The sequence below is a fragment of the Panthera uncia genome, chromosome X, assembly GCF_023721935.1.
Source record: "Panthera uncia isolate 11264 chromosome X, Puncia_PCG_1.0, whole genome shotgun sequence".
NCBI classification, from domain to species: Eukaryota; Metazoa; Chordata; class Mammalia; order Carnivora; family Felidae; genus Panthera; species Panthera uncia.
Window position 1 is genome coordinate 104220145 of NC_064817.1, and position 72089 is coordinate 104292233.

General features: G+C 39.1%; 2 protein-coding genes across 2 annotated transcripts; both read left to right on the forward strand.

The window, feature by feature from the left end:
- Positions 1 to 5929: 5929 nt before the first annotated feature.
- On the forward strand, positions 5930 to 18317 carry LOC125931400 (olfactory receptor 13H1-like). The gene is made up of 5 exons (XM_049643296.1): positions 5930 to 6047; positions 7856 to 8042; positions 8134 to 8314; positions 14900 to 15567; positions 18281 to 18317. The coding sequence occupies exons 1-5, from the start codon at positions 5930 to 5932 to the stop codon at positions 18315 to 18317; spliced, it is 1191 nt and encodes a 396-aa protein (XP_049499253.1).
- Positions 18318 to 22551: 4234 nt separating this feature from the next.
- LOC125931401 (60S ribosomal protein L13-like) lies at positions 22552 to 42323 on the forward strand. The gene is given in 4 exon segments (XM_049643297.1): positions 22552 to 22607; positions 22609 to 23199; positions 42009 to 42090; positions 42174 to 42323. Coding segments are annotated over 4 exon segments (879 nt in total).
- Positions 42324 to 72089: the final 29766 nt, after the last annotated feature.

Here is a 72089-nt window from a genome sequence, read left to right on the forward strand (position 1 = left end):
GAAAGAGAGAGAGAGAGAGAGAGAGAGAGAGAAGCCCACCAGGTTCCATGCTGTCAGCCCAGAGCCTGAGCTGGGGACTCACCAACCAGTCTGTCTTTTTGTTATTCTGCTCGTAGTTTGTGTCTCAGTCCTGGACCTGATCTTCTGCCTTAGACATCTGCTTAGTACCTCACTCTTTATAGGACTCAGAGCTTGCTGTGCTTTTGCCAGTCAGTGTCCTCTACCATTACCACCACCTGTGCATTAGCATCCTAATCTGCAATGGTATACTATACTGTGACTGGGGCCCTTCTACCTACTGATTCACCTTTCTGGTATACACAACTTGGTTGCTTTCCTTCTAAACATTACTTATTCCCACATTTTTTCTTTACTCTTCTCTAAGTGCCTGTGAGACCATCCCTGGTAACTCATGTTGGATCTCCCTGATGTCAAGTGTTTGCCTGGACAACCCTTCTTAAACATTATGTTCTATTTCTCAGACTGGAAGTCTTCCCATGGAACTTCGAGGCGATCCTTTCCTTTCAGTATTTCTTCACACCAAATGGGGCCAAATTAGATTATGTCCTGTGGCAGAGATTGCTTGTTATCTATGCCATTATCCATTCTCCTAATCTTCTTTGGTGACAGACGACTGAATTGTATTCAAATAGCAACATATCTAGCTAAAACACAATAGCTCTCAGATTTTCTTGAAGCTAAGTGTGTCTGAGTGACTAAATTCTTATCAAGGAAGTAGAAGTAAAATTGTGGACAATTTCTAGCAAGTCCTAAATAGAAGCAAATCAGCACCATCTTTTCCCCATCCTCCATTCTTTCTTTATGGAATTACGTTTTTTAATGTTTGTTTGTTTGTTTGTTTTTGAAAGAGAGAGATAGGGAGAAGGGGAGGGGAGGAGAGAGGGAGAGAGACAGAATCCCAAGCAGGCTCATGTTGTCAGCGCAGAGCCTGATGCCAAGCTCGAGCTCTTGAACTGTGAGATCATGACCTGTGAGATCATGACCTGAGCCGAAACCAAGAATTGGACACTTAACCAGCTGGGCCACCCAGGCACACCCCTCCCCGTCCTCCATCCTGATGTGTAGAATGTAAATGTGATATCTAGAGCCCTACCAACCTTCTTGGTCTATGAGAATGTGGGCAGAATAGTTAGCTGGAAGGGCTATGAATCCATGAATATTGCAGAACCACCATAGTTATTCTGGGCTTCCATCTTCAGTGATCTGCTATGTGACATACAAAAAGCCATCCATCTTGTTTCAACCACTAAACATTTTCTGGCCCTTGAAGCTGAAACTGATTCTGACTGACACATTGTCCCTGCCAGTGTGCCACCTCCCTTTGAAGATAACTATGCCTTTCTCCATAATGTTTCTTTTTTATTATTGGATTTTTTAATTTTTTTAAGTTTTTATTTAAATTCCAGTTAGTTAACATAGTGTTATATTAGTTTCAGGAGGACAATATAGTTATTCAACACTTCCACACCTCACCCAGTGCTCATCATGACAAGTGCACTCCTTAATCCCCATCACCTACCTCACCCATCTGCCCAGCTTCCACCCCTCTGGTAACCATCAGTGTGTTCTCCATAGTTGAGACTCTTTTGCTTTCTTTGCCTCTCTCTTTTTTCCCCCTTTGCTCACTTGTTTGTTTCTTAAATTCCACAATGTTCTAATACTCAGCATGTCTGACTAAAGATACCTCCCTATATAGGTAGGGAGTATAGATACTTATAGATTTTTCAACTCTATCCATAGTGTTAATTCCTTTACTGCCTACATACTGATTTATTATTACTCACTGTATATTTGGTGATTATTGCTTTATAATTAATTTAATTCTCCACCCCAAACCATGAGGAGAGGACATACCATGGCATGGGTTAAACGTGGCTTTTCCAAAACAACCTGAGAAGATGTTGGTTGGAGCAAATTCAAACTCATGAACACTGTCATGTTACTATTAGAGTAATAACTACCAAAGTTCTATTTACTGCTCAGACATCTCTTCTGAGCTCCAGTCACACGCATTCATGGAAAATGGACCCATATTTACCTCAAGTTTTATGGACAACCCATATAATACCATTCAAAAACAGAGAGCTTCATCTCTCCCCTTAAATCTCCCTTTCCCCGTGTTTTCTGGGTCTCATTGAATGGTACCGCCATCCACCTGAGAGTCATCTTCTATTCCTCTTCCGCCCTCACTACTACCTGTAATTATCCTTGAAGATTTGCCTATTATATTCCTGTGATAAATCTCAATTCCATCCCTAGTCACTCACCTTGCCGTCTCTCCCTTTTCCAGGGAAATCATTTCTTTTTTTTTTAAGTTTATTTCTTTTTTTTTTCTTTTTTTTTTAAAGTTTATTTATTTTGAGAGAGAGAGAGAGATAAAGTGTAAGCAGGGGGAGGGGCAGAGAGAGAAGAAGAGAGAGAGAATCCCAAGCAAGCTCCACAATGACAGCGCTGACAGCCCGATGTGGGGCTCAAACTCACAACTGTGAGATCATGACCTGAGCCAAAATTAAGAGTTGGATGTTTGACTGCACCACCCAGGTGTTCCAGGTCCCATCATTTCTTGCTTTGACTATTGCAACAATTTGAGACATGGTCTCTTGAGCAACCCACTCCAATACAGGCTCCACACTATGGTGTCACCTATCTTTCTGAGATGTGTCAGAGTATATCACTCTTGTTTAAAATTCCTGGTGGCTCAGTAGGTTGAGCATTCAACTCTTGATTTCAGTTCAAGTCATGATCTCACAGTTTGTGAGTTTGAGCCCTGTGTGGGCTCCATGTTGACAGTGCAGAGCCTGCTTGGAATTCCTGCTCTCTTCCTCTCTCTCTGCTCCTCCCTTCTCTCTCTCTCTCTCTCTCTCTCTCTCTCTCTCTCTCTCTTGCTCTCTCTCTCTCTTTCGCTTAACATAAATAAACTCGAAAAAAAAGTCCTCAATGATGTCCAGTTTTTTGGAGGCAAGAAGCTAAACTCTTCATTGTGACATTTAAGACCTTCAAAGATCTGAACCCAGCCTGCGTGGGTGAACTGACTGTTGCTGATCCCACCGTACAAATGTATTACCATTCCCACAAACCCTTCATTCATTTCCAATCGCTATATAGGATTGATGTGGACTCTGCAAAATGGGTGCCTTTAAAACCAGTGAACTATCCAATCTTAGGAACCCAGCAAGATTATCTCCTCTAATTTAAGCTTTCTTCAACTACTTTTTGTCTCTCAGCATGAAGAGAAAATCCCTTGTTCATTAGGGTCCCGGCACACAACTTTGTATGTGCTGACTTTGTGCATCTCTTATACTGTGTACATGATTGCGCAATGTAGCACTCCTTCCATGTCTTAGAAAGCAGGAGAAACCAGCACTAGGACAAACCCGTGCTGCTGTGTGAACTTCCCCAGACACTCACATAGATATAGGGCCTTCAGAGGGCCATAGAACATTTTGCAACAAAAAGAAGTCCACCTCTAGTCCCCTGTACTTCTCACCCTACTGACTTCAGGGCCTCTCTTTTCCCCCAAGTCCCCACCAGCCCCTTTTACTTCCTGCCCAGGCCTGGTATCACCCCAGTTCTGGGCCTGGACTTGCTGGGGAGATGCAAACCCTTCTTCCCAGGTACCTCTCTAACCCAGTGGCAACTTGGCCTCCTGAAAGATGAGATGCATTTGAGCGGCTTGGCTCCTCAGCATAGCTGATGGTTTCCAACTGCTAAGGACTCTCTGTTCATTTGGAATTGGCCTGAATAGTCTCACGTGGCTAGAAACTAGTCATTGTCACTAAACTCAAGATATCAGAGAAAATACTAACTGGAAATTCTTGTCTTTTTCTTTTTAAAAAATACAGAACCTCTGGGGTGTCTGGGCGGCTCAGTTGGTTAAGCGTCCGACTCTTGGTTTCAGCTCAGGTCATGATCTCGTGGGTTCGTGAGATCAAGCCCCTCGTCAGGCTTTGCACTGACAGCATGGCTGCTGCGTGGGGTTCTCTCTCTCTCTTTCTCTCTCTCTGTCTCTCTCTCTCTCTCCCCCCCCCCACTCATGCTTGCTCATTCTCTCTCAAAATAAATAAATTTTAAAAAATTTAAAATACAGAATCTCTAATAAATAGCACCCTTTCCCCGCCAAGCTGAGAGTCAAATGGAACCAATGCAGACGAGTTGTCTTGTTTTCTGCACCGTTAAGAAATAGGGAATTCAATGTGTATTTACAACGATAGCAAAGTTAAAATAGCTCATACTATGTTGCCAAATGAAGGATAACAGAGATATAAACACTGTCTTTAAAAAGATTCTTTTAGAAGAAAAGTATGAATTGAATCATTTACTGAAGTACTGTTTGAACAGATGGTGTGATTAACAGCTAACATGTAAGCCATCTTGGGAGCTTATGGAAAAGTAAACAAGTGGAGCTAAAAAGAAATCACTTTATTCCCCAAAAGGTTCTTTCATTCATTTTACTAGGAAAATTGGAAAGTCTGTGTTTAGAAGCTCTGTTTCCTTGGGGGTTGTCAGGAGTGAGCAGGGAGGAGAGTCTCTGAGTATGAGCACATTGATGCAGGATTGAGCTCCAAATTTGTCTCCTGAAGGATGAGACGGGTCTGAGCAGCCGAGACCCTCTACACAGCTGACCCTTCCCAACCACGAAAGACACTCTTCATCTCTGCATGTCCTGAAAGGCCTCATGTGCCCGGGTAGAGGAGAAGGGAGTCAGGAGCTGGGAATCAGCTATGTAACAGGCACTCCGCTAGGAACATTCCAAGCACTGTTTCCTCTAAGGCTAGCTCACCATGGCCCCGGGAGTCACACGTTATAAGGCTGATTTTCCCAGTGGGGAAACTGAGGTGGGGAAAGGGGAAGATATCTCCCAGAGCCCGCGTGGTCATGTCCTTTGTGGAGCTGCCCTTGAAACGCTGGCTGTTGACCTTCAGGCCTTAGGAGAGGCAGCTGATTGCAGAGGGAAGAGCACTGACCATGTCTGGAGGCATGGGTGTGAAAGGGTCCTCTGCTAGCTAGTGCCTCAGGGACAGCAGCTGTTGCCTTCTGTGCCCCAGTTTCTCCATGTTTAAAATGTGGGAGTGGCACCACATGGGCTCCAAGGTCCTCGTTCGGGTCTGAAAATTGTATCAGAATTATCAATCCAGCTGGCTTCCCCAGCCCCATCGTTCCTGATCATCGTCAACTGAAATACAGAAAGAGTCCTTACACAGGGGGGCAGCTCTAGCTATGGTGCCACCTACGTAGGCAAATCTCCAAGGAATCGGCTGACCCTTGGCAGAGCTCTGTCTCCACTGCCTTACCTTAGTGTTACCGTATCCACTTAGTGATGGCCCACCACGCGTCGTCCTAGTGTTTTCATCTGACTAATATTTACTGAGTGTGTAGTAATGCTCCAAACACTGTGCTAGGCACTGTGGAAACAACTGGGAGCAAGGACACAGTGTCTTCCTTCCTAAAATTAGGCCCCGTGGGGGAGATACAGAAGCAAACAGATAGGTAAAACACCGAAGGGTAAGTGTGGGCATAAGAAAAGGGAACCAGAGTTCTACCTGAGGAGTCAGACTATGTTACCTTGAGGTAATGATGTTGACATCAGATTAAACTTTTTGTCAACCATCCAGATATTTAGAATCACCCAGGTGACTGCTGCAGATTTGCTTGGCCTATTATCCCGGCACTTGGTAGCACTGAGGTGAAAATGTTGGATTCCCATGCCATTTAAGGCCATGCCAGGAAGGTAATGAAATATTTTGTTTCCAAAGTTCTAGAGACTTAATTAAGGAGGAAAGCAACTTTAGTGTTAGTAGTCTGGAAATAAACTCCTTCTCTTGGGCATGTTCCTGTAAATACTTCTGAACTCTTTCATGTGAATGGCCTTCTAATTGCCTCTCTGGGACCTAATCCTGGAGGCTTCGAAATGGTTTCCCTTTGCAACTTTGAAACCTTTGATACTGTGTTCCCTGGCAGGTGTGATTCCACCTCGTCCCTGACCTTTTCTAATAATTGGACTTTGGGAGTGTTCCTCTCCCCATTTAGTAAAGTTGCTGCTGCTTTTGAGTTACATTTGGAATTAACTTCAGGGCTCTGCTAAATGAAAGGAAAGCATATGTGTTCATATGTGATACTGTTCATTCAGCCCAAGGATTCTTTCATGTCAACAGAAGAAAGAAACTCCTATAACCCCTCAAGTACCTGTCTGCCAGGACACTTACTACTCTGCACCTCACCTTAAAGACAGCTGTGTCAAAATATTACCCCTCATCTCATCACTCAACTGTGAGTTTCTACAAGCAATAACAGTACTTTCGTTGCCCAGAGCCAATGCCTCGTATGTAGGAGATGTTGTTCAATATTTGGCCAAACTCCAAATTTCCAATGTTGCTTTATTGGTTTCTCAGTACTGTTTTATTGTCACATAAAGCCTGCCATAATTCATTCCCAAAGTCAGCCATGGTGCTATCTTACATAGCAATATTGTTTCATTATTTTGACAGGTGCTAAAATTAGCCTCTAAACTTCTTAACTCAGAGTTAATGTTTTCTAAACATTATATTCATCTCCAGTAATTTTCATAACAGCTAACTTCTAGTCTTATGGATCACTTGCTTCTCCTGGAGGAGAAAGGAATGGTATAATCTGTTCTTTAAATTACCATGCTGGACTGCTCATTAGGCTACAGTCGAATTGAGGGCCAACAAGTATAAATAAAGGATTTTAATAATTCCTTATAAGTTTACCAATAATTTATTATTACAGTTATTCCATTTAGTTTCCATGAAAAGCTTTATGTTAACTTGCTTATTGGAAAAAAATCAAATATTCACCATGATTTTCTATGGACTTTATATTGACCATAAGAAACTAAACATACCTGAAATCATAGAGCTAGAAGAGTCCTGAACAATTGTGTAGTGCCACGGGAAAATGCTTGAGTGGGAAAGCAGTTCACATTTTATATAGCTGACATCATGACTATGAAAATAGCATAGGAACAGGGAAAGAGCCCAAATTCTGTTAATGGTCACAACTAAACAGTGGAATTCTCTGTGGTTTTGTTCAGTTACCTATGGTTTTCTATGGCTTCCATGTTTTCTCTACTGATTGGAGAAAATGTTGATTAGGAACAAAAATTGTCCATAGTGAGATCCATTTGCTTTATAGAAGAGGAACCTAAAGTTCAGCATGTTCTAGCAAAACCAGGACAAGAAATTTGGCCTCAGCACTTTTAGACTAAGTTGTTCTTTGAATTAAGATTTGAGGAAGATGTGGATTTATTTATAATTTCCAAGCTCTATTGAGATATTACTGACCTACCACATGGTCTAAATTTATGGTCTGCAATTTGATGATTTTATACACTTATATACTGAAAAATGATTACCACTATAGCATTAGCTAACATCTCCCTCGTGTCACCTAATTACCATTTCTTTTTTGCAGTGGGAACATTTAAGATCTTACTCTATTATCAACTTTCAAATATATACATAGTATTATTAACCATAATCACCACACTGTACATTAGGTCCCCAGAACATATTCACCTTATGAGTGGAAATTTGTACCCTTTGACCAACATATCCCCATTTCCCCCACCCACCACCTCCTAGTAACCATGGTTCTACTTTCTGGTTCTATGAGTTTAATTTTTTTTAGGTTCCACATATAAGTGAGATCATAAAGTATTTGTCTTTTTCTGTCTATTCCTGTAGAATTTCATGTTTTAATTAATCTAAACTTTGGGTGAAATAAGAATTCTGTGCATTTTAAAAAATGTAGCTGTCAATCTAAATTCAAGCGGGACATGAACAATGAATATGCCTACTTGGTTTCCTCCTTTTAGACAAAGCAGTCATTTGGACTGATCATCTTGCAGGGATCCCTCGTCCTACTCCTGAGTTTCTCCTCTCAGTCATGGCTCTTACCAAGTGCCTGTTGCCGGCAGTGCCTTTGGTCACCCAGGGAGTCTCATCACCTCTGCTGCAAGAGGAGATTAGACTGTTTTGGCAAATGGTTGTCAATGTGTCCGGGTATGAGTTGGATTCACTGAAAGGACCTGAACTTTTACATGATGGGTGCTAATTCCTGCTAATTGCCATCACCTCATAATTAAATTGGCAGAAATGTCACTCCAGGGGCAGGGCATATGAAAACCAGCAGGCTTAAAAGCAGCCTTCTAGAGAACTCTGAGATTGGGGAGTGTCAGATCAACAGGCTGTTTCTAGGCCTCAGTTCTTGGAGGGATTCAGAGGACACAGGGTATCACGGAGGAGTGCTGTTAGAAGCAGGACACAAGACCTGTGTATGCATAAGGAACCACTGTTTGCAGTGACCTGTGCTGGGTACAGGAATAACAATGGAATAACATTGGGCTGGGTAGTTCCCAATCAGTATAATGCAAAAAGCAAATGCAAGGTGGTGTGCAGGCTAGAGGACATGATTTCAAGAATAATTAGCATCCCATCTACATCAGCAATTGGCAAACTATAGCATGTGGGTCAAAAGCAGTCCAGTTGCAACAGAGACCTACGGCCCACAAAATCTAAAATATCCTTTACATGACTGATTACAAAAAAAAAGGTAACCAGTCCCTGTTTCAGATCATAAAAGAGAAAGGTTGGAAGAAGTAAACCTGAAAGGAAATCAGGACAAAACAGCAGTTAAGGAGACCCCAACCTATTTCTGAAGCTCAGAAATGGAAGAACTTAACAGAGGAGACAAGGGTGGTGGGGGGAAACTGTGCGCTCGGATTAAAATATACATGGACGAGGATATTTCTATAAAGGTGATTCTGAATCATCTAAAATTGAAGCTGGCAAATTACAGCCCAGCCATCAAACTTGGCCCACTACACGTTCTTTTTAATTGTAGTTTTATTGGAAGACAATAACACCCATTTGTTTATATATTTTCTATGGCTGTAGCATTAGTACAAAAACCTTTTTTTTTATTTTTTTAATATATGAAATTTACTGTCAAATTGGTTTCCATACAACACCCAGTGCTCATCCCAAAAGGTGCCCTCCTCAATACCCATCACCCACCCTGCCCTCCCTCCCACCCCCCATCAACCCTCAGTTTGTTCTCAGTTTTTAACAGTCTCTTATGCTTAGTACAAAAACCTTTAATAACAAGCTAAGACATTTAACTCTTCATTTCTCCTCAAGCCCCCTCCTCTTCTGGTCTTTCCCAAAGGGTAAGCTCTGTGAACCAGCATCGAGGGCTCTTTCTCTCCCTTCTAGGTGTACCTAGTGTTGTTCACCTATTCTAGCCACATTTCCAGTATTATCATTTTTATTGCCAGTAATCTGTAAGAGCAAGTGAGAGAAACTTTATCTTCAAGCAATATTTTGGCCTCATTATTACATGTGATATCCCAAATCATGGGTAACGTAGTAGGGTTGAAATTTTAAGATTTAATTTCTACTCAAATTTCTCCTAACATATTGATTAAGGGATTAATGCTATGTTGCAAGGATGTCTCCAGTGACATGCCAAGGACCCTGTTGTGTTCAACACTTTTATCAAATGACTTTGGTAAAAATCCAGAGGGCAAATGTGCCAATTTTTGGGTGATACAAAAAAAGCAAGAAGTACTTAGGTGAAGTTTTGGATACCAGAATTAGCATTCAAAAGGACCTCAGTGGAAGGGAACTCTGGGCCAAACTGAACAAGATGAAGAACTGGTTAGCAAATGGTAAAGCTGAGCCTTGAGGTTAAAAGAAAACCAGTTGTGCAGTCAGTCACAAGAAGTGATATAATTGTTTTGAGAGTAGTTTCTGTGGAAAAATCAAGGTTTAGGGGCCTTACTTCCTTGCTAAACATACTACTAAAAAAAATAACTGGCCATCCTAGGATCACTTAGTATAAGAATGCTGCCACAGTTTGTAGTTTCTCCATGATGGACACTGGTCAATCCATGATTTCAGAAGGGTTTATGGTTCAAAGGACGACTCTTCAAGAGGACACTGGAAAAAAAAATCAGGAGTAGATCTGGGTTTGTAATTGAAAGGTCTTAGAACAAACTATATCATCTGAATTGAGATAGAAGGACCATGGTTAACTTGGAGAATACATTCTGTGAGGTTGTTATCACTAATGAGTTTCTGCAGTAATCCTAAATCTTACACAGGAATTGAAGAATTTCATGGGACATGAATTAGACTTTCAGTGGTAACATTGAGAAAGTCCAGGACAAACCAGGATGATTGGTCACCCTACACTGAGCTTCGCTACACTTACCTCCTATCCAGCAAATAGTTATACTTGTTTTTGCCTTAGTCTTATTAGCGCTTGCTGTTCCCTCTCCCGTATTCTCTCTTCCCCTAAATTTTCACATAGTTACTTTGTGTCATTTTGGTCCCCACTCAAACATCACTTTCCTCAAAAGCAAATATCCATGATAACAATCTTGTTCCACTGCTCTTTCATATCATCCTCTTTTACTTTCATCTTAACAGTTATTACTATCTGAATTACTTTATTTGTTACTTGTTGTTTTCTGTCTCATCCCCACAGAATAGAAGTTAAATAAGAAGGGAACTCTTGTCTCTTTTGTTCATTGCTACATCCTCAGCAAATAGAACAGAACTGACACACAGTAAGAAATCAATAAATATTTGTTGAATGGATAAACGAATGAATTATTCTGTATGACCATGAAGCCTCGATTGAATCCTCCCATGTACACACCAAAAAGCTCTGAGGGAAAAATACCCACAAGCTAAGTAAAATTCAGTTACCTAGTAAACTTTCAGAGTAGGCCACACAGATCAGTATGCTATAGGGATTGGGTCTAGTAGACTCCGGCTATAAGGCAAGAAAGTTGCTGTCAATTAGGCCTTATGAGATTGCTCGATAAGTATTGTCTACACCCAGAAGAGCTGCGTCTGTGCCACTTGCATGCTCTGTGCTGTGTACTTAACATGAAAAAAGTCTGTTTTCATCTTAAATCTCTTGTGATTATCTGTCTCTGGTCAAACTATCATCAGAGACTTTAAGAAATTTGAAATTAAAAGATTCAGAGAAAATGTATCTATGTCCCCACAGCCAACTTCCCTTTTAGAAACATTGGCCATGGAATTTCTTTCCATTATGGACTCCTAAAGTATATGGTTATTTTCTCCCAAGATTCTGGTCCATTCCATCATAATTAAGTCCATAGCATCATTTCCCCTCAATGCTTCTTTAACCTTCTGAGAAATGAAATTGTCACTAAGGCAAATCCCAAATTTATCAGAGGCTCTGCTTTCAGAGTAATGAGACTTCTATCAGATGCCTGGACAGCTGAAGCCTTCCATTCCTACTGTAGCTTGCCTCTAATGCCAGTTCTGTAATCTTCATTAGGGAAGCATCAACCATGTCCTCTGTGAAATATTTCATGGATGGCACAGCAATTTCTCCCAATTTGTATGCTCCTGCAAATGTTCTCCATCTTATTCTCCTTCATATTTTGCAGATTTCCATCCAGGTTTAATATGTTTTTTTTAATATTTGGGGGTGAGAAAGTCCCTAGAATAGAATCTTGAGGAATGAGTATCTCACATAGGCAGAACCTTACCATCAACCCTCTATGGAAGGAGTGACCCACAAATGCCCAGTAAGAAGTGACTATCTGGCTGAAAGTCCCCTCTCCTGTCGTCTTTCTACAGTCCTGTCAGTCAACACAATATTTTTTTTTTTTTTACCAAGAAATTGACAAGTACAAATTCAGGGGAAAAAAGATATTCAGGGCCAGATGGCCCCAAACAGTATCATTAAATGCAATATAAAAATACCTGAATGGAAGAATCCATTTAGTCAAAGTGACATCAAAAGCTTTTATTTCAGCATTTTTCAAGACTTTCCTCTGTGCAAGGAAATGCCAGAGAAAACAGAGGCAACTCAGATATGGTCACTAAATCCAGGGGCTTACAAACTCCAAAATGTACACTCAGCCTTACTTCCATGATATGGGGTCTAAATTCTTCGAGTTAAAAAAAAAACTAAATAAAAATAAAACTTTACCTAACCTCTGTGATCCCACAATCATACTTGAAAGAGAACTGGATTGACCAACATAGCGTTATCATTTGCAGAACCCGGCAAACGCAAAAGTTATGCAATCATCCTACGTTGTACATCTTGTTCTCCAAAATTCCTCAATATAAATTCTTCATAGCACTACCTGAACATTTAACTTGCTAGCAGAAAAGAAAATAAATTAATGATGAACTGCTCAGAGAGAATGAAGTTTCTCTTTGAGGAAGACTGGCTGTGGTTCCCCAACACCACTATATTCAGTGACCAAAATCACTGCTATATGGAATGGTCACTGAAATTCTCATAAACCAGATTAGGAGGAAAGTGACCATTATTTTAATGAGCTAAATATAGCAGAAACTTCTTCCTCCTTTGCCTTCTCTCTCTATTTGTATTAGACATGGAAAACTCCTAAATCCCAAAAGTGGAAACTATTCTTCAAGACTGAGGTCATGAATTTAAAACCACCACAAGATTATCCAAATTTCCAAGGTTCCTTCTTGCATTTGAATTGTGCCTTCTTTTAACGCTACTTAAATATTTTTGGTCTGTAAGTACACTATACATTTTTGGCAAACACCAATATTTTAAAAAAATATCTAGATGTATTCAGAAAGGACATCTCCTCAATTTATTTTTCTGTGGCTTGGAACAAAGTAACAGAATTTTGGACACTTCAAGAAGAAATTTCATTTTCATATTTGTGCAGGCAAAGAAAAATTGCATGTCATGAACTGGCATGAACTATATTATTATTATGTATGCTAGACAATGAATTTCTTTATTGTTTTTTGGACACCAACCTTTCATGGTAGCCTCATTACAAGACTTCTCTGTGTAAATAAAAGAAAAATACATTTAACAAGTAGAAATAAATGTGCATGATTCACCAGCACAGTTAACTCAAGATTTTCCAGCCTTATAACCACAACTGATAGGAAGATTTATTACCACAGCTGCTTGTATTAAACTTCTTTTCCTCGCAGTTGAAGGAATCAAATTTCTTCTTGGAGATTAGTCATTTGTGGGGGTGTTGCCAACTGCAAAATGCTTCTGTTATGAATGAGGTGCACTTCTCTGTTGCTGTCCTCCAGCCCTAAGTCAGTGAGTAATTTTCATCTTTTTATGTGTCTTTTCCCGCCTACCATCAGGAACAAATTTTAATGACTTACACAAACTTTCTTTCGTTGTTACTCAAACCTAAAACTTCAGATGGTATTGTTTCTAATAATGTGATAATATCGCAAGTAAAGGTGGGATGAAATGACATTTTGGCACATGTTTACAAGGATGAAATTCAAGCAGAAGGAAAGGTCTACATGGGATGTGAAAGTGGGAACGGAGCTAACGTATCTCATGTAGCTAATAATTGTGCCTGGCACTGTGCTAGGTTCTCTATAGACATAATCTTATCTAATTCTTAGAACAATCCTGCAAGAAACCAGGTGATATTCCCACTAAATATATAAGGAAACTGACTTTCTCAAGATTGTGCAGCTTATTAGTGGCTGAACCACAATTTAGGCTTAGATTCCACTGACTCCCTCACTTTCTTTCTGTATTTTGACATTCTGCTTTTTGGGTATGAAGAATTACCCAATTATATGCAGCACTAATACAACAATACGATATGGAGAGATTTGATTCTGTGTCTAAATAAGAAAATCCTACAGCCAAAATAGATTTCAATGGGTCATCTGTTTCACTCCCTACTGAAATCTCACAAAACTGACAAGGCTCTGTCTTTTCCTTCCTTCCTCCCTCCCTCCCTCCCTCTCTCAGTTCCTTTCTTTCTTTCTTGTTCTTTCTTTCTTTCTTTCTTTCTTTCTTTCTTTCTTTCTTTCACACTTCTGGAAACATGCATTCCAAAATTTGACTTATCTCTCTTCAAAATTTCCAGTAACGATTGTCTTCATAAAATCCTTTTATCTAATACAATCTTCCCATCACCCTTTAAGCTCTTGTTTGTATTATACGGAGATGGTAGTATCTGAACATAGTAAGCTTCTGTCATTGAAGATATATGTCAGAACAATTGAACAAAGAGTGATGTTTTAGTAAATCCACAAGTTGCTTCATTTATTTCATGTCATTTTGGCTGGTGTTGTTTTTCCATTGACTTGAGTGATTTCTTTAGCTACATATACACTTTCTAATTTACCATCCATATGTGGTTTTAATATGACATGTAAGAAGCAAAAAAAAAAAAGAGTTGAAAAGCAAATAAGCATTTCAAGCATTCACAATTATATCATTGAGCTTAAAGTTAAAAATTATTTGTTAATCAGTGAGCCAACTTAAATAGAGCTGTCTATAAATGTGCATTTTTGGTGGGGAGATGTAGATACTTGCCTCTTTTTTTTGGTCAAGAATAAAGTCAGTCATCTAGCTATGACCCTTTATGAGAGAAATAATTCTGTTTAACTCAATGTTAATGACGGTCTTACTTGATCAAGTGTAAGTACCTCTAATGGGGATCTAACACAGTCCAAACAACTTAACCTCACAAGGTTCCATAAGATAGGAAAACGAAGAGAACCTGTATTTTCATCATTGGATACTTGAGCAGCTGAGTCTAACTCAGTAAAACAAATGACACATAACAATTAATCTGAAGTCTAGAGCATGAACTCTAACAGGCTACTGAGATGCTATTCCTCTTATTTCCTAATATAGGTTACATTACATTTTCACTTTCCCAGTACTTGAGATGACTAAATGGGCAGTCTAAAGACAGACAATGCCTCTGAGGTGACTGAATTCATCCTCGTTAAATTTTTCCAATAACCTCAAACCCAGGCTCCCTTGTTGGGACTGCTGTTTTTCTACCTGGTCACAATGTTTGGGAATAACTTTATTGTTGTAGTGTGATGGGATTCTCAACTTCATATCCCCATGTATTTTTTTCCTCAGTAATTTATCCTTCCTTGATATCTGTTACTCCACCAGCTGGGAACCATATGTCTTGGCCCAATGCTTCAGGGACTTCCCCATTATTTTCTATACCAGCTGTTATGCCCAGATGACCACATCCCTCTTTCCAGGGATGACAGAATGTCTCTTCCATGCTGTCATGGTTTATGACAGGTTTGTTGCAATCTCCAATCCCCTGCATTACACCACCATTATGAATAATGAAGTTTGCGTACAGTTGGCCTTGGGAACCTGGGCAAGTGCATTCTTAGTAGCAGTCTTACCATTCATTGCAATTCCTGTTTGTTATTATGGACAGAATGCCATCAGCCATTTTACCTGTGAGATCCAGGCCTCGCTGAAGCTCATCTGCTCAGACACTCCTGTCAGTCTGATTCTGGGTCTGGTTATCAGTGTGTTCATATTGACCTTGCCTTTCACTATCATCCTTATTTCCTACTTCCACATTGTGGTTATTGTGCTGAGGATCCATTCTGTAGAGGCCAGCCTCAAATCTTTCTTCACCTGTGGACCTTATCTAACTGTGGTCAACATATTTAATGGTATAGCCATCTACATGTACCTGAAACCTCAAAGAAATCTCAGGAAGAGGACAAATTCGTCTCAATATTTTTTTAAAAATTTTTTTAACGTTTATTTATTTTTGAGACAGAGAGAGACAGAGCATGAACGGGGGAGGGTCAGAGAGAGGGAGACACAGAATCTGAAACAGGCTCCAGGCTCTGAGCTGTCCGCACAGAGCCCGACGCGGGGCTCGAACTCAGGGACCGCGACTTCTCAATATTTTATGGAGCAGTTAGTCCCATGTTAATTCCCCTCACTTACACCCTAAGAAACAAGGGTGTAAGAGGTACACTGAGGAAGTTAGCCAAAGGAAATGAAAAATCCTAATGGCTCTCTTTAAATCTCTTCAATGTGCAGGAAAAACAATGAGAACTCAGTCTGTAAAATTTCAATTTTTTTTTTTAAAACAAACAGGGGCAACTGGGTGGCTCAGTTGGTTGAGCGTCCAACTTCGGCTCAGGTCATGATCTCGCAGTCCATGAGTTCGAACCCCGCATTGGGCTCTGTGCTGACAGCTCAGAGCCTGGAGCCTGCTCGGGATTCTGCATCTCCTTCTCTCTCTGCCCCTCCCCCACTCGCGTTGTGTGTGTGTGTGTCTCTCTCTCCCTCCCTCTCTCTTTCATTCAAACATAAATAAAGATAAAAAAAAATGTTTAAACAAACAACAATAAAAATCTTACTGAACATTCTACTAGGTCCCTACTAGACACACTCATTAACAAGTTTACCATAAATGGTAACATTTTGTCAAGTCACATTGTGACCTAAAGCCATGAATGTGCCCAAAATAGCTCAGAGAGAGAATAATAGTAAGAGATAGGTAAAGGTGGATGCTACAGCTGTAGTAGTCTATCAGGGACAGGTTCTTTTCTGAGGTATAAAGAGCCAGTTTTTTGTGACCAACCATCTTTGTACTTGCCACACAAGGATAAAATTCATATATAGCACACTGATTATACAACCATTGTATATTTTATAGGTGTCTACCCCAATTTGAACCTAATGGACAAATAATCCCTTAATTCCCACATTTAGGTGATAACTTCTCATAGCAAGAAGTATCTTTTGTATGTATAAAGCACTTTATCGCTTAAAAAGTGTTTTTAAATAAATTATTCTAATTTATACTTATAATTTCTTGTTTTAAAATAGTTTGCATGATTTAAAAAATGCATATATTAATAATTATTATACTGAGATTATAAAAATATTAATATTGTACAGAATTTTTAATAAATTAATAACTATGAGCAATGGGCTCTGTTAAATGCCTGTCTGCTTGAAATATCTAGAGTAACTTCCCTTTTCACAAGTGAATATTGAATAATACAGTTTATAAGTTAAACTAGACTAAAAGAAATCCCATTTCTTCCTTACTATTGCAAATTATCAAAATTTACTAGAATGGGATTTCTAATGACATTGAAAAGAGGTGGTAAAGAGGTGAGGTATGTTTCAACAGTTGAAAAAAATAGGAATTTTGAATTTAGGCTTAAGTCTAGGCTCTGAGTTTACAACTAGGAGACTTTTGGTAAGTTTAGTAACATCTCTAAGACTTAGTTCCCTTATTTATGCAATAAAGAGAATAGTACTTTTCATATGGTTGGTGAAATGATTACACACCTGTGTGGTTCAGTCAGTTGAACATCCTACTCTTGATTTCAGTTCATGTCACGATCCCAGGGTTGTAGGATCAAGCCGTGTTAGGCTGTTGCTGAGCATGGAGCCTACTTAAGATTCTTCCCCTGTTTCTCCCTCTGCCCCTCTCACCACCCCCGACTTGTGTTCACTCTCTAAAATAAATTTTTTTAAAAAGTGCTGCTAACAGTACATAGATTTTTTTTTCTTTTTACTGTTGTCTTTCTGTCTGTCTCTGTCTCTTTTCCCTCTCCTGATTTGTCATGGTGGTTTTATTTTCTACATAATCCTATTCTAAGTAAAGAAAAAATAAAATGTTTAATTATTAGCATCAAAAAAAAAAATAGTTTGCATGTTATACATATTAATAAATCTTTTCTCAATGAACATTGCTTCTACAAATATTAAATTTCTATCATATAAATCTCTTACAAAAATGTCTAAACTGAAATTGTTATTCTTTTGCCTTCTCCTATTTCTCTGCCTTCTCTTCCATGATGTGCCTTAGCGACCCTCTGGTCATTTCTACTCCCACTTCTCATACACATTCATGAGCTTTAGCATTTCTGTTCTACCCAAGCATCTTCAAGTCCAAGATTGTGATTATTTTTCTTTCTTCCCCATTTAATAAGATGCCATATGCACTTTCTATTATTGGCAATTAACATGTATTGTTCACTTTGTATTATGGTAATTTGTTGATTCTTTTTCTCATCTTAACTTTGACTCTGGAATTTTTCTGTCATAGCACATTGAGGAGGTGGTTATGTCTTGTTTCTAAAATTTTCTTTCTTCCCACACTCTTTTCTTAGGTAGATGGTTATCTGGTCACATTATTTTCTACCCTTAGCCTTTCTCTTTACTTTCTGAAGGTTGATCATTGTGGGGTGTGTGTGTGTGTGTGTGTGTGTGTGTGTGTGTGTAATTGATAACCTATACAAAAATTTTAGAATGGTTCCTGGCATATAGTAAGCATTCAATAAGTTGCTATTTTTTGAATAGCAAATTTTTTATAGGTTGCTAAGATATTATTGTGATTTTCTGAAAGTTTCCAAACACTCCTACTGTTTATTTTCCCAAGTCAATCTCCTTTATACATTCTCCACTCCAGAGTGTACGACGAGAAGCCTCAGAACCCCATTTGCTAGTTTTAGAAACACAGTTATATCATATTTCTCTTTGGCTCTTGCTTTTATGGCTTTACTTTTAATCTGTTTAACTCCTATTCCAGTTCCTCTGACCTATGCTTGATATATTTTAAGTAGAGACAGCCCCAAACTTAGGAATGAGTTATGTTCAAAAGTTAACTCATAAGTCATCAGCTTGGAACTCAGAGCACGTTTTCCCCACAGAGACAGAGTAGCTACATTCCAAAGGCAGCTCACCAACACCTATTTAGGTCACCATTCTATCACTAATAATACTAAAAGCCCTGGGAACATTTTTAAAGTGTGTTTATTGGAAGATAGGTTTTGAGTCCACATTTGGATTCTAAAAACACAGGCACTGTTCGATGGTATTACTACTTCAAAAAAAAAAAAAAGTCTTCCATGAGGATTAGTGCAACCACCCTCATGCCCTGATGAGTGTATGGGGAAATATCTACAAGATGTAAGAGTGGGGCTGAGGGAGCTTCTCTAGAGACTACAAAAGTAATAACTTTCTTCTATGTATGGGTCATGCACAATTCAGAGGGCTACTAGTCCTCCCTTCATTTCTCTTTATGTTATCACTGGTATTGGATGGCTTGCTAACACAATGCCTGGGGCTATTCATTTTACAAACATTTACTAAATGGCTACTGTATGTTAGGGATACAAATCCAGGTAAGTTATTCGCTGCCTTTGAGAGATTCATAATGGAGTTGGGGAGTAAATAAGCACAGTGGAGTGCTGTCGATACTGTGATCCATATTTGTACAGGTTACAAAGTCGAGTTCTAAATAGACAATCAGGAAATATTTAATAGAGGAGATGACACCTTTAGTAGAGTCTTGAGAGAGATGTAGCTTGCCAGTTGGATAAGGGAGGACAATTATGGACGCAACATGAACAAGTACTGAGGTACAAAACCCAGCTTGGTGTACTTCCAGATACTGCCAACAATTTAATTCCCACAGCAGAAGGTGTGGGAAGTGTTTTGGCAATATAGAAAACTCGCGAAGAAAGCAGTAGGCCAGATTATGGAGAGACTGCTATGCTATATTAAGGAGCTAGCACTTTATTTACTCTACAGGTCAACAAATTATGGCCCAAATGGCCAAATCCAGCTCTAGGTTTGCATAGCCCATGAGCTAAGATTGGTTTTTAAATTGTTAAGTGATATAAGAAAAACAATAACAACAACAGCTAAGAAGCCTATTCAACAAAGACTGTGGGCAGCCTGCAAAGTCTAAAATATTTACTCTCTGTCCATTTACAGAAAAAAGTTTGCTGAGCCCTGTTATAGGTGGTGGGAAACCATTAAAGATGTTTAAGCAGATCGGTAACATGTTCAGAATTGTGTTTTTAAAAGCTCACTTTTACAAAAAATGTATAAAATTGATTGAAGAGGTATAAGATTGGACATAGAGTCAACTAGGAGGCTGTTAATAATCTGCGACTTGATGCAGAAATGAACTAAGAATGTAGCAAAAAGGATTTGGAAGAAACTTAGGTCATTGGAGTACCCCTTCCTTTTTCATTTTTACATGCAATTTCATTTACATTCAGTATGCATTTTCTCAGAAGCAGGGTCTTTAGCACAGATATAATAAAGGGTTTCGGGGGTTGGGTGATCTCATCATGAACGTCATTCACTTCTTTTCTAACATTCAAAGAACACATAGAGATATGGAGAGGGTAGGGTCCAAAGTCACATAGTTGTGTTTTATTCATATATGACAACCCCCTTCTCTGATCCAGAATAACTTTGTACAGCATATAAAATTGCATTTTGTTCAAATAAAACATGTTTATTTAAATATAATAAATGTCCTCTGGCTCCTTGCATGATTTCTAAAGTTCACTCCTCACCTGTTACTCCTTTAGACATACTGTTGCATTTCATGAATCATGAATAGTACTACTATGAGCCTCAAATTTTTTCTATAAAATATTGTTATTCAACATAGTACTGGAAGTCCTACCCACAGCAATCATACATCAAAAAGAAATAAAAGGCATCGAAATCAGTAAAGAAGAAATAAAACTTTCACTATTTGCAGACGACGTGATACTCTATATAGAAAACCCAAAAGATTCCACCAAAAAAACTGCTAGAACTAATAAACAAATTCAGCAAAGTCACAGGATACAAAATCAATCTACAGAAATCTGTTGTATTTCTATACATCAATAATGAAGTAGCAGAAAGACAAATTATGAAAACAATCCCATTTATAACTGTAACAAAAATAATAAGACACCTAGGAATAAACCTAACCAAAGAGGTGAAAGATCTATACTCTGAGAACTATCAAACACTGATGTAAGAAAGTGAAGATGACACAAAGAAATGGAAAGACACGGACTGGAAGAACAAATATTGTTAAAATGTCTACACTACCCAAAGCAATCTACACATTTAATATAATCCTTATCCAAATACCAACAACATCTTTCACAGAACTAGAACATATGGAGCTACAAAAGACCCCCAATAGCCAAAGCAAAATCTTGAAAAAGAAAAGCAAAGCTGGAGGCATCACGATTTGGAAATTCAGGTTATATTACAAAGCTTTAATGATCAAGATAGTATGGTACTGGCACAAAAACAGACACATAGGTCAACAGAACAGAATAGAAAATTCAGAAATAAACCCACAATTTATGGTCAATTAACCTTTGACAAAGCAGTAAAGAATATACAATAGGAAAAAGTCTGTTCAACAACTGGTGCTGGGAAAACTTGACAGCAACATGCAAAAGAATGAAACTGGATCACTTTTTTACACCATACACAAAAATAAATTCAAAATGGATTAAAGACCCAAATATGAGACCTGAAATCATAAAAATCCTAGAAGCGAGCATAGGCAGTAATTTCTCTGACATTGGCCGTGGCACCTTTTTTCTAGATAGGTCCACTAGGGCAAGGGAAACAAAAGCAAAAATAAACTATTGGGACAAAATTAAAAGTTTTTGCACAGCAGGGGAAACAATCAACAAAACAAAAAGGCAGCCTACGGAATGGGAGAAGATATTTGCAAATGACATATCTGATAAGGGTTAGTATCCAAAATATATGAAGAACTTAAAAAACTCAACATCCAAAAAGCAAGTAAGCCAATTAAAAATGGGCAGAAGACACAAACAGACATTGTTCCAAAGAAGACATACATGTGGCCAATCACTAATCATCAGGGAAATGCAAATTAAAACTACAATGAGATTGGGGCGCCTAGCTGGCTCAGTCGGTTAAGCGTCCGACTTCAGCTCAGGTCATGATCTCATGGTTTGTGAGTTCGAGCACCGTGTCGGGCTCTGTGCTGACAGCTTGGAGCCTGGAGCCTGCTTTGGATTCTGCCTGCCCCTCCCTCCCTCTCCCCCTCCCTCCCTCTCTCTCTCTCTCTCTCTCTCTCTCTCTCTCTCTCTCCCCTGCTCACACTCTCTCTGTCTCTCAATAATAAATAAATGTTAAAAAAAAAAGCTGGGAAAAAAAACTACAATGAGATAGTACCTCACAACTGTCAGAATGGCTAAAATCAACAACACAGGAAACAACAGGTGTTGGTGAGGATGTGGAGAAAAAGGAAGCCTCTTGCACTGCTGGTGGGAATGCAAACTGATGCAGCCACTGCGGAAAATAGCATGGATGTTCCTCAAAAAGTTAAAAATAGAACTACCCCATGATTCAGCAATTGAACTATTAGGTATTTACCCAAAGAACATATAAATATTAATTCAGAGGAATACATGCACCCATATGTTTATAGCAGCATTATTTACAATAGCAAAGATATATAATCAGCCCATGTGCCCATTGATAGATGAATGGATAAAGAAGATGTGTATATATACAATGGAAAATTATTTAGTCATAAAAAGAGTGAAATCTTGCCATTTGCAAGGACATGGACGGAGCTAGAAAGTATAATGCTAAGTGACATAAGTCAGTCAGAGAAAGACAAATACCATATGATTTCACTCATATGTGGAATTTAAGAAACCAAGCAAATGAGCAAAGGAAAAATAAAAGAGAGATAAAGAAACCAAGAAACACACTTAACTATAGAGAACAAACTGATGGTTACCAGAGGGGAGATAGGAGGGGATGAGTGAAATAGGTGATGGGGATTAAGGAATACACTTGTCCTGATGAGCACTGGGTGATTAAAATAAAAACTTTAAGAATATATATAGTTATTTTCCTGCAGAGGAGGAAGGCCTGTAGGCAGCAGCCATGGCACCCAGCCCGAATGGCATGATGTTGAAGCCCCACTTCCATAAGGACTGGCAGTGGCATGGCCTCATGGTTCAACCAGCCAGCGGGGAAGATCTGCAGACTCAAGGTCGGGAAGCCAAAGCAAGGCCCAGAGCCTCCATGTCCGGACCCATCCAGCCCATCCCATGGTGCCCCCACAGTGAGGTATCACACCAAAGTGCAAGTTGGCAGGGGCTTCAGCACGGAAGGGCTATGGGTGGCTGGCCTACACAAGAAGGTGGCATGGACCATTGGAATCTCAGTGAGTCCAAGAAGGTGGAACATGTCCACAGAGTCCCTGCAGGCCAATGTGAAGTGGCTGAAGGAGTATGGCTCCAAGCTCATCCTCTTCCCCAAGAAGCCATCAGCCCCTAAGGAGGGAGATGGCTCTGCTGAAGAACTCAAATTGGCTACCCAGTTGACAGGACCAGTCATGCCCATGTGGAATGTCTGTAAGAAGGAGAAAGCCAGAGTCATTAGAGAGGAGAACTTCAAGGCATTCGCTGGTCTTCACGTGGTCCATGCCCATGCCTGGCTCTTTGGCATCTGGGCAAAAAGAGCCAAGGAAGCTGCAGAACAGGATGTTGAGAAGAAAAAAATAAAGTATCACTGGCAACTTGTGATTATGTATATGTATATGTATGGTTAATATGTAATGTTATATGTATATGTGATATGTAATGTCATATGTATATATAATGTCATATGTATATGTAAAGTCATATATATGTGTGTGTGTGTGTGTGTGTGTGTATATATATATATATATATATATATATATATATATAAAATGTCAGTGACTTCCAGTTTATAAGTTTTTCTTTGCTCAAATATCATTCACTCTCTTTGTTTCATCATATTGGTGATTTCCTTCTTATTCTATATACTATAGAAACCCACAGATATAATCATTCTGTCATAACCTTCAACATACACAAGGCTATATTTCAATTATATCTCAATACAGCGGCAGGGGGGAGAAACCTAAAAATAAGTGTTTGCTCAGCTCATGCAAAAAAGTCCTAGAATAATAATATCTAAATTTTGTTCAAGATATTTTCACAAATACCATCTCATTTGATCTTCACAACAATGTGAAGTCACTTTACAGATGAGAAATTCAAGGATCTGGAAGCTCAAAGATTCTCCCAAGGTTGCACAGCTGGTAAGTGGTAGAAGTGGGACTAAAACCCATCTCTGACCCCAAAGCGTGTAGATTTTGCACTGCGCCACGTCCATAACAGAAGCAGATACAGATTTTCTCAACATCTTTTTCATGATGCTCACTCACACTTGAGCTGTGAAGTCTGTGGCTGAGTCATTCTTTCCTTTTCTGCTCGCTTTTGTGTGCCCCTGTGTTAGCCCATTCCTGCATTACAGCTCCACAAATGACCCTCATAAACTGACTTCAAGTCACCTTAGCTTATCTGTCTATAATCTCTCAAACACATGACAACTATCTTCCCTTCTTGCACCTGAGAAAATGTCAGTAGCCTTGCTTGATTTTGTTTCTTCCCTATATTACCCAGACTCTCTCAGTCTACTGCAGACGTTTGTCATTTGCTCTTTGATTTTCTCTATTTCTGTTCTAATTTCTTTATTCATTTTCTGTGCTCTCCATTAGTTTGTTCTAAAATTGAAAATATATTTTTCTCTTCAAAGCATTTGGCTTCATTTCTTTCCTTGAGAGCTTTCTTCAAATTATTTTTTCATCTGTACCAATCCTCTCTGACAGCTTGAAATGAAAGCTGGGCTTCTCTCCCCTTGACCATTCCTCATCATTTTCAATGCCTTTTCTTTACTTATATGAATTTGCTCATCTCCCATTTACCTCTGCCAAATTTCCAAGCTTTTAAGAAATTAATTTCAGCTATTACCATTGCATGATCAGAAAAAGTGCTATCTTTCATTTTATACATCGGACCTCTACTCTCTCTTGCATATAAATCCTGTCAACCCTACTGGATCACTTCCCTTTTATGTGAGCATTCTGCAAAGTGTTAGCATACGCTTCCAAATTATCTTTCAAGTCTACATTTTTACACACAATTTTCTAAGTATTCAGCTCCACTGGTCAATTTCCAATTATCTCTGGCCCTATTCCCTCTTCTGAGATGTAATTGAAATGTCCCTCTTCTCCAAAACCACTCTACTTTATGAAGAATGAAGAAAGGGCACCGAATCCTTAATTTACAAATCCAAGCTGTTCTTCTGTCTAATTGACATCCTCCATCATGCCTTCCAATTCAGATCTCCTATCTTTGAGACATTTACACGATGATATTTTACCAAAAATCCTCTGTTGTAGTATCTTTCTCCTTTTCAATAACAGAAAAACTCAAACAAACCATGTCATATGAATAATGGACTAGTACTATAAGCAAGCAACAGCATGTTGCAGAGATAGAGTAATTGGATAAATTATTTGTGGGTAAGAAAAATATGGATTATTTCTATGACAGATGAATTTGAGGTAGGTTTGGAAGCATAACTAAAATTTTAATAAGCAAAGTGTGGTATGGGAAACAATCATGTCATATTCATTCCAAATGGCAAGAAAAACTGCACCAAAGTGTAAATGCTTGTCATAGGGTGTATTTCAGAATGGCTGCTCCCATTGGCTGAAAGATAGTTTGCTAGTATTATAAATTAAGGACAGATATCATATGTTTTCACTCATATGTGGATCTTGAGAAACTTAACAGAAGACCAGTGGGGGAAGGGAAGGGGGAAAAAATAGTTACAGACAGAGGGAGGGAGGCAACCCATAAGAGACTCTTAAATACAGAGAACAAACTGAGGGTTGATGGGGGGTGGGGGAGAGGGGAAAAGGGGTGATGGGCATTGAGGAAGGCATTTGTTGGGATGAGCACTGGGTATTGTATGTAAGCCAATTTGACAATAAATTATATTATAAATTAATTAATTAATTAATTAAATAGTAGGAAAAAAAGAAAGATAAAGTGGGGCACATTCTAGAGCATATTGTTAGCCTTAGAAGTTCAGTTTTATCCTATAGTAAAGAATAAACCATTGGAAGTTTTTTAAATGGTGGTAACATAATAGACTCTCAAATCTTTACTGAAAGAGTGAATGAGTGAATCAAAGATAAATCCAAATGTTTTATTTGGGTTACTAGGAAGAGAGCAAAAGTCTTAACAAGGGAAAGAAAGAAGGGTACCTGCTGGCTTTGGTCAAAACCAAACATAATTGGATATAACTGAATGTAAGTTGCTTGAGAGCCATTCAATCGAGCTGTTCATCAAATATATGGATATGCAGGGCTGACAGGCTTAATACACAGATAAAAATTGGAAGTCCACCACACAGAAATGAGAGTTAAAACTGTAGAGGTGAGTGAAATCACCAAACACTAAGTCAGAGAAAAGATCACAAGGAGTATTCATGGAGAATACCCACACTTACGGAGTAGGGAGAGAAAGAAGCAAGTTAAGGAGAAAAAGCATTGTATGAGAGTCAGAAAAAGAATCCAGAGGCCGAAATATTATTGAAGCCAAAGAAATAAGGAATTTAAAGGAAGGAGGTGTTTACCAATGCTGAATGTTTCCAAGATACAGAGGAGGATGAGTTGTTTTTTTTTTCTTAATATGAAATTTGTTGTCAAATTGGTTTCCATACAACACCCAGTGCTCATCCCAACAGGTGCCCTCAGAGGAGGATGAGTTCTAAGAAGCATTAAGTATGACAATTAGGAAGTCATCAGAAATCTTTAAATAAGATATTTCAATAGACTGGAAGGTGCAGGAGCTAGATGGTAGGTGTGAAAATGTAGAGGCAGCAATTGTAGGCTACTCTTTAGGGAAGGCTGGTAATAAAAGAAAGGTAAGAAATGAGACAGTTCATGAATTTATAAGGATGAAAGGATGAAAGTTCTTAGAACTGGAGAATCCACTGTATGATTTTAGGCATAAGGAAAGGAGTTTGGTATAAAGTAGGATATACACATGCACACACTTGTGTGTACATATATGGATATATGTGTGTATTTGGAGGGAGAGAAAGGCAAGGAGAGTGGGAGGGAGAAGGGGGAAGGGAAGGAAAGAAGTAAAGGAAGCAGGGAGGGGAATAAAAATATAGGGTAAAAATGATAGCATGGGAAGTGAGGATAACTACTGAAGCAAGATCCAGAAAAATCAAGAAGAAGTGGAATCAGTTAACCATGTACATGCAGTAATTAGCTCTGACAAGAAGGCAGGTGGGAGCTTCTTCCTCAGAGGTAGAAAAAAAGGATAGGTTCCGATACAGAAAAGAGTTAAAGTTAAGGGAGAAAAAGAAACAAATAGATATTCCTCTCTGACCAATTTGAATTTCTATTACCCATTTCTCTATTCCCACTACTTCCAAGTCTTGGACTCCATCTTCAGGGAACCTGTAGTATTTACTTTCCTACACTGCAGATGTTTTACGTAGCAAACCAACATTGTCTTTTTCTTTCAGCAAACACTAGTTTACCCCACCTATTTTTTGCTGTCCTTCTGTTTTATTATTTCCCTTTACTCCTTTCTCTATCCCTACCTGATGTCCATTTTTATTCTTTACTTCAACATAAACGCATGATCCGCATACATTCGTTCCTGAATCTCTCCTTTTCATAGACTTTTCCTGAGTAGTGAAGATTATGGCTAGTGATTGCTATGTTTTTAAAAAGGTTGAACTGTGATAGAAAGTGATATCCAGAGAAGGGATAGGATAGTGGGAAAAAAACTGGAACATATTTGTAGGATAAGAGTCAACAGAAAAGGAAGTGAGGTACTAAAAACAAAACAAAACAAAGAAATTGATTCTAGAGCAAGTGGAAGGAAATGAAATCCAGAGCACAGATAGAAGGACTTTTCATAAAGAAATGAGGATACTTTTCCACTGAAGCAGGAGGTAAAGAGTCAGTGATGGGTCACATGCATATGTGTTTGTAGGAGGAAGGAAAAGACCTCTATTCTCTGGAATAGTAGGGACGCCAAGTGCTAAAAATGAAGGTAGAAGTGATAAAGTAAAAGATGGGAGGAGGCTCATAGAGGTTCCAACAAGCTATTGTGGGAAATGGAGGAGAGAGTTCACTAGGAAAACATCAGATTATCATACAGCATGGAGGGTCAAAGACAGCTTGAGATCCATAAATATTAAGAAGCACAAATCCACATAGTTGTGATATCTCATCTTAGCAATACTTAGCAGCCTACATGTAGGAAAAGATGGCCTGAATAAGGCCTAAGTGTAGAAAAAGAGTTGAATTAATTCAGGTGAAATTAAGCTAGAGATGGATTCCAATGTCCCAAGAGAGTATGTTGTGCTTGAAAAACGACAGGGGTTTGTTATGGCTGAAAGCATAGTATATGAAGCTGGAAAATTTTCATCAGGAACCTAATTATTGGTGTTCTCAATTCCTTTGGCAATGGGGATTTATTGAAGTGTTTTCAGCATGAGAATGACTTGATCAGCCCTGTATTTTGAAAATATCACTAGGGAATATGTGTGGAGGGTAGACTTGGAGGAGATATTGGAGGCACAGAGGCTATTTAAGAAGTCATTTCAACAGTATAGATGAGAAGACCTACACAGAAGTGGGCATGGAGAAGAGGAAATGGATTAGAGAGATGTACAGAGACATTTGTTTGAGAATAACTTGGAGAAACCTTGGGGACTAAATGAGATTTTAATTTATTTCAATTATTGTATTTCTTCCTACAGTTCCCTATTACTCTACTCTGCAGCATAAGTGATCCTTCTTCTGGTAAAAGCCAAGAGAAAAAAGCTTAGAACTAAATGTAACTAAAAGTCATAGATGATTACATTTTGTAATGCAGTCTGAAGTCTGGAATTGTGAGGCCTCCAGCTTTGGTTTTCATTTTCAACATTACATTGGCTATTCGGGTTTTTTTCTGGTTGCATACAAATTTTAGGATTGCTTATTCTAGCTCTGTGAAGAATGCTGGTGTTATTTTGATAGGGATTGGATTGAATATGTAGATTGCTTTGGGTAGTATAGACATTTTAACAGTATTTTTTCTTCCAGTCCATGAGCATGGAATGTTTTTCCATTTCTTTGTGTCTTCTTCAATTTCTTTCATAAGGTTTTTATAGTTTTCAACTTACAGATCTTTTAACTCTTGAATCCAGAAATGGACCCACAAATGTATGGCCAACTAATCTTTGACAAAGCAGGAAAGGGTATCAAATGGAAAAAAAGACAGTCTCTTCAGCAAATGGTGCTGGGAAAACTGGACAGCGACATGCAGAAGAATGAATCTGGACCACTCTCTTACACCATACACAAAAATAAACTCAAAATGGATATAAGACCTAAATGTGAGGCAGGAAAACATCAAAATCCTAGAGGGGAGAGCAGGCAAAAACCTTTGACCTCGGCCACAGCAGCTTCTTACTAGACATGTCTCTGGAGGCAAGGGAAATAAAAACATATATGAACTATTGGGACCTCACCAAGATAAAAATCTTCTGCACAGTGAAGGAAACAATCAACAAAACTAAAAGGCAACCAACAGAAGGGGAGAAGATATTTGCAAATGACATATTGGATAAAGGTTTAGTATCCAAAATCTATAAAGAACAACTCAGGAAACAACAGATGTTGGTGAGGATGTGGAGAAAGGGGAACATTCGTGTACTGTTTGTGGGAATGCAAACTGGTGCTACTCTGGAAAACAGTATGGAGGTTCCTCAAAAAATTAAAAATAGAATTACCATACAACTTAGCAAGTGCACTACTAGGTATTTATCCAAAAGATACAAAAATGCAGATTCAAAGAGCACGTGCATCCCAATGTGTATAGCAATGCTGTCAACAATAGCCAAATTGTGGAAAGAGCCAAAATGTCCATTGACTATGAATGGATAAAGATGTGGTATATATACAAAATGGAATACTATGTGGTGATCAAAAAAGAATGAAATCTTGCTATTTGCAACATACATGGATGGAACTGGAGGGTATTATGCTAAGTGAAATAAGTCAGAGAACGACAAATATCATACGATTTCATTCATGTGGAATTTGAGAAACTCAACAGATGAACACAGGGGAAGGGAGGTAAGAATAAGATAAAAACAGAGAGAGTGGCAAACTATAAGAGACTATAAAGAACAAACCGAGGGTTGCTGGAAGGGAGGTGGGGGGGGGATGGGCTAAATGGGTAATAGGCATTAAGGAGAGCACTTGTTGGGATGAGCACTGGGTGTTATATGTAAGTAATGAATCACTGGTTTCTACTGAAACCAAGACTATATGTTAACTAACTTGAATTTAAATAAGTAAATTTCTTAAAAAAGAAGAATAAAGAAAACTCATAGAGTATTCTTGAAATTTGAGCAGTCTAATGGAAAGACCATGGGCTTTGGAGTAAGACTGACCTGGGTTCTAAACCCATGCACCACCACTTAATATCTGCACGGTTTAGCATTATTAACTTCACTGAGCTTTAATTTCTTCCCGTGTAAAAAGAGGATCATATATATTGTCCAGAGCTATTGTTGAGTTTAAATGAAATACTGAATACACGTGTAGGAAGTAGGTGGTTTGAACAATTCCTGGTATATAGTAAATGCTCAACAAATGGTAGTTAGTTCTGTTTCCATTGTTTTGTTACTAATAGTATCTTTGCTATTACCTCAGTGTTCATGTAGTGCTTTTGCCAGGTTCTGCTGCCCTGTAGAGGCCAGTTTTATAGTGTCACAGCCCATTCCTGGCTTTGCACTGAAGTCATACTAAGCCACACTGTAGACCGATGGCTCCTCAATTATTGCTAAATAAGCCACTGTGCTTTAAGTACCCTGTGTGCTTTAGGTCACATGGTGTAGAGGACCTTCCCTGCCTCTTCTCCCCCCACTGAGTCAACTGGCACTAGATTTACACCAATGGCAGAGGCTGTCCCTCAAATCAGACTGCATTTTCCTGGCAAATAAAACCATACCACACATAGATACCTTCTCAAATCACGTGTTTAATGGTTGCCACACTGTTTGTACAATAAACCTCATGCCATTCTATATGTTATATCGATATTTTCCTAGATATGCCTCACCTACAATTGCCTGAAAAAGTACCGAATGGAAGAAGGCTCTCAAGTCCTATCAAATAAGTGGCTCCTCCAAAAGCAAAATCTTAGCAGCCAAGACCCCTCTAACTGCATCATGGGCAGTTGTCACTGAAATAACATCTGCCAAATGAGTGGCTGCCCACAGAGACTGCCCTTCACATAACCTTTGGTATGTAGTTGTGCCTCTAATTACACCCTGTGAATACAGAAATCTTGCCATATAGTGGCTCTCCTCAGATTATACATGTACAGACATGATCAAAATAGTTTGCTATATTCTTCTAAAATCCACTATGGTTCCTTTAACAGAAGTAGCATGTTTGGGGTTCTGTCCTCAGGAAGTTACTGGGATGTTGCTCTAAAGGATTATTTTTCCAGAACTTTAAGTGATAACCTGAGTTAGAGGTACAAAATAGTTTGTGCATGACTGGAAATCAAAATGTTAGGGATTTTCCAGAAATTTCCTTCAGCATTACCCCTAAGGCCTTCAATTAAGAAGACTTCTGATAAGACCTTATTAGGTGCTCTTGCCAATGGTTTCAATCAGGCAGATATTCTAGAATGTTCCTTCGCCCAAGCTAGAAATGAGCTTAATGGCATTCTCCATGCTCACATGGAAAAGTCTGATTTCATCTTTAGTCTTTTGAGTACAGGAAGTCACTGTATGTCTACCTAAAAGTCCAAATTGAGGAATAACTGGGTGTCCCAGAGCTTGCTCAAAAATTAGAGACGACGAAGTACCATTTTCAGTCCTACATCATCATTGTTCAATGTCTAGTTGTTGGACAAAGTGCCCCTGGCCTGGAATATTGAAAAGAAGACAGATGAATCTCTTCCACAGCAGCATTTTATTGGTCTACCCCTTGCATTTCTAAAGAATAGTGCTGGGGGAAATAACTTAAAATGACAGACACTGGAAAAAGGGATAGATGCTCCCAAGGAAACATGAATGAATTTCATGCTAAGGCATGTAAACATTATCTTGAAGGCTAAGAATGTCCACTAAATGATTTCAAGCAGAGAAGTAACATGGTTAGATTTACATTTGAAATAGGCTCTGGTTGTTGGGTGGAGAATAAATGGGAGAAGTCAACATTGCACGTGGGGAGAATGTCTATAAGGCCATTGCAGTAATCCAAGTGAGAGAAGATGGTGGCCAGTGATGAGTAATTTGGAAAATTGCGTGAATTCAAGAGATATTTAGAAAACAGAATGAAATGAGTGAGGTAATTGGATGAGAAAGAAGATGGAAAGAAGAATGTGTCCCAGATGGTACCACCAGTTTGATGACTTGAACAAGGTGGTACTATTTACTAAGATGGGAAATACTGGAAAATGAGCAAGTCTGTGAGGCAAAGAACGGGTATGGTAGGTAGGGTTTTGGCATGGGGTATAAGTATCGAGGATAGTGGGTGGCAAGGAGAGTAAGGAAAATACTAGCTTCTTTGAAAACTTTGAGTTTAAGATGTCTGATGGATATTCAGGTGGCTATATATAGAAGAGCTGGTTGCATATATATGTGGAGCTCAGAAGAAAAATCTGGGAATATATATTCTGAAATCTGCATGCAGATGGTAGTTGAAAGCATATGTCCCTTTTAATTGGCCCCTTTAATTTCTCCTCTCATGCCCATGGCCCAAGGAGCTCTGCCTAAAACGTAATCCCACCAATCCCTGAATTACTAAGAATTATTTAATCTTCTTCCTCATGTCTTCTTACCCAGCCCAGGCCTCAGTGGCACCATCTGATATATCCCTCAGGAGACTGAGCAAAATTCTCTGCATCCCACACAGTTGTTTGCAGGTTCTACTGATACCCAGAGCTTTGAACCTCTAATGGCACAAGGGTGCCCTCCAGTGTTCAGCACGATGCATTCAGGGGCAAAGAGAGAACAGAATTAGGAACCTTCGCCTTCAACCAGCACCGCTGCCCCGCCCCTCTTGCTTTTGGGGAAATTCACTAACAACATGGAACACCAGATTAGGAAGGAATCTACGTACTTCAGATTCTGGCAGGATATGAGGAGAGTTGAGCTTGCAATATATTTCTTCAGTAGTCCCACCAGTTAGGAGATAACCTGTAATGCCATTTGTTGAGTGGAAAGAATAAGCCCTGCATTCTGGATTCTCAGCAAGTCACAGGGGGAAACAAGATGGATTGGTCAGAGTCCTATTATTTTTTTCAGAAATAACAAGCCTCAGAGCATGAATACAGATATGTCTGCAAAAGTAAAGAAAGAAAGGAAGCCATGCCACAGGCCTCCTGGACATGCTAGCCTCTGAAAATGTACCAAAGCAAGGCTAATCACTTTGTTCACCAATTCCAATGCCACCACTGGAAACTCATTGCTATACTAACCAGGGTCCCAGAGTGAGAGCAGAAGATTCACCTTTTACCCTTACCTACAAAAGGCAGTGAGGAGGGCATTTTATAACAGAATTCTGGGTGGTATGCTGCGGCCTTTACACTGGTAACCGCATACCAATGTCATCCTAGTTTAAATGGAACTCTCTTAGTTGGGAGGAATAGAGATAATTATATTGACATGCTCATAAGAAAACATGGAAAAAATAGTATTATCAGTGTGTTACTGCTCATATAGACTTCCTAGTCTATTGCCTTTACAGAGTAAGATCCAAGTACCTCACTATATCCTAAGGAAATCTATGCTCTTTATCTTACACTGCACTTCTGCCTTAAGTAACAGCTATGCCCACTATGGCCCTACACCATCTGTCTCTTCCTTACCTGGGATTTGAGACAAATACACCACTTACCAGAAAGCATTTTCAGAATTGAAGGCAAAACTGCATGGGAATATGATTAATCTGGGATCTAAGGCCCATGGTTACATCAGGCACTTGAATTGTTTCCCTAAGCCTGAGGCCAAGTCCTTCCAATACCAGAGTGCTTACTATTTATCAGGGGAATGGTACAATGCTAGGTATATCACATTTCTATAATCCTTTGATTTTACCGGACATCCCAAATCACCAGGTTTTGAGGCCAGATCATCTGCCCTAACGAGCATGTCCTGGCACATCATGCAAACTGATACCTTTAAGGGCATCCGTATCCAGCCATAATTTTAAAAAATGATCAGGGTTCCTGGATGCCTCAGTCAGTTAAGCATCTGACTCCTGATTTCGGCTCAGGTCATGATCTCATGGTTTGTGAGTTTGAGCCCTGCATCAGGCTCTATGCTAACAGTACAGGGACTGCTTGGGATTCTTTCCCTCTCTCTCTATCCCTCTCCTGCTCACTCTCTTTCTCTCTCTCCCTCTCTCTCTCTCTGTCTCTCTTCTCTCAAATAAATAAGTAAACTTAAAAAAATGATCTCGCAGCAGAAGTCCATGCTGGTGCTGGACTAAAAGTAGGGTATACCCCAAAACAAAAATGAAAAGAACAGACTAATAGGTTTCCCCCTAATTTAGAAAGTCTGACCTCAAATACCATGCCTATGTCCAGTGATCTTTCAAGATGTTGACTAAAGTTCACGTAGGCTTTTGGGGCATCCATATCTATACATCCTCCAATACAGTAGCATCTGGGAGACCTGTGGCCAAAACAAGAAATACCTTTGGGAAGTCAAGAATATAATATACTGCTCATAGCCCCTATATGTGTCTCTAAGATTCCACAACATGAGAATTTATCATTAACTTGCATCCCTGCCACTGCCATATCTTCAATCTGGTGATTATGGAATTCCTCACTAAAAATTCCTCACACTTTATCCTTATTCTGGTTCTTAATCCTTTCGCATCCATAATAATTTAAATTATTCATCTATGTAGTTTCCAGGATCTTTGAAGCTTCTAAGATCAAGTTTGAAGAGTACCATTGAAAGCCCTTCATCATGGTATCCATTATTAATGCCTAAATGGAGCACAACCAATTTTTAAGGAATACTTCTGATGTTCTATCTATGGATAACTCAATACTTCCACCTACTCAGAAGAATTGGACTGCAACATAAAACATCCTCTTACAAAGCAACCATGTTTTCTACCCCCAGGATAGCTAATACCTGCTAACTGGTCAATACTATGGGAACTACAAGATCTTCACAAGGGCTTGAAGCCAAGGCTGGTATACACTGAGGGAGGATATTCATATGAAAAATTCTATGTAACTGCTTACAGGCAAGTACCTACCACCCACACTGAAGGATGATCCGTTGGGACTTTTTGAGGTGATAGCAAGTCAACTATCTTGTTCTTTTGATGCCAACTGACCTCTTCATTTGCATACATTTTACTTTCCACCATTCTCTAGAATGTCTGTTCACTGGGAACCTAGGCTCACTGCCCACTCCCAAGCAGACCCAACAAACTAGCGAGGAGAACCAGAGTACATCACAGGGGAAGGGATAGACTTTTGGCAGGAAAACTACCAAACCAATTGAGAAAACTATCATCCACAAAAGCAGCCACAGAATCATACTTTCCGAAAATCTTCCAGAAGGCACTGTTTTCCATAGGTCAAATTTCTGACTTGCCTTTCCCAAAGAAAAAGGTAGTAAAGTAGCATGGTAATGTCAAAATATTTGACTGCTACCTACCCTCCATGTGTCTGACTGCATCAAAGAGCTCTGAAAAAAAAAAGACACAGCAAACATCCAAATTCTAGTTTAAATAACCTCCTCCTCTTGCATTAGCTATCTTTGGTCCCTGAGGCTCTTGGTTCTTCATTTTGGTTACAACTACCAAAAGTTAAGATATATAACTCTAGGACACATTTTTTCCTGAACAAGTTTAGAATGTCCCTGCCAACACTTTCCTTTTTAATTCATCTTCTTTGGGGTGCTTTCAACAGGATCAACCCAACTCTAGGTTGACACATTTTTTTCCTTATTAATGTCATAAGTAAGTTTTCTGCCTTTATTTGCTCTTTAAGATGACTCTGCATATCTCTGCTATAATTCCATTATGTGCTGATTTTCAAGCTATAATATCAAGGTCAGTTTCCCAACTGACGCTACAAGGAGCCCTACAATCACAGCTTTTTTTTTTTTTTTTGGTCTACAGGCACTTTCTGAAGTGTGGCACATGTAGAGGGAAACCAAGTAGAGTGAAACACTACCAGTAAGGTTGTGAAGACAGAGACTGTATTTTACAGAAGCTGAGGCAGCTAGAATTTTTAAAGCAGAGTATGAGAGAGGAAACTATGCAGAAAAATCACACCAGGAATCTCCTAAGGGTTCCCTGTGACTATTCTGTTGAATACTAAGATGTGCATGCATCAGGTAAAATGCCAAAAGGCTAGGCAAATAACAGTTAATAGAAAGATTTCAGTTGAATAATTTCTAGCACTCACATGCAGGGATAGGACACACTTGACTTCCATCCAGCTAAAGCAGATAAATGTTACTGAAACCTGAAGCACTCACTAGATTTCAGAGGAATTAGTTTCCTGTGGCTGCTGTAACAAATTATCACAAACTTGATGGCTTAAAACATTAGAAACCTATTCTTTCGCAGTTCTGGAGGCCAGTAGCACAAAATCAATGTGCCAACAGGGCTGCACTCCCCCCAGAGGTTCTATAGAATACTTTCCTTGCCTTTTCTAGCTTCTGGTGACTAATGGATGACTTAGCATTCCTTAACTTGTGGCTGTATCACTCCAATCTCTGCCTGCATCTTCACATCACCTTCTCCTGTATTTATGTATGTATGTGTGTGTGTGTGTGTGTGTGTCAACTCCCTCTGCCTCGCTCTTATAAGGATACATGTGATTGCATGTAGAATCTACCCAGATAAGTCAAAATAAGTTCGTCTTTTCAAGATCCAAACTTAATCACTTATTTACATATACAGTAATATTCACTCTTTTACAATAAAAGGTAATATTGATGGATTCTGGAGATTTAGAAGTGACTATATCTTTGAAGGCGGGAGCATTTTTCACCCTATAACACCTTAGCAGTAAGGCTACAATAAACCTGAAACAAGGCTCATATTTGATTCATCCTAACAAAGCTTGAAAAAAGCCTTGAGAGTAACACCTGCAAGATGGCAGAGTAGGAAGCTCAGGACCATCCTTCCCCTGACAAATATACCCATTTAGCAACAACTCATGGAGAAATTTTATTCGTGAGAAATCCAGAGATGAAGTGAAAGGTTCCTGTACTTTGAGTGACTGTGACACCAGACTCATCGAAGCTAGTCGGATGATTTGAGACATCTTGCCCAAGTCCTTGCCCCCAGTGCAATGCCAAATGATCAAAAAGAAATCCTCAGACTCCTGGCTTTTCTAGGGGAAAGGAAAGAGATGGTTTGCACATCCAGCACCACAACTTATCTGAGGGGCCTCCCCAGAGGATTGACTTCTGCCCTAATAGTCTTGGAGCTTGAATGTGTCCATCACAGTCTAGTAGGCTAGGGGAGAACAAAGACATCAGCTTAGGTTGGTTAGTGCCATATCTTTCCCTCGTGGCTCAGCACACAGGAATAGGAAGCAAACATTTTACTAGTGGGTTACTAGGGGTAATAATGAGTGGTGCAACTCCTATTTCCATCTCTTGATTCTTGGACCCATGAATCATGACTATCAGTGAAATAGCACCATACATACATATAGGACATTGATTCAGAGCATAGTCAGTCTCCTGTAGAACCTTGCCCCCGTCCTGCAAGGTATTGCCACTAGCCAGCAACGTAATCAAAGGGCAGTTTGACCATTCTATTGGGCCAGCTGCTTCATGATGATGAAGAACATAATAAGGCTAGTGAAATCCATGAGCAGGGCCATTACCACATTTCTTTTGCTGCGAAGTGAGTTCCTGGATCGGAAGCAATGATGTGTGGAATACCATTAGGGTACATAAGTAATTCTGTAAGTCCATGAATGGTAGTTTTGGCAGAAGCATGGCATAGAGAAGGCAAACCCTATCCAGAGCGTCTATTCCAGTAAGGACAAAACACTGACCCTCTCATGATCAACTTGGCATCAAATAGCTAGTGAAGAAGTATATATCAAAATTTTAATTTAAAAATATAGCATCATTTCTGATTGCTAAAAAAAAGTGAAAGACTTAGCTGTAAACCTAACAACATGCAAAGAAATTGTATGCTGAAAACTATACAAGAAAGGAAATTTTAAAAATCTAAATACATGGAGAGACACAGCATGCTTATGAATTGAAAGACTCAAAAGAATAAAGGTGTCAATCCTCCCCAAATTAATATATGTATGTAATATAATTCTTACCAAAACCCAAGCAAGATCTATTGTAGCCCATATATATCTATTACACATAGGTATATAAACAATATACCTACAAAAATACCTCGCCTAGGTTTTGTTAGGAACTATTGTAAAATTTATATGAAAAGTCAAAGGAACTAGAATAGCTTATAAACAGTTTTAAAAAAGTACAAAGTGGGAGGAATAAATCTATCCAATTTCAAGATTTATTATGTAAATACAGTAATAATGACTGTATGGTATTGGCGGAGTGATAGACACATAGATTGATGAAGCAAAATAGAAAACCCAGAAATAGATATATACAAATATACCCAACTGATTTTGGCAAGGTGCAAAAGCAATTCACTAGAGGAAAGATAGCATTTTCAAAAATAAATAGTATTGGAACAATTGGAAATCCAAAGGGAAAAAAGTGAACCTCAAACAAAGATTCACACTTTATACAAAAGTTAACTCATTCTTTTGAGCTAATAAATGCTTGTTATCACTCTAAAAAAATTTACTCAATTTTCTATCTGAAACCAACAGCACAGACAACAAGAGCAAGAATAAATAAAATTAGACCAAGCCAACTTAAAGTTTCTGCATAGCAAAGAAAACAATCAACAAAATGAAAAGGCAACCTACGGAATGGGAAAAAATATTTGCAAACCATATATTTGATTGGTGGTTAACCCCAGAATATAGAATTAACTCTTACAAGTCAATAACAAAAAACCCACAAGTAACCCAATTCAAAAATGGGCATGGAACCCTTGTACACTGTTGGTGGAATGTAAACTGGTATAGTTACTATGGAAAACATGGAAGTCCTTTAAGAAATTAACAATAGAATTACCATCTAATCCAACAATTCCACTTCTGAATACAGTAAAGCCTTGGATTGTGAGTAACTTGTTCTTTGAGTGTTCTGCAAGATGAGCAAATATTTCTAATAAATTTTAACTTGACAATTGAGCAATGTCTTGCAATACCAGTAGTATGTGACTTCGAATGTCACATGATCACAGCTGAGCTGATGGGTCTTCTCTCTCCCTCTCTCTCTGCGGGACTGTGGGTGATCATCTCCCATGCTCGGGTGCTCGGTCTCAGGCTCCGGTGTTTCACACAAATCAGTGATTTTTCAGAACGTTGGAGGGTGCCCACAACTCATACTAGTGTATTTTTTGTCACTTCAGAGCGCTTATGGACAGTCCTTTGCTTTTCCTTAGAAGAATAAGCTTAGGAATGCTTTGCTTGATTCTAGGTTAGGCTGCCTGCAGATATAGACCCTTTCCTCTGCTGCCTTATTGCCAGTTACACTAAATACAGTATATGACAAGAGTTTATTAATACTGTACTGTAGTCGACATCCATTAGTGATAGTGAAAGTCATCCTACACAATAACCCTCCTCTCTCGTTTCCCTCGCACCAGCCACGAAGGTTTTCAAAGGTAAGTGCAAGTTAATTTGTTTATTTTTCTTTATATTTTGTATTTTATTATTTTGTATTGTAATCATTTTTACATGAATATTTTTGGGCTGTGGAATGAACCATCTGAGTTTCCGTTATTTCTTATGGGGGAAATTCACTTTGATATACAAGTACTTTGGATTACAAGCATGTTTCTGGAACAAATTATGCTCACAAACCAAGGTTTTTACTGTATATATATCCAAAGGAAATGAAATCACTATCTCAAGGAGGTATCTGTCCATGTTCATTGCAGCATTATTTACAATATCCAAGACATGGAAACAACCTAGATGTCCACTGACAGATGAATAAAGAAAATGTGATTATACACGTGTGTGTGTGTGTGTGTGTGTGTGTAAATTCTGACATTTGTGGCAACATGGATGGACCTTGAGGTAATTATCGTAAGTGAAGTAAGTCAGACATAGAAAGACAAATAAGGTATGATCTTATTTATATAATCTAAAAAGTCAAACTCATAGAATCAGAGAATAGATTGGAGATTGCTGGGGCAAGGGGGTGGAGAAAATGGGTGATCTGGTCAAAGGTACAAACTTCCAGTTATAACATGAGTAAGTTCTGGGGATATAATATACAGCATAGTGACTATAGTTAACAATACTGTATTGTACACTTGAAAGTTGCTAAGAGAGTAAATATTTTTACCACACACAGGAAAAGGTAACCATATGAGATAAAGGATGTGTTAACTAATCTTACTGTGGTAACAATTTGGTAAGACATGCACATACCAAATCATCACACTGTATACCCTAAACATACACAATGTTATATGTCATTTATATCTCAATAAAGCTGGGGGAAAATAAGGTCAATTTTACTCCAGTAAGAAAGCCAAAGTTAACTGAGAATTTCTGAAGTATCCATTTTCATTCAAGATAATCCATATTGAAATCTATAGTACAATGATATACTGAGCTGGCTGCCTAGCAGATTGTTTTGCTTATATTTTTCCACATTTGTAACCAGAATACATTGGTTATTAAATACTAATATAATGGCTGTAATGGTTAATCAATGATTTACATAAAAATATGTCAAAGGAATAATCTGCCCCCCCTTAAAATGGGGAAAAGACCTGAATGGACATTTTTTTTCCAAAGATGACATACGAATGGCCAACAGCTTTATGAAAAGACTCTCAACATCACTCATAATCAGGGAAATGTAAATCAAAACCATAATGAGATGTCACTTCACACATGGTAAGGTGGCTATTACCCAAAAGTCAAAAGATAACAAGTGTTGGATAGGATGTGAAAAAAGGTAACCCTGCACGCTGTTGGCAGGAATGTAAATTGGTGCAGCCATTATCAAAGACATTATAGAAGTCCCTCAAAAAATTAAAAATAAAATTACCATATTATCTTGCAGTCCCACTTCTTAGTATATACACAAAGGAAATTAAAGCTGTATCTCAAAGAGATCTGCACTCCCATGTTCATTGCAGCATTGTTCATGACAGCCAAGACATGGAAACAACATGAGTGTCCATCAACAGATAAATATATAAGGATGAGCTGGACAGATTCTTGTGATTGTTTCACAGTATACTTACCTCTAAACTCATGAAGTTGTATATATTATGTGCATCTTCTTATGTCAAAAATAATTTAAAACATAAATTGAAATCAAAAATTAGAAAAAGAAAAGTTAGAGAGGGAGAGAGCCAAACCATAAGAGACTCTTAAAAACTGAGAATAAACTGAGGGTTGATGGGGTGGGGGGGAGGGAGGGGAGGGGGGGTGATGGGCATTGAGGAGGGCACCTGTTGGGAGGAGCACTGGGTGTTGTATGGAAACCAATTTGATAATAAATTTCATTTTTAAAAAAAACCAAAACTTAGAAAAAGAAATAAAAACTTTTAAAGACTACATATTTTCTGATTCCTTTTATATCATATGTTCTGAATAAGCAAATCCAGAGACAAAAGTTAAATTAGTGGTTTCCAGAGAGTAGGAGATGGGGGTGACGAAGAGTGACTACTAGTGGGTATAGAATTTCTTTGGGGGTGATAAAATGTTTAGGTATTAGTTGTAATGGTTGGACAACATTGTGAATATACTAAATACACTGAATTGTACACTTTAAAATGGTTAATTTGTGGAGAGGCCAAGATGACAGAACAGCATGGAAGTCTTTTTCTGTGTCTCGCATCTATGAAATGCAGCCAGATCAACACTAAACCATCCTGCACACCTAGAAAACTGATTTGAGGATTAACACAACAATCTGTACAACGTGAACCACAGAACTCAGCAGGTACATGGCGTGGAGAGGTGAACTGGGGAAGAGAGAAGCTGCAGAAGGCAGGGAGCTGTTTTAGTGTGTGGAGAGAGGACAGAGACGGGGGAGAGGCAGGGGGAATACAGGAAAAGCACCCCCCCAAAACCAGCTGGAGAGAATGTGGAAAAGTGGAAACAGCCGCAGGGAGTAAACTAAAAAGGGAGAAGGGAGAAAGGAGAAAGGGGAGGGTTTAAATTCCATTAAGAAAAACTTTATAAACAGGGGGAGCGCAGAGTCTGAGGCTCCACAGCTCGATACCTGGCGGTGCTCTGGTGGGAAGGGTGAATCCCCAGGAGCAGAGTGGAATCTGGGGGTCTTCAGGCCACATGGGAAGCAGTTCCCCTACTGGGAGGACATCTGGTAGAGGTTGTACGGCCCCCCCCCCACAGGCAAAGGCCTCAGTGGACCTGGGAGAACAACCACATTTGCTGGTGCTGGAACGAGGTTGTTGGGGGTGAAGCCTGGCACCAGGTATGTGTTGTGATTTTCCATAATCCTTGAAACGCTGCTGCTAAACAATCGCGTGAACTTTTTCTGGGGGGGCTGGCACTCAGCCACAGTCTCTGGGCCTCGGCAGCAGCACGGTCTCTCCAACATTCCTGGTTGCGGCCGACACCCGGCCGCTGCTCAGTGAGACCATTTGCAGCGGGGTGGAGCAGGTCAAAGCCGCAGTCCCTCGGGAAACACGGCCACATCTGAGATAAAACTCAGGAGGGAGGTGTCCCCAGGCAATCTGACAGCTTGGTCACGGACAGTGTAAAAGCGGGAAGTGGACGGAAGTGGGAGACAAGGGATAGGTGCGCAATTGCTGATTGGAGAGAACAGAGTTCCGATACTAAAGACTGGGTAGCTGGGTGATGCCATTTTCACCGCTCCCGCGCATGTGCATACACACCTACAAGTGCCACAGCAACAACACCAGTAAGCTATTCAGCGCCATCCAGTGGAGAAAGGAGCTGATACACTAAGCCCCGCCCAACTGGGCCAACCTCGCTCTTCAGGAACACAAGTCTTTCTGCCTGCTTCCTTTATGGACTGTAAAGCACTTCATAGTTTGACTTCTGGGGAAAACGAAGTAATTTCAATCATATTTCAGTCTGTTTGTTGGTCCATCTATTCAATTTTCTTTTTTTTCTTTTTTTTCTCTTTTTCTTGAATACAGAAAGAGAAAAAATATATTTTTATTTTCACTTTTTATTAAAAATATTTTTCTTGGGGCATCTGGGTGGCTCAGCGGTTGGCATCCAACTTCGGCTCAGGTCATGATCTCACAGTTCAGTTTATGAGCTCGAGCCCCGCGTCCAGCTCTATGCTGACAGTTCAGAGCCTGGAGCCAGATTCACATTCTGTGTCTCCCTCTTTGCCCCTCCCCATTCATGATCTGTCTCTCTCTCTCTCCAAAATGAATAAATGTTAAACAATTAAAAATTTTTTTTTCTTTAATTTTTTTCTACTATATTTTTTTACGTTCACGTAAATATTTTCAAATTCTATTTTACTTCCATCATTTCATTTAATTCTAATTCACTGTATTCATTTTTCAAATTTTCAAATTATTTCCTTTTTTTTTCTTTCCCCTTTTGTCTCTAATCTGCCGAGCAGAAATAAAAACAAGCAGAAATAAAAACAATAATGAGAATATTATGAGCAACTATATGCCCATAAAATGGGTAATCTGGAAGAAATGGACAAATTCCTAGAAACATATATACTACCAAAACTGAAACAGGAAGAAATAGAAAATTTAAACAAACCCATAACCAGTAAGAAAATCGAATTAGTAATAAAAAAAGTGTGCCAAAAAACAAGAGTCCAGGGCCAGATGGCTTTCCAGGCGAATTCCTCCAAACATTTAAGGAAGAGTTAACTCCTATTCTCTTGAAACTGTTCCAAAAAATAGAAATGGAAGGAAAACTTCCAAACTTTCTATGAAGCCAGCATTACCTTGATTCCAAAACCAGACAGAGGCCTCATGAAAAAGGGGAACTATAGACCAATTTCCCTGATGAACATCGATGCAAAAATCCTCAACGCAGTATTAGCCAACTGGATCCAACAATACATTAAAAAAAATTATTCACCACGACCAAGCAGGATTTATACCTGGGATGCAGGGCTGGTTCAATATCCACAAAACAATTAACAATTGATGTTATTCATCACATCAATAAAAGAAAGGACAAGAACCATATGATCCTCTCAATAGATGCAGAGAAAGCATTTGACAAAATACAACATCCTTTCTTGATAAAAACCCTCAAGAAAGTAGGGATACATGGAGCATACCTCGAGATCATAAAACCCATATATGAATGACCCAACGCTAATATCATCCTCAATGGGGAAAAACTGAGAGCTTTCCCCCCTAAGGTCAGGAACAAGACAGGGATGTCCACTCTCACCACTGTTATTCAACATAGTATTAGAAGTCTTAGTCTCTGCAATCAGACAACACAAAGAAATAAATGGCATCCAAATCGGCCAGGAGGAGGTCAAATGTTCACTCTTTGCAGATGACATGATACTCTACAGAAAATCCAAAAGATTACACCAAAAAACTGCTAGAATTGACTCATGAATTCAGCAAAGTTGCAGAATATAAAATCAATGCACAGAAATTGGTTGCATTCCTATACACCAACAATGAAGCCACAGAAAAATCAACAAATTGATTTACAGTTGCACAAAAAAACATAAAATACCTAGGAATAAATCTAACCAAAGAGGTGAAAAATCTATACACTGAAAACTATAGAAAGCTTATGAAAGAAATTGAAGAAGACACAAAAAAAAAGGAAAAAGATTCCATGCCCCTGGATAGGAAGAACAAATATTGTTAAAATGTCAATACTACCCAAAGCAATCTACATATTCAATGCAATCCCTATCAAAATAACACCAGCATTCTTCACAGAGCTAGAACAAATAATCCTAAAATTTGTATTTTACCAGAAAAGATCCCGAATAGCCAAAACAATCTTGAAAAACAAAACCAAAGCAGGAGGCATCACAATCCCAGACTTCAAGCTATACTACAAAGCTGTAACCATCAGGACAGTATGGTACTGGCACAAGAACAGACACTCAGATCAATGGAACAGAATAGAGAACCCAGAAATGGACCCACAAACGTATGGCAACTAATCTTTGACAAAGCAGGAAAGAATATCCAATGGAATAAGGACAGTCTCTTCAGCAAGTGGTGCTGGTAAAACTGGACAGCAACATGCAGAAGAATGAACCTGGACCACTTTCTTACACCAGACACAAAAATAAATTCAAAATGGATGAAAGACCTCAATGTAAGACAGGAAGCCATCAAAATCCTCGAGGAGAAAGCAGGCAAAAAACTCTTTGATCTTGGCCACAGCAACTTCTTACTCAACACGCCTCCGGAGGCAAGGGAAACAAAAGCAAAATGAACTACTGGGACCTCATCAAAATAAAAAGCTTCTGCACAGCGAAGGAAACAATCAGCAAAACTAAAAGGCAACCAACAGAATGGGAGAAGATATTTGCAAACGACATATCAGATAAAGGGTTAGTATCCAAAATCTATAAAGAACTTACAAAACTCAACACCCAAAAAACAAATAATCCAGTGAATAAGTGGGCAAAAGACATGAATAGACACTTCTCCAAAGAAGACATCCAGATGGCCAACCGACACATGAAAAAATGCTCAACGTCACTCATCATCAGGGAAACACAAATCAAAACCACAATGAGATACCTCCTGACACCTGTCAGAATGGCTAACATTAACAACTCAGGCAACAACAGATGTTGGCGAGGATGCAGAGAAAGAGGATCTCTTTTGCATTGTTGGTGGGAATGCAAGCTGGTGCAGCCACTCTGGAAAACAGTATGGAGGTTCCTCAAAAAACTAAAAATAGAACTACCCTACGATCCAGCAATTGCACTACTAGGCATTTATCCATGGGATACAGGTGTGCTGTTTCAAAAGGACACATGCACCCCCATGTTTATAGCAGCACTATCAATAATATCCAAAATATGGAAAGAGCCCAAATGTCCATCGATGGATGAATGGATAAAGAAGATGTCGTATATATATATATATGATGGAGTATTACTCGGCAATCAAAAAGAATGAAATCTTGCCATTTGCAACTACATGGATGAAACTGGAGGGTATTATGCTAAGTGAAATTAGTCAGAGAAAGACAAATATCATATGACTTCACTCATGAGGAATTTAAGAGACAAAAGAAATGAACATAAGGGAAGGGAAACAAAAATAATATACAAACAGGGAGAGGGACAAAACAGAAGAGACTCATAAATATGGAGAACAAACTGAGGGTTGCTGGAAGGGTTGTGGGAGGGGGAATGGGCCAAATGGGTAAGGGGCACTAAGGAATCCACTCCTGAAATCATCATTGCACTATATGCTAACTAATTTGGATGTAAATTTTAAAAAAATAAAAATAAAATTAAAAATAAAATAAAATAAAATGCAAAAAATAAATAACACCATGTAGGCTAGAAAAAAATCAATAGTATTTCTATATACTTAAGTCAATTAGAATTAAAGTGGAATTTAAATAAAATACAGGCTCATCTAGTAATATAACCCTGTCTTAAAGTGAAGTAGTTTGGGACTTTAATTACATCTGCAAAATCCCTTTAAAAATAGCACCTAGGTAGGGCGCCTGGGTGGCTCAGCCAGTTAGGTGTCTGACTTCAGCTCAGGTCATGGTCTCACATTCGTGGGTTTGGGCCCCGCATCAGGCTCTGGGCTGACAGCTCGGAGTCTGGAGTCTGCTTTGGATTCTGTGTCTCCCTCTCTCTCTGCCCCACTCCTGTTTGCAATCTGTCTCTCTCTCTGTCTCTCAAAATGAATAAACGTGAAAAAACATTTTTTTAAATAGCACCTAAGTGAGGGCTTGATTGCATAACCTGCAAAAGCTATACATACACTAAGGGTCAGGAATCTTGGGGCCCATCTTAGAACTCTATCACAAGTATTGATACACTCGACAACGTGGGTAGATCCATAAACATGCTTCATAAAAGAAGCTAATGAAAAGAAGATTTCACATACTGAATAACTTCACTTAAGTTAAATTCTGGAAAAAAACAAGGCTAATCTATGGTGACAGAAAGTAGATCAGTGGATATGCATTCCTGGGGTTGGGAGGTATTACAGATTGCAAATGAGCACAAAAGCACTTTTGGAGTTATGGAAATTTACTATATATTGATTGCAGTGTTGGTTACACAGGCATACACATTCATCAAAAACTGTGAACTCTTTTAATGAATGTATTTTATGGCTCATAAATTACATGTCACTACAACTGATTTTTTTTTTAAGTGAAGGCAAAAAGAAGGAAATCTTTCAGATGAACAAAAGCTGAATCAGTTTGATACCATAAGCCCTGCACTATAAGAATAATAAAAGGCCTTTAGTCTGAAGAAAATTATAGATTAAATCTCAGATATATACAAAGGAATGAACACACCAGAAATAATGTACAGATTTTCCTCAGCTTATGATAGGGTTATGTCTCTATAAATCCATTGTAAGTTGAAAATATTGTAAGTCAAAAATGCATTTAATACACCTAACCTATAGAATATCATAGCTTATCCTAGCCTACCTTCCACGTGCTCAGAACATTTATATTAGCCTATGGTTGTGCAGAAATCATCTAACACAAAGCCTATTTTATAATAAAGTGTTGAATATCTCATGTAATTTATTCAATACTAAACTAAAAGTGAAAACCAAAATGGTTGTATGGGTGCAGAATGGTTGTGAGTATATTTGTCCAGCATCACAAGTCAGTATTGTACAACATATCACTAGCCCAAGGAAAGATCAAAATTAAAAATTTGAAGTACAGTTTCTACTTAATACATATCACTCTCACACTATTGTAGTCAAAAAATTGTAAGTTGTACCATCAGAAATTAGGGATCATCTATATATGAGTGACCATATAAAAAGGTGGTTTTGTTTTCATTTCATTGACTGTTTACATCAAAAACTAAAAACAATTTATTGTTGAATTTATAACATGTGCAACTATAAAATGCAAAATAAACAAAAGATGTGAAGGAGGAAATGGCAATACACTGTTTCAAGTGTCTTACATTATACATGAAGTGGCATAGTATAATAATATTTGAAAGTAGGTTGTGATAAGTTAAAGATGCATATTTTAAACCACAGAAATACCACTAAAAAATAAAATGATAAGGGGCGCCTGGGTGGCTCAGTCGGTTGAGCGCCGACTTCGGCTCAGGTCACGATCTCGCGGTCTGTGAGTTCGAGCCCCACGTCGGGCTCTGTGCTGACAGCTCAGAGCCCGGAGCCTGTTTCAGATTCTGTGTCTCCCTCTCTCTGACCCTCCCCCGTTCATGCTCTGTCTTTCTCTGTCTCAAAAATAAATAAACGTTAAAAAATAAATAAATAAATAAATAAATAAAATGATAAGTAAGCCAATTGGAGATAAAATGGCTTGGAGATAAAAAAAGAGTCAAGGAAAGCTAAGGAAAGGATAAAAATGAACAAAGAGCATGGAAGGTGATTCAAAAGAAAACAGCAACATGGTAAGAATTAAACAAATTAGAAAGGAAACAGCAAGATGGTAAGAAATTAACAATGTAGATAATGATGTTAGATGTAGATTTTCTAAACATTTCAATTAAAGGTAGATATTTTAAGATTGGTTTTTAGGGGCGCCTGGGCGGCTCAGTCAGTTAAGCATCCGACTTCAGCTCAGGTCACGATCCTGCAGTTCATGACTTTGAGACCAGCGTTGGGCTCTGTGCTGACAGCTCAGAGCCTGAAGCCTGCTTCGGATTCTGTGTCTCCCTCTCTCTTTGCGCTCGCTCCCTCTCTCTCTTTCACAAAAATAAATAAACATTAAAAAAATTTTAAAGGTAGATATTTTAAGATTGGATTTTAAAAGACAACTATGTACAATCTACAAGAAACACATGGTAAATATAAAGACACAGGGTACTCAAGGATGTAATGTACAGCGTGGCGACTGTAGTTAATACTGTATTGCATATTTGAAAGTTGCTAAGAGAGTAAATCTTAAAAGTTCTCATCTTAAGGAAAAGAATTCTGTATATAATATGGTAATATATGTAACTAGACTTAATATGATTATCATTTTGCTATATACACAAATATCAAATAATTATGTTGTACACCTGAAACCAATATGCTGCATGTCAACTATACCTCAATAAAAAAATAAAAAATTTAGAAACTTCAAGGATGGAAATAATATACTCTGCTTACCCTTATCTTTTTAAAAAAAGTTGAAGAACTTGTATTAATATCAGACAAAATGGAGTTCAAGACAAGAATTATTACCAGGGCTAAGGAGGGAATGTCATAATGATAAAAGAGTAAATTAATAAAGACTATATACAAATGCTACATGTGTACACACCAAAAAAACAAAGCTTCAAAATTCATTTAGCAAAAATTGGCAAAACTGAAAGGAGATAAAGCAAATGCCCAAATATATTTGGGGATGTCAACACTCTCAAATCAGTATCAATAGAACAAGAAGACATGAATGAATTCATTAAGATATAGAGGACTTGATCAACACTATCAATGAAGTAGCTTTGATATTTATAAGACACTGTGTACAATGATTGCAAAAGACACATTTTTTTATTTATTTTCAATTAATTAATTTTTTTAATTAGGGTAGAATTGACATACAGTGTTATTTTAGTTTTCGTGTACAGTATAGTGATTCAACAATTCTATACATTACTCAGTGCTCATTTTGATAAGTGTACCCTTAACACCTTCACCTATTTCTGCCGTCCCCCACCCATCTCCCCTCTGGCAACCACCGGTTTGTCCTCTGTATTTAACAGTCTAGTTTTTTTGCTTGTCTCTTTTTTTCTTTATTTCTTCATTTGTTTTATTTCTTAAATTCCACATATGAGTGAAATCATATGGTATTGTCTTTCTCTGACAGACTTATTTCACTTAGCCTTACACCCTGTAGATCTATCCATGTTGTTGAAAATGGCGAGCTGTCATTCTTTTCATGGCTGACTAATATTCCATTGTATATATACCACCTCTTCTCTATCCATTTACCTATGGATGGACACTTAGGTTATTTCCATATCTTGACTATTGTAAATAATGCTGCAATAACTGTAGGGGTGCATGTATCTTTTCAAATTAGTGGTTTTGTTTCTTTGGGCAAATAACCAGCAGTGGAATTACTGGATCATACGGTAATTCTATTTTTAAGTTTTTAAGAACATCCATACTGTTCTTTACAGTGGCTGTCAGTGCAACTCTTTTTGCTTTGGTTGATGGAATGTTCTCAGAGCTCTCCTAAAGAAGATAATTATATATGTTTTCCAGCCTACATAACGTATATACTCTAGAGTATACACAGACTGCACTCTAGCATGCTCACTTCTCTGAGCCTTGATGCCTTTCTTTGCCATCCACAACAGCAGTTCAGGCCTTTTTACTTTTACATTGCTTTATTCAAGTTACCAACTGCTAACCCAGAAGCATTTTAACACTGGTCTTGGTATCTTTACCAAGATATTAAATACTGTATCATTGGAGCACTCCCATATTTTAAAAATGTCCTTTTTTCAACGTTATGCTCCATCCTACACATCCTTATCCAGCACCCTCAGAATCCAGTCCCATACATACTCTCTTAGCCCCTATCAATAAATATTGACTAGGCACTATGATTGTTGCGGGGTATAATCCCTTCTTTATCCTAGCAGGACTAGCAATTCCCCGGCTGGGTTATGTTGTGACTTTAATGCCGGTTATTGTTCTGGTGGTAAGGAGAGGAGGTGAGGGTAGATTCTAGGAGCAGCGGGGAGTGGGCACAGTTTGCCTTCCTGTGATTGTCCACAAGCATAAATCTTTAACATGGAGTACTGGGTCACTTTCGCAGACTCAGAATGTGCAAGGGAATCTTTAGATTCAACATTTTTGTGTATATTGACCCTGATATCCCCCCACCCCCTCTGAGTTTCTCACTGAGTCAGGGCTCTGAGAAAACTTGTCAGGGCTGAGAATTCAATATTCTCTGCTCTGCCTCTTTTGTAATTCAGTAGTGGGGCTGATCTTCAGTTTTTGTCTGTCCCCGGGCTGAATGAGATGAGAGTTTCTTTATCGGCTGCTAAAGAAGATCTCTGGCTTGCACATTTAGCCTTTAATTAGTGCTTAATCATTTTTAGCTTTTTGCCATCTTTCTCCAAACATCAATAACTCCAATAATAGTCATCCAATGTTAGTCTTCACATTTACTCATCCCCCCATATCTCTCAAACATTGAAGACATTGTACCTCCTAGTATGTGCGCCGCATTGATATCCCATCCCAGTTTCCTCCAACACTAAAAGATTTAACATGCGTGACAGAAGCTATCAGTACTTCACCTACCATCAATGATGGGTTCTTATTTGTCAGATAGTCAGCAAATGTCTACCTGAGAATCCTATTTTAGTGCTGTTTCCCAGGACCACACCAGGAACTAACTCCCACAAGATGGGTTCCTCTGAGCGCAGATCCTGAAAAGGTGATTTGCACACAGGACCTTTATTGGGGTGTGCTTAACAACACTCGTCAGGGAGTGAGAAAAAGAGGATTGAGGAGAGAGAAAAGCTGAGTCGTGATATAGTCACAATGAGGACTCAGCCAATTTTACGGGGCACCCTAGAGCTGGGATTCACTTGGAAAACTGACACACATTTAGGCAAGGGGGTTGGGCCTATAGACTCCTACTTCAACCAGTCAACCAGTCAACCAGTCAATGGATACAGGCTACCCCTGAAAAGGAAGTCATAATATTAGAACATAATATTATAAGTCTAATATTAGAATATTATAAGATAATATTAGAATATTTGTTTAAAAACAATTTGTGAGGAAGAATTCAGATTTGAGCTGTCAACATGCAAGACTACTGACAGCTAGGATAATAGGCACCTTGGTCCTGAGAGGGGAAATGGGGTATATGTACAGCACACACAGAAGCCACTATAGGATTCATGTATAAAAATAACAACCTGCTCAGGCAGTGCCTGGGTGACTCAGTCAGTTAAGCATCTGACTCTTGATTTCAGCTCAGGTCATGATCTCATAGTTCATGAGATGGAGCCCTGAGTCAGGCTCTGTGCTGACAAGAGCCTGCTTGGGATTCTCTCTTCTGCCCTCTCCCTAGCTTGTGCTCACTTTCTCTCTCTCAAAATAAATAAATATATATTTATTTGTTTTATATATATATATATATATATATATATATATATATATATAAGTTTATACACACACATACACACACAATATCATACCTGCTCAGAAAGAATATCCAATGGGAAAAAGTTTGTTCAACAAATGGTGTCAGGAAAACTGGACAGCAACATGCAAAAGAAAAACTGGACCACTTTCTCACACCCTACACAAAAATAAATTCAAAATGGGTAAAAGACCTAAATGTGAGACATGAAACCATAAAAATCCTAGAAGAGGACACAGGCAATAACTTCGTTGACATTGGCCATAGCAACTTTTTTTTTTAATTTTTTTTAACTTTTTAAATTTTTTTTTGAGAGAGACAGGGACAGAGTGCGAGCTGGGGAGGGGCAGAGAGAGAGGGAGACACAGAATCCGAAGCAGGCTCCAGGCTCTGAGCTGTCAGCACAGAGCCCGACATGGGATTTGAACCCACAAACCGTTGAGATCATGACCTGAGCTGAAATCAGCCGCTTAACCGACTGAGCCACCCAGGCGCCCCCGGCCATAGCAAATTCTTTCTAGATATGTCTCCAGAGGCAAAGGAAACAAAAGCAAAAATAAACCATTGGGACTACATCAAAATAAAAGCCTTCTGCACAGCGAAGGAGACAATCAACAAAACTAAAGGGCAACTTACAGAATGGGAGAAGATATTTGCAAATGACATATCTGATAAAGGGTTAGTATCCAAAATACATAGAGGACTTAAAAATTCAACACACAAAAACCAAATAATCCAATTTAAAAAATGGGCAGAAGACATGAATAGACACTTTTCCAAAGACATACGGGTGGCAAACAGACACATGAAAAGATGCTCAACATCACTGATTATCAGGGAAATGCAAATCAAAACTACAATGAGATACCACCTCACACCTGTCAGAATGGCTAAAATAAAAAACACAAGAAACAACAGCTGTTGGCGAGGATGTGGAGGAAGGGGAAACCCTCATGCACTCTTGGTGGGAATACAAACGGATGCATCCAGTGTGGAAAACAGTATAGAGTTTCCTCAAAAATTTAAAAACAGAACAACCCTATGATCCAGCAATCACACTACTAGGTATTTACCCTAAGAATACAAAAACACGAATTCAAAGGGATACATGCACCCCAATGTTTACAGCAGCATTATCTACGATAGCTAAATTATGGAAACAGCCCAAGTGTCCATCTACTGATTAATGGATAAAAGAAGAGGAGGTGGTGTATGCATGTATGCATATTTGTGTGTGTGTGTGTGTGTGTGTGTGTGCGTGTGTGTATACACACATACACTGGAATATTACTCAACCATAAAAAAAATGAAATCTTGCCATTACAATGACATGGATAAAGGTAGAGAGTATTATGCTAAGTGAAATAGGTCAGAGAATGACAAATACCATATGATTTCACCCATATGTGTGGAATTTAAGAAACAAAACCAATGAGCAAAGAGAAAAAAGAGTGAGAGAAAGAGAGACACGCAAACCAAGAAACATACTCTTAACTATAGAGCTATAGAGAACAAACTCATGGTTGCCAGAAGGGAGGTGGATGGGGGGGATGGGCTAAATAGGTGACGGAGATTAAAGAGTGCACTTGTGACGAGCACCAGGTGTTGAATGGACGTGTTGAATCACTATATTGTACACCTGAAACTAATATTACACTGTATGTTAATTGGAATTTAAATTAAAGCTTTAAAAAATGTACAACCTTGTCCATTCCTTCTTAAACACCCTTTCCCTCAATTTTAACTTATGTCCATCCCTCTAGCCTCATATCTTGATTTAATTTCTTGTTTATGAGCTAGTTCTGACTGCGTCCACATTAGATCTCAGATATCCCTGATTAATTAGGAGCTATGGAGAGTTTGTCTACCTCACGATTCTACGAAACCTCAACAGCATAGTCAGGAACAGCTCAAGTTTACCTACGTTACCCAAGATATGTGTCTACTAAGTCTCTACCTCCACAAGTGCTACATATGAATTTGGAGTTAATGCAGCAGAGCTCATGGCCAAGGAGCCAGTTTGTTTAGGTTATAGAGCTCTGAGACTTGTCTGGATTCAATGAGCAGCCTAAAACAGAACAGTGAAGAAGAGTTTAAACTATCACCCCTGAGGGAACCTGGAGGTCAGAGCCAGAAAAGCAGCACCCACCATGGAGTGTGAAGGGTAAGCAAGGTCTTAAATGTGAAAAAACAAGGAGAGGAGCCAAGATGGCAGAACAGCATGGAAGCTTTTTCTGTCTCTCATGTCCATGAAATGCAGCCAGACCAACACTAAACCATCCTACACACCTAGAAAACTGGACGATTAACACAACAATCTGCACAACCCGAATCACAGAATTCAGCAGGTACGCGGCAGGAAGGAAATTTGGGGAGCGAGAAGCCCGTGAGGGTAGGGAACCGCTTTTGCGGGCAGAGAGAGGACGGAGACTGGGGAGAGGGAGAGAATATGGGAAAAGCACCCCTCCCCAAAAGCAGCTGGAGAGAAAATGGAAAATTGGAAACAGCCGCAGGGACTAAACTAAAAAGCGAGAAAGGAGAGAGTTTAAATTCCATTAAGGCTGTAAACAACGGGAGCGCAAAGGCTGCAAGTCCGCAGCTCGATACCTGGTGGTGCTCTGGTGGGAAAGGCAAATCCCCAGGAACAGAGTGGGGTCCGGGAGGTTCTCGGGCCACACGGGGAAAAGCGGTTCCATTGCTGGAAGGACATTTGGTAGAGACTGTTGAAGCCACCTGGTCCCAGCAGACCCCAGAAGGCGGCCACATTCGCTGGTGCTAGGGCAAGGTCGTTAAGGGTGAAGCCTGGTGCCAGATGTGTGTCGTGATTTTCCATAATCCCTGAAACGCTGCTGCTACACTGTCTCACGAACATTTTCTGGGACAGGCTGGCAACTGGCCACAGTCTCAGGGCTCCAGCAACAACAGGGTCCAGCGGTTGTTCCTGGGTACAGCCGACATTCAGCCATTGCTCGGTGAGACCCTCCCGCAGAGGGGTGGAACGGGTCAAAGGCGCAGTCCTTCGGAAGTAAGGGGCCGGGAAAACAGAAGGGTGGAGCCATTTTTACCATTCCCACGCATGCACATACGCACCTACAAGCACCGAAACGATCCACCCCAGTAGGATAGCAGCGCCATCTAGTGGAGAGCGGAGCTGTTACACTGAGCCCCGCCCAACTGGGCCAACTTCACTCTTCAAGAACACAAGTCTCATCGCCGGCTATAGTTTAAGGACTATAAAGTGCTACATAGACTGACTCCTAGGGAAAAATGAAACAATTTCAGTCCTACTTCAATCTGTTAGCAGGTTCTTCTATTCAATTTTCTTTCTCTTTTTTTCTTTTTTTTCTTTTTTACAATTCTTTTCTTTTTCTTGAATACAGAAAAATTCATTATTTTCAATTTTTATTAAAAATGCCTTTAATTTTTATTACTATATTTTTTTACTTTTGTGTAAATTTTTTCAAATTCTACTTTACTTCCATCATTTTATTTTAGTCTACTTCAGTGTATTCACCTTTTCAAATTTTCAAACAATTTCCTTTTTTTTCGTTTTCATTTCTTTTTCTTGAATGCAGAAAGAAAAAACCTTCATTTTTGCTTTCAATTTCTATGAAAAATATTCTTATTTAATTTTCATCATTATATTTTTTGCCTTTATGTAAATTTTTTCAAATTCTATTTTACATCCATCATTTTATTTTAGTCTACTATCATGTATTCAGTTTTTCAAATTTTCAAACAGTTTCTTTTTTTCTTTCCTTTTTTTCCTTTTTATCTTTTTTCTCTTTTTCATTTTTCTTTTTTCTTAAATACAGAAAATGAAAAAATTCATATTTATTTTTAATTTTTATTAAAAATATTTTTCTTTAATTTTTTCTACTATATTCTTTACTTTTGTGTATATTTTTCAAATTCTATTTTACCCCCATCATCTCATTTTAGTCTACTTCAGTGTATTCAGTTTTTCAAATTCTCAATTTCCTTTTTCTCCACCCCCCTTTTTTTTTCTCTAATCTGTCAAACCACTTTCAACACCCAGACCAAAACACACCTAGGATCTAGCATCATCTATTCGATTTTTGTGGGTGTGTTTTTATTTTTAATTTTAATGTTTTTTAATTTTAATTTTTCTTAATTTCAATTTTTCTACCTCATTAATTCCTTTTCTCCCTTCAAAATGACAAAACGAAGGAATTCACCCCAAAAGAAAGAGCAGGAAGAAACAACAGCCAGGGACATAACTAACCCAGATACAAGCAAGATGTCTGAACCAGAATTTAGAATCACGATAATAAGAATACAAGCTGGGTTGAAAATAGATTAGAATCCCTTTCTGCAGAGATAAAAGAAGTACAAAATAGCCAGAATGGAATTAAAAATGCTATAACTGAGCTGCAATCACGGATGGATGCAGCGGCGGCAAGGATGGATGAGACAGAAAGGAGAATCAGCGATATAGGGGACAAACTTATAAAGAATAATGAAGCAAAAAAAAGGGGGAGATCAAGGCAAAAGAGCAATATTTAAGAATTAGAGAAATTAGTGACTCATTAAAAAGGAACAACATCAGAATCATAGGGATCCCAGAAGAGGAAGAGAGAGAAATAGGGGTAGAAGGGTTTTGTGAGCAAATCATGGTGGAAAACATTCCTAACCTGGGAAAAGACACAGACGTCACAATCCAGGAAGCACCATGGACCCCCATTAGATTCAACAAAAACCAACCATCAACAAGGCATATCATAGTCAAATTCACAAAATACTCAGGCAAGGAGAGAATCATGAAAGCAGCAAGAGAAAAAAAGTCCTTAACCTACAAGGGAAGACAGATCAGGTTTGCAGCAGACCTATCCACAGAAATTTGGCAGGCCAGAAAGGAGTGGCGGGATTTATTCCGTGTGCTGAATCAGAAAAATAATGCAGCCAAGAATTCTTTATCCAGCAAGGCTGTCGTTCAAAATAGGAGAGATTAAAAGTTTCCCAAACAAAAATTAAAGGAGTTTGTGACCACTAAACCAGCCCTGCAAGAAATTTTAAGGGGGACTTTCTGAGGGGTGAAAAGATGAAAATATATAAATACCAAAAGCAACAAAAGATTAGAAAGGACCAGAGAACACCACTAGAAACTCCAACTATACAAGCAACATAATGGTAATAAATTCATATCTTTCAGTACTCACTCTAAACGTCAATGAACTAAATGCTCCAACCAAAAGACATAGGGTAACAGAATGGATAAGAAAACAAGATCCATCTAAATGCTGTTTACAAGAGACCCACTTTAGACCTAAAGACACCTTCAGATTGAAAGTAAGGAGATGGAGAACCATCTATCATGCTAATGGTCAACAAAAGAAAGCCAAAGTAGCCATACTTATATCAGACAATCTAGACTTTAAAAGAAAGACTGTATCAAGAGATGAAGAAGGGCATTATATCATAATCAAGGGGTTGGTAGACCAAGAAGACCTAACAATCGTAAACATTTATGCACCAAATGGGAAAACACCCAAATATATAAATCAATTAATCACAAACATAAAGAAACTCATCGATAGTAATACCATAATAGTAGGAGACTTCAACACCCACTCACAGCAATGGACAGATCATCTAATCAAAAAATCAACAAGGAAACAATGGCTTTGAATGACACACTGGACCAGATGGACTTAACAGATATATTCAGAACATTTCATCCTAAAGCAGCACAGTATACATTCTTCTCCAGTGCACATGGAACGTTCTCCAGAATAGACACATACTGGGACATAAATCAGCCCTCAACAAGTACAAAAAGATCGAGATCATACCGTGCATATTTTCAGACCACAACACTATGAAACTTGAAATCAACCACAAGAAAAAATTTGGAAAGGTAACAAATACTTGGAGACTAAAAAACATCCCACTAAAGAATGAATGGGCTAACCAAGCAATTAAAGAGGAAATTAAAAAGTATATGGAAGTCAATGAAAATGACAACACCACAATCCCAAAACCTCTGGGATGCAGCAAAGGCGGTCATAAGAGGAAAGTACATAGCAATCAAGGCCTTCCTAAAGAAGAAAGAAAGACCTCAGATACACAACCTAACCTTATGCCTTAAGGATCTGGAAAAAGAACAGCAAATAAAACCCAAAACCAGCAGAAGACAGGAAATAATAAAGATTAGAGCAGAAATTAATGCTATCAGAACCAAAAAAACAAAAAACAAAAAACAAACAAAAAAAAAAAACAACAGTAGAACAGATCAATGAAACCAGAAGCTGGTTTTTTGAAAGAATTAACAAAATTGATAAACCACTAGCCAGTTTGATCAAGAAGAAAAAGGAAAGGACCCAAATAACTAACATCAAGAATGAAAGAGGAGAGATCACAACCAGCAAGCAGAAATAAAAACAATAAGAGAATATTATGAGCAATTATATGCCCATAAAATGGGTAATCTGGAAGAAATGGACAAATTCCTAGAAACATATACACTACCAAAACTAAAACAGGAAGAAATAGAAAATGTGAACAGACCTATAACCAGTAAGGAAATTGAATTAGTAATCAAAAATCTCCCAAAAAACAAGAGTCCAGAGCCAGATGGCTTTCCAGGGGAATTCCACCAAACATTTAAGGAAGAATTAACTCCTATTCTCTTGAAACTGTTCCAAAAAATAGAAATGGGAGGAAAACTTCCAAACTCTATGAAGCCAGCATTACCTTGATTCCAAAATTTTAAAACATAAAAAATAATTTTTTTTTTAAAAATATGAAAAAATAAGGCAATGGTTTCTTATAGTAACCTGTCTAGGTGGGCAACCTGCCCACTATGCCAGTTGAAACTTCTTTTCATTAAATGTGTCTTTCTCATTTGGAATTTCTACAGGAAACTATGAGGATGCTGTGGTCAAAAGGATGGTGCATTTGACCAGGAATCTAGAGGCAAATGTCCAGAGAAACTCAGCTCTGCCACTTATTAATCGTATCACCTGTGGTAATTCACTTAACCTATCTAAGGCTCTTAACCTATTTGATGATTTTCTTCATGTCTAATGTGATGATATAAATACAGTACTCATTTCCTGGAATTGTTGGAATTCAATGAAGTAGCAAATATGAAGCTATTCAGCTTCACATTAATGTCTACTTTCACACAGACCTGCTTTCACAACAGAAGTTGCTTTTCAGCCAGCAAAGCATTATACGCCATTTATAAACAGGACAGGTTTTTGGTTTGTGTTCATAAAAATTAGTTTCTAATTGACTCTTCTGTATCTTCTGCAGTAGCTTGGTCTCATGGTTCTTCTACTAATCAGCTATCAGGATGGTCTGATATGGTATTTTTGTTGATCAACTGCTTCTGGCTACATTTCCTTCTTTGGTTTAAGACCTGGGGTTTTTAGTCTGCTCTCCTTCCTCCTCTCTCTCTCCCCATGTCTTCTATTTCTCACTTCAAGCATTGCTAAAGAATACGGCAAAAAGAGGATGTTCTCTGTTTAAGGGTTTTACTAAAGTTTATGCTGGAAAATAGAATATATCAAACGTAATAGACCTGGAAGAGTATCGGGGAGTTATAGAACACAGAGTTTTTACCATCTCCATTTTCTATCATTTAAAACTCCCTTCTGACTTGGGTCTTTGTCCCTAGTAGGTGGAGCTCCCTCCTTCCCTCCCATCCCCAATTTCTTGATTGCCACCTCCGGGTATATCTTACACCCCTCGAAAGCTCCTCTTCTCATCTTGAAGATGCAACCCATGCAGTGCCCTGAATGTCCCTTTCTCCAGTGGGTAGCAAGTGTCTCTGAGGCAATCCAGACAGGGTAACCCCTTGATCACTAAGCTTTTGTGTATTTTATTGCTCACACTACTCCTCACAGTCTGTGGCTCCTCTCCTGCTTAGCTTTTACAAAAAAATTTACCCTGCTTTCCAGCCCTCAATCTTCTACATTATGTCTGTATTCTGACTAGTGTTCTCTTTCAATTCAGAGGAGGCTTGGCCATTTCAAAATCCAAGGCATGCCCTTTGGCCTTTTCCATGCCCCCAAGTATTCTAGCATCAAATAAGAGTAATGCACGCTCTGTCCTGGAAAGGGAGTGGAACTAGCCACAGACACAATTCTAATGTACTCCCCAGACACAGCCTTGTACATGACCTGAGCTGGCAACCATCTCCATGGAAACCAGAGAAAGTATGCATTTTGAGCAGCCTGAGGTCAAGTCCCTGTGGCATATATATTTTCCAGGGTGAATGATGCAGGTGAAAGTCACTCAAGTAACAGTGATACAGGCTAAGTCTTAGATGGACCTACTTGTCCCCAGCCAACTATCAAAGGTCACCCTGAGGTTTCTCAATTTGCCATAATACTACCAACTGACATTATTATCCCAAACTTCTTTGCTATCTAACTAGCTAACTCTCAAAAAGGAACAAGTTTTGAAAAATAATGGCTTTTTTTCTCCCATCACCCAAGCATGAAATGCCCTGACTCATGGGGGCCATTCATCCATTCATAATTGAAACAATTTCATGCCAAAAGAATCTGCAGAATGATGTGCTGTTATATTTTGCTGGTCTCTCTTCTATGTAAACATCCTTAGGACTGAGCTACGCAGTGCTTTAGAAAGAGCCACTGTCAAGGTGACATCATAAAGATGATGACATAGGTTGTTGATGATTTAAGTCTCTCCTACAAGAAGACCAACTAGCAGCTATCCATGGAAAAGACTCCATTGTGAAAATCCCAAACCCTAAGGGGGGCTAAAGTACCTCTCTGGACCACAGAGACTGAGAAAGACCACATTGGAAGGATAGGAGAGGGCCACTGAGAGGGCCCCCCTGGGCCTACGGTCGCTCCAGTGTGAAAAGATAGCCCAAGGTGCACACCCAGCTCCCCAGGCATGCAGAACACTTTCAGAGAGGCCCACTGAAATCTTGCCTGATAGAGATCACTAAGGGAATCTGTGGGGCTCAACCACTAAAGATCAGATAGACCGAAAAAGGGGGCAGGGCTTATAGCAAGCAGTGTTCGTGAAGCTCATACAACTGAACAGCTAAGAAACAAATAATTGATTTTAAAATTGGGCAAAGGACCTGAATAGATATTTTTCCAAAAAAGATGTACAAATGGCCAACAGGTACATGAAAATGTGTTCAACATCACTGATCATTAGGGTAATGCAAATCAAATCCACAATGAGGTATCACCTCACACGTGTTGGGATAGCTATTATCAAAAAGACAAGAGAAAAGTGCTGGCAAAAATGTAGACGAAGGGGCGCCTGGGTGGTTCAGTCAATTAAGCATCTGACTTTTGATCTTGGCTCAGGTCATGATCTCAGTTCGTGAGATAGAGCCTCCACATTAGGCTCTGCGCTGACAACGGAGAGGCTGCTTGGGATCTTCTCTTCCTCCCTCTTCTCCCATCCCCACCTCTCTTTCTCAAAATTAACTTGAGAACTTTTTAAATAACGTGGATGAAAGGGAACACACGTACACTGTTCATATGAATATAAATTATTGTAGCCACCATGGAAAACAGTATGGGGGTTTCTCAAGAAACTAAAAACAGAGGGGCGCCTAGGTGGCTTCGAAGGTTAAGCGTCCAACTCTTGATTTTGGCTCAGGTAATGGTGTCATGGTTCGTGAGATCAAGCTCCCCACTGGGGGCTCTCCACTGTCAGCGCAGAGCCTGCTTGGGATTCCCTCCCTCCTTCTACCCCTCTCCCCCATCAAAATAAATAAATATATAAACTTTAAAAAACAAATTAAAAACAGAATTACCATGTCATACAGCAGTCCCACTTCTAGGTATTTATTTAAAGGAAATGAAAACAGATATCTGCATTTCCATGTTTATTGCAGCATTATTTTACAACACCTAAGACACGGAAACAACCTCAGTGTCCATCAACAGATGAACAGATAAAGAAAATGTGTGTACATAAGAATGGAATATTCAGCCATAATACAGAAGGAAATTCTGCCATTTGTGACAACATAGGTGAAACTTGAGGGTCTTAAGCTAAGTGAAGTAAGTCAGACAGGGAGAGACAAACACTGTATGATCTCACTTATATGTGGAATCTTAAAAAAAACAAACTTATAAAAACAGAGTAGATTGGTGGTTACCAGGAGCAGGGGTGGGAGGGTTGGAGAAATGAGTGGAGGTGGTCAACGGGTATACATTTCCAGTTATAAAACAAATAAACATTGGAGTTATAATGTATGACATGGTGACTATAGTTAACAATATCGTATTGTATAGTTCAAAGTTGCTAAAAGAGTAGATCTTACAATGTCTCACCACAAAAAAGAAAAAGTAACTATGTAAAAAAAAAGAAGAAAAAGTAACTATGTGAGGTGATGGGTGTGTTAACTAACCTTTATTGTGGTAATCATTTTACAATATATACATGTATCAAATCATCACATTGTACACCTTGACCTTACACAATGTTCTATGTCAATTATATCTTAATAAAGCTGGAGGGGGGGGGAACAGCCATTGCTTGTAGGAACTAAATTTCAAAATACTCAAATACAGAGATGGGTGGCCTGCGTCTAGCAGAGTACATTCAAGCTATGGAAATGTGTGATCTACAAACATGAAGAGCAAAGAACCAAAAGACTTAGTTTACCCAATTAGGACCTCGAAGGGCCCCTAGGTGGCAGTTTCCCTGAACTGTATTTTCCTTCAGCCTAGGGCTATGTTCCACTTTGTCATAATGGATACACTGCTCAAGACTACTCTTGACCTTAGATGCCTTATTGTCTCAGTCAGGATTGTTGAGGGAAACAGATATCACACACTGGATAATTTGAGAATAGTTTAATAGAGTGACCATTAGTAAAAGTGTGGGCAAGATTTAGTGAAATGTACCAGATTTAGTGCAGTATTCCATTACTGACAAGAGGGAAGAGGTTACCATGCCTAGGCCTGAAGATGTAAAGGGGTGGTAACTGGAACCCAGAGAGGGTAGCCATATATTCAGATAATTTTACAGGAGCTGTGACCTTCAGTAGGCCACTCGAAGTCAACAATAGTGACTCCTCAAGGAAGGAGCCAGAGGAACAAATACTCTGACTTCAATTTCTCCCCCACCTTCCAATATCCTGCCTGTGTCTCCCTTTGGCCAAACCCGATCAAAAAACAAATGGTAAGGAAGTACTTCATTGTAAGCAATAGAGGCCATTATTCCTGGGTCTAGAAGGAGACCTGGGTGGAGAAGAGTCGAAAATGAATCCGGAGAGAAAAATGATAAATACCCAATACATCCACACTCCCTAGATATGGATTAAGTCTCTGGCCCTCCCTGCCTCTCAGACAGTATCCTTTCACAGGAGCTGTTAAAAACTGGTATTTTTTACCTTGTTTCTCCCTACACTGTCTATGGTGAATTCCTTCTTCTGCAGTTTCGCCAAAGACATGCACGGCAATAAGCATCTTCCTTCTGTAAAGGGCTTTTCATGTTCTGCAATTTAGTTCATTGGATTACTTTGTGTCTTCAGCCCAACGATACATTTTTTTAAAGTTATGACTGTGTACTTTATTCAGCTTGTTTTGGTTTTTAATAAGAGTGACAGTTTCCTGAAACTTTCTACATCTGAACTGGTGGCAGAAATTGGGTTAAGGATGCACTTGGAAGACAAAGCTGAAAGATTGAAGGTATAGTTTGAAAGAAAGAGTCAAAGATGGTTGTTTGGGGCTTGAGCAATTAGAATAATGGAGTTGCTATTTAACTGTAATGAGGCAGACTGTGGGATAATTGGGCTGGGGCTGAGGTGGGGGAGGGGCTTGTGAGGTAGAAAAGAACAGATACAAAACTCCTTGTCTTCAGAAATCTTAAATTTAGATAACATTGTGTTTAGATAACATTATCTTACGTCCATTAAGTACATACATACCAGACATTGTGTTAAGTTCTGTACCCGAACCGGTTAATTTAATCCTCACAAAAACTGTATGAGGTAAATGCTGTAATCGTTATCAATTTCGCAAATTAAACATAGAATATTAGAGAGGCGATGTGACGTGCACAAGAAACGGTAGCTGAGTGAAGTTCTGAACTATGACTTTCTGTCACCAGAACTCATAGAAAGTTTGACCTCCTCTGCCCTATGTGACAGGAGCCTATAAGTGAGGCTGACCTCTAATTCACCACAGCTACATCATAGCTACTCTTCCTTTACTATTATGTAAAACTTTCCTGCCTAGGAGAGTTATAACACCATGTTATCCCTTCTCAACTTTTACAGTTTCATTACACGTTACTTACTGACCACATTAATCAATGACCTTGGTGTCCAAGCTTCTCCATGTTCTAAGTTCTGCTATTTGTACAATTCATTCAAAGCTCTCTCCATCCCTCCTTATTAACTGTAGGGCTTCTCAGTAGTTGACTATCACTTGAGTCACCCATATTCACAGTCATGCCTTAGACCTTGTCACCATTCATTGATGTCCTAGCACACCACTCTTTCACCACCTTAGACCCCTGCAGTCCCCTGACCACCCTCCATTTTCCCCGTTTGCCAGCCCTTCCTTCCTAATACAGGAGCCTGCAGTTGTTTGCCTGCACTATACCCACTGATACCTGCAACTGCTTTTCTGCTCCACCAGGCTACGAGACACCTCCTTTGCAAAGTGAAACCCCAGTGTTAGTCGCATATCCACATTTCTCTTTTCCTGTGTCTGAGTTTCTGGACGCTGCTGGAGAAAAACCCTGATTCTGATTCAGGGCCCACAAACTCAGCTGGGCCTCACTGATCCTCTCTTTTGAATTGTTTTCGGTCATTTTCCATTCCATTCTAGCATTCTAGTAACCGATATTCTAAATGTTTGTGACTTCTCTCAAGTTCCCCAACCAAATTTCTACCTCCCATGTTCTCACCCAATAACTATGAACATTATATCATTAATACCATTAAAACGATTAAATATAAATCGCTTCAACTCTCTTCCACCTTCCACCTATTTAAGTATAAACACAGGCACCTGCAACACCCGGTTCTGCACAGTTGTATCTTCTTTCCTTTCACACTGATAGATCTGTGTGTCTTCTTGGTCACACCACCATCTTTTTCTTCCAGGATTTCCATTCATTAATTACCTTATTTCCTAGAATTTCAACCTCTCACTCTCTACTAGCTTCTTCAATAAGAAGTCTACACTTGCTAAAATTACTTAATTCCCATTTACTCCAAATCTACAACTTAAACACCCATACTTCCGCAATGATAGCTCTGGAAAACTTCAGAAATGTCTTCCATTTTGCCATTGTGACTGAGCATGCCTCAGTCTAAACTTGTTTGACTTCTCACCACCTTAGATAATGCTGAATATGACTTTCCAGAAGTTTTCTCTTCCATGGGCTCCATTACATCACAGTCTCCTGGTTTACTCTTATCTCCTTATCTACTGCTTTTCCTTCTCTTTACTGGAGTCTCTTTCTCTCCCCATTACTTAATTGTTGGTACTTCTCATGGACCTGCCCTTTCCAGGACTTATGTTCTTAGAACGTATCAATTATTCTTAACTGACTACGCTTCAAAGTCACCTGTGTAACATCTTTTAAAAAATTTTAACCAGACTCCATATCTGAAAATTATGACCAATAGACTTATTTTTCTTTTTTAATGTTTATTTATTTTTGAGAGAGAGAAAATGCATGAGCAGGGGAGGGGCAGAGAGAGAGAGGAAGACAGAACCTGAAGCAGGCTCTGAGGTGTCAGTGCAGAGCCCGACACAGGGCTTGAACTTATGAACCACGAGATCATGACCTGAGCCAAAGTCAGACACTTAACTGACCGAGCCACCCAGGCACCCCACAATAGACTTTCTTTCCTTCCTTCTTTCCTTCCTCCCACTTTCTCTCCCTCCATTTCTTCCTTCCTCTTTTCCCTTATTTTATTTTTCCAATATTCCTCCCTGCCTCTCTCATTCTCCTTAATTCTTTCCCTATCATTTCTCCCTCTCTTCTACCTACGCTGATAAATAAACATTCATTAAACACTTTATGTATTTCAGATGTTGCATTTTGCACAGTAGGAATGTAGCAAATATTGTAAATACTTGCACATTGCTTTAGAGGACCCTGTTAAATGTATGTAAAATTGAATGTGAAATCCCCATTGTGTACTCTAATCAAATCTTGCTCATCCCAGTCATGAGCATAAATGAGAACCCAGATTAAGAAGGCAATGCCAGTGCCTGGGTTGCTATTCCGCTGGTGTGTCTTTGATACTGGGGAAATGTGGAGGGATGTGAACCACGTGGCTAACTCTGTCAAGTTTACTAGGATGCAGATAATGTAAGTATATAGCTGAAGGCTTAACCACAACTGTTTCCCATAACAGCTTCTGCAATTGAGGTTTATTCCCATGCACTGGGAAGGGGAAACAGTAATAGCAAGAGCACCTTATACCCATGAGGATGACTACTATTAATAATAATAATTATTATTACTATTATTATAACAAATTCTTGCAAAAATGTGGAGAAATTGGGACTCTTGTGCACCATTGGTGGGGATATAAATTGGCACAGCTGCTGTGAAGAACTCTATGGCGCTTCTTTGAAAAATTTAAACCATATGATCCACTAATCCCACTTCTGAGTATATACCCAAAAGAATTGAAAGACAGGTCTTGAAGAAATATTTGCACCTCCATGCTCATAGAGGGATTATTTATAATAGCCAAGAGGTGAAAACAACCCAAATGTTCAGCAACAGATAAATGGATAAATAAAATGCAGTATATACAAACAATGGAATATTCTTCAGCCTTAAAAAGGAAGAAAACTCTTTCACATGCTACAGCATGGATGAGCCTTGAGAATGTTATGCTAAGTTCCATAGTGCAGTCATGAAAAGACAAATATTGTTTGATTCCACTTATACGAGGTATCAAGAGTAGTCAAATCCATAGACACAGAAAGTAAAATGATTACTAGTGCCTAGGGGGTGGGGGAAACAGAGTTGTTATTTAATGGGTATGGAGTTTCAGTTTGACAAGATGAAGAGAGTTCTGGAAATCTGTTGCACAACAATGGGAACATACTTAAACATACTGAACTGTACACTTTAAAATGGCTAAGATAGTGAATTGTATGTTATGTGTTTTTGCCACAATTTAGAATTTTAAAAATACATTGACATTTTCAAGATTTCATTTGCATCAGCTTATTGTTGAGGATCATATTCTTCTAGCTTAAGACACCTAACTTCAAATTCATTTTTTTCAAGATAATACAGAAGAATATATTTACAAATAGTATCACTATTTCTCGTGAGCTATTTACCTCAGTATAATTATTATATTCTTACTATCACAATGAAGTGCATATACAGGGGAGAGAAAGTAGTATGAAAAGTTGCCAGATATGGAGAGGTCTGGCAGTGATGAGGTTTACTCGGCAAAAATCTGACTGACAAATATCCAAGGACCAGAAAATTACTGAGACTAGTTTCCTACCCAGTGCATTCAAACCCCTCCTCCAAACATAGATGCAATCTTGCAAAAAAAAGGGGGGGGGGGCAAACAAAATGACTAAAATTATATTTCTGCCCCTCTGCCAAAGTAGAAGTAAGTTGAATTATTTATTTTAAAAAGTTATATTTCAGGGAGTCTGTGTGGCTCAGTCAGTTGAGCATCCGACCTTTGATCTCAGCTCAGGCTGTGATCCCAGGGATGGAGCCTCACATCAGGCTTGGAGCCTGCTTAAGATTCTCTCTCTCTTCCTCTGCCTCTCTTCCCTGCTCACTTTCTCTCTCTCTCTCTCTCTCTCTCTCTCTCTCTCTCTCTCTCAAATAGAATTAAATTCAAAAAAAAATAGTTATGGGGTGCCTTGGTAGCTCAGTCAGTTGAGTGTCTAACTTCAGCTCAGGTCACGATCTCATGGTTCATGGGTCCAAGGCCCACATTGGACTCTGTGCTGACAGCTCAGAGCCTGGAGCCTGCTTTGGATCCTCTGTCTCCTTCTCTCTCTGCCCCTCCTCTGCTCATGCTCTGTCTCTGTCTCTCTCTCTGTCTCTCTGTCTCTCTCTCAAAAATAAATAAACATTAAAAAATAGTTATATTTCTGGCTGGGTATAGATTGAGATTCATACTGACATGGAAAATTGCCATATGGCACAATCATATCTTAGAAGTATGCTCATGGGAATCAATAGCACTGTTCATATCAGGTTCAGCCCTGATATGGGTCTTGAAGGTGGCAGGGAACAGATACTCCACAATAAATATTCCAGTTTATTTTCTCTGATTATTCAGATGGAATATAAATGTGTGAGAAATGAGTGAGCTCTACAAAAGGTGGTTATAGGAAGTTGGGGGCTATACATAAAGATATGAGGAGTTGGAAGTGAAATGTGACAGGTTTTGTAACCTAACTTAGAATGAACCTAGGACTGGCCTTAGAATTTTCAACAGGGCCAGGTGCAGTGGATGTGACAGAAGAACCAGCTTGAATCTCTTACTTAATGGTTTCCACTGGTTAGCAGTGCTTGTAGATAGAAACCACAGAAAGAGCCTCAGTTCAACTCAAGGCCATCCTGTAGGTCATGTAGTCTCTCCTGATAAAGACCAGTGCTCGCTTATGGATGCTGATGGATGCAAAATGCAAGCATGGGTCTCCTAATGACTTTCAAAGAGGATATCCTAATGACTTTCAAAGAGTATAGAAATGTATATACTCTTCAAGTACTATATTTAATTTACATACTTTCTCTGGGCTTTGGTTTGATGGTTTGAGGCCATGAATATTTAGGTATAAATTTGTAGGACTTCATAGTCCTTCAAAGTCTTCAAACCAGGATAATTTCATGTGATTCAATCTAATGCAAACCCTGGTCCAGAAAGTAATGCCCATCTCATAGCAGGTCAGTGGGTCCACACACCCACACTGTTCCTCCTTCTCTGGTCTCTGAATGTATAATTGGAATGTACATTCTTAGATTCTGCAAGATCTCTCCCGTTGCTTCTCTGGCTTATGGATAAGGGACCATTTTAATAGGAAAGGCCACGTGAAAGTCCCTAAAACTTCCCCTTCCAGAAATCTAAATAAGAAGAGACATTACAGGGGCACCTGGGTGGCTCAGTCGGTTAAGCGTCCCACTCTTGGTTTCGGCTCAGGTCATGATCTCATAGATTTGAGTTTGAGCCCTGTGTAGGGCTCTGTGCTGACAACATGGAGCCTGCTTGGGATTCTCTCTCTACCTCTCCCTCTTCCTCTCTAGCCCTCCCCTCCTCAAATAATAAATAAATTTAAAAAGATGAAGAAACATTACATTGCCAAAGGCACTGCAGAAACTAGTATCACTATCAAAGATTTAAAAGATGGACTAGACAGATCCTATTACATTTCTCTCAGTTCTCCAGTTTGACCTTTGCAAAATCAAGTGGCTCATGCCTGGTGACAGTGGACTTAACAAAACAGGAGCCCTGATTGCAGTTGCTGGATGTGCTATCTTTATAAAAGCAGATCAACATCATCTCGGCACTTAGTACAAAGATATTGATTTGGCAGAATACCTTCTTCGTGACACACATCAGCAGGGAGGATTGAAAGCAATTTACTTTTGCATGTCAAAAATAGCCAAGTACATACATCCTCTTGCCTGAGTGCTATGTTAACTCTCTTGCTCTTTGACATAATATCGTCCACTGGGACCTTGAATATCTTGACACTCTTCAGATTATCATTCTGGTCCACTTCATTTTAATTGTACCTGTTGAGCTGGAAATGACAGCTACCCTCGATGGCTGGGTAAGACATTTATATACTAAGAGATGGGAAATAAGTTCTATAAGTTTTGTGAACCTATGATATTGTTGAAATGTTTACGGGTTCACTTGTATGCCAAAAGGTGGTAAATAAACCACATAGAGCTTCAGGGCCTGCCATATTGGTGAAGTTTTAGCAGAATCAGGGCATGTCTTGGAAGACACTAGCCTTTTTCTAAAATAAAGAACAAGTTGTCACACCTTGTAACTCTTACCACCAAGAGAGGAACAGTATTTATTTGTCCCCAATAGGAGCGTCATAAAATAGACACCTAGAACTGTAGAGAAATAACAAGCCCTCTGTGGCAGGGAGATACTCTCTGTTTGCAAAACATCTGCTGTGTTACCACACCCAGTCAACACTGGGTACCTGACCACAAGATACCAAAAGACTTTGCAAACAGAGATGCCCATAAAAACATCATGGTGTTAACAAGTCCACCATGTCATAAATTTGGTAGTTCTAACAGCTATCCACTTATCCCCCTGAATGCTGAAGCAATACATTTGGGACTATGTTCAAGCAGGTCCAGAAGGTACTAATGAACTACATGAATAGGTGGTCAAGATGCCCATGTCACCTAACTCTAATGCATTAACTCCTATTCTTCGAGTCACACCAATGGCCTCATGAAATCTCTATAACCAACTGACAGAAGAGGAAATCACAAGGGCTTGATTTACAAATGGGTCAGCATAGTATGCTGGCACCAGCCAGAAATGGACTGCTGCTGCCACATTACAACTCCATTCAAGTGGCCAAAACCAGAAGATTGAGTATAAGGAAAAGGTATATGGATGGATCTGTGAAAATGGACACAAACATACAGATATTTGTCTCAAGTTAATACCCACCAAATAGTATACATTGCAGAGAACTCTCTTAACAACCATGTGGACAAGAGACTCATCCAGTGGATCTCAGCCCATGTCCCTCCTCAGCTACCCCAATACTTGTACAATGTGCTCATGGAAAAAGGAATGCCAGCTATGCATGAGTCCCACCACTGCAACTGCTGAATATCCCAAACCATCTGTAGTAGAAATTGCCAATATTAGTTCCCAGTATGGCACCATTACTCAGGTAGGTCAGCCAGACAGTTGACAGAAGATCAATTACATCAAACCCCTTCCAGTTTGGGGAAAAGCAGCAATTCATCTCTGTCTGAATAGATACATACAGCAGATATGTGTTTGCCTTCTCTATCTGTAGAGCCTCCATCATCCCCACCATGCAAAGGCTGAGAAAAATCCGGATCCACTGACATTGAACTCTGCACAATAATACCCAATACCAAAGGGACCACTTCATAGCAAAGGAGGTGCAACAATGGGTCATGAACATGAGAATCCCTGGAGTTGTCACGTACCTCGTCACTCAGAATCAGCAAGCCTAATAAGACAATGGTAGATAGACCTGTTGAAGGACAAGCTAAGGCACCAGCTCACTCACAACATCTTGAGATGTAGTATAATCACTGAAACCATAGGCAGTGTATTATTTTCTTGAATAGCTTAAAAACTTAGGTCCAGGAACTGAAAGGCAGTAGTAGGAGTGGCTCCACCGACTATCCCTCCAGTGGCCCGCTTGTGGAACTTTTGCTTCCCCATTCCCACAAACCTAAGCTATGCTGGGCTTGATATACTGGCTCCAAGATCAGAAGCGACTTCTACCTGACGACACAGTAAATGTTCCAATGAACCAGAAACTGCAATTCCCATCTTGCAGTTTTGAGATTCTAATGCCAGTGGGACAACAAGCAAAGAAAGACATTTTTATACTTGCTGAGGTAATCACCCTAATTTCTACTAGGAGTTAGGGTGCACAGAAATAGCGAGGATTCCGTTTGAAACTCAACATCTCTTAATGCATCTATCCCCAGTGATAACTGTAAAAATCCAATTGTAGCAACCAGGACCGAAAGAAGGGAAAGGCAACTAAGTACTCAAACCCCTCCGGGATGAAGGTCTGGGTCACCCCACCAAGCAAGAAAACTAAATTAGCCAGTATACTAGTTAATTGTGAGGAACGTATAAACACATTGGTTGTACAAGGAGATGATTAGTATAAATTATGGTTCTTGGACCAAATACAGTAGCAGGAGCTGTGTCTTGATGTACTAACCTTCATTAGGAGAATAACCCTCCTTTTGAGGAGAATATAACTGGCCACCAATGTGAAAGACTGTTTCCTCATCCAGAAAAGAAATGAGAACGGGTTGTTCTCACCAAAATGGAGGCTCCAGATTACATTATCAAGGGGTAGATTGTAGCATCTTGTATTTATGCCTCCTTTCAGTTTACACAAGAGGAGTCCTTGGCCACTTGCTCAAAGGAGATCCCTGGCTGTCACCACTGTCACCCTGTCTGCTAATAGCACCAGCTCTCATGAAATCCCCTGG

What these genes read in the sequence shown, in the direction of transcription:
- LOC125931400 (XM_049643296.1), top strand. Translation starts at nt 5,930, where the DNA reads ATGGTTTCCCTTTGCAACTTTGAAACCTTTGATACTGTGTTCCCTGGC. An exon ending in AGTGTTCCTCTCCCCATTTA is followed by an intron (nt 6,048 to 7,855) that starts GTAAAGTTGCTG and finishes TCCTCCTTTTAG; the next exon opens with ACAAAGCAGTCATTTGGACT. An exon ending in ATGGTTGTCAATGTGTCCGG is followed by an intron (nt 8,043 to 8,133) that starts GTATGAGTTGGA and finishes TTAAATTGGCAG; the next exon opens with AAATGTCACTCCAGGGGCAG.